Source organism: Peromyscus eremicus, chromosome 8a (assembly GCF_949786415.1).
Source record: "Peromyscus eremicus chromosome 8a, PerEre_H2_v1, whole genome shotgun sequence".
Lineage (NCBI taxonomy): Eukaryota > Metazoa > Chordata > Mammalia > Rodentia > Cricetidae > Peromyscus > Peromyscus eremicus.
In genome coordinates this window covers 57,818,486-57,890,251 of record NC_081423.1, presented here as the reverse complement: position 1 = coordinate 57,890,251, position 71,766 = coordinate 57,818,486, and the positions used below count along the sequence as shown (strand labels likewise).

Below are 71,766 nucleotides of genomic sequence, written 5' to 3'. Positions count from 1 at the left end.
CCAGAAGGGATCCTGGAGGGGTTCTAGAATCTACCTCCGGCAATGGCCTGGAAAAGCCTGCCGTGGTCTCCCGTGTTGCCGCGGGTCTGACAACACAGCTAAGAACCATCAGCAGGATGGTGCTTTATTACGAGAGGTATTTAAGTGGCACAGGACATTCCCCAAAAGGGCTAGCTGGCCAGGGTAGCTTCTCTTGCACTCCCAGCCCATGATGGACAGTCTCCCATCCAACCGGCCCCTCTGCCGCGCCCCACTCACCCCCCAGGCCTCTTCTTTTGTTCACTGGATTTGGCTTCTTCAGCTGGTGCCAACTTCAGGGTCCCAAGCGTGGGCGGGGGTGGCTGCTGGGGAGCCAGCTGAGGCTGGACTCCAGGGTGCGGCGCAATGGTCAGGATGGGCGTAGGGAGAGGCTGCAAAGGCTTGGGGCTGCCAGTCGGTGCAACTGTGGTCTTCGGATCAGGCAGTAGGGGGGCAGGGGTGGGCACCTGTGGTCTGGTGGGCAGGGGGGCTGGCTCCTTAATGCTGAGTCCAGGGGTGCTGACCAGGGCTGGCTGCCGAGGCGCCAGGGGTAGAGGCTGGGCTGCCGGGGGTAGAGGTGGAGGCGGGGGTAGGGACTGTGGGGAGTTGGTCACTACAGGAATAGGAATGACGGTCAGCGGAGCAGGGGCGGGAAGCGGCGGTGGTGGCGCGGGTGGCGGTGCCGGTGGCGACAAGGGCAGCGGTGGAGCCTCGATGCGGGGTTCCTCCACAGGCAGGGCATGGGCCAACCTGGCCAGGCTACTTGCCCTCTTCTGCTCCTGCTCTCTCTCCCGCTCCCGCTCCAGACGAAGGCGCTCCTGCTCCTCTATGCAGAGAGAACACACCGGGTCTCAGCGGAGCCCAGGGTCCTGGGCCCCCATCTAAACCTGTCCTCCAACCCTAACTTCGTCCCAGCCAGGGCTCAGTGACATCCTGCCCGGCCTGAGACACCAGACACGCCAAGCAAGGCAGCACTAACAGACACAAGCCTGGTCCCTGCCCCTGGGGACCTCACGTCCTGGGGCAGGGAGTGGGACAGAAAAGGAATAGGGGTACCAGGCTGGCTGCGGGGAAGACAGGGGTTCATGAATGGGATGTTGGGGGCCCAGCGACCTACAGCTGGATGTGGAACGAGATAGGTGACCAACAGGAGTATCCAGAGGGGCATAAGGCTAAGGTGTGCACAGGGATGGATGAGGTCTGAGCTGGCAAGAGGCCAGACCACCACAGGAGCATGGAGAGGCCTTCCACAGAATTTACCCAGCACCAGTTAGAGAGCGGGCAGTACCTCGGTTTCACAAACAACGAGCAGACAAAATGATTTGTTGAGTTACACAGCAAGTCTGCTGCCCAGCCAGATGCCCTGTTTCTCACTGTAAGCTCACTAGGTGTCCTCTCACATCCACACCCCAGTTCTCACAAGAGCCCCAGGTTACAGGGCAAACACCTCACATTTACTTCATGAGAACATGGCCTGCTAAGCCAAAGGCCCCAACTTTTCCTCAGAGAGCAGTGGGTACAGCTGTTCTCCCAACATGTTAGGACCCATTTCTCTCAGGCCCTGCAGGCTGTCCCTTGTGCAGGACCACTTACAGCAGGGACAGCGCAGTGTAGACAGGGGGAGGCGGGCAGAAAGGAAGACCAGCCAGGTAAAGGCAGCAGAGGTCGAGCAGGGCCACTGAACTCGGGCAACCTTCATGATCGCATCCCTCAGCATCTCTAGTGAAAGTGAGACCCACTCAAGAGCGGGACAAAAATGGGACCGGAGCTATCCAGGAACCGGCTTCTCGAAGGCCCCACCCTTAGGTTCCCAAGCCATGGCTTTTGTACAGGGCTGGGTCACCATCCCCCAGGTAAGGGAAGGAGCCCAGACCCTTCTGCTGGTGGTGTTCAAAACTGTTGACAACAGAGGGTGGACACACCCTGAACAGGATCATGTGATGTGGGGCTGGAGCTAACGCCTCCCTAGGAAGGAGGGGCACAGTCCCCCTCAGGTCTTCGTAACTCAAAAGACCCCACGGTCTTCTGGGCTTGGAACAGTGTAAGGAGCGGGGGCCACCTCCAGCCCCACAAGACAAGGAAGGAGCTGAGGAGGAAGCTGAGGAGGAAGTGTTTGGAAGGAATCATCAACTGTTTCCCAGCAGCCAGAGTTCAGGCCTCTTCCCATCTCCCCTGCCCGTCAGGAAGGGGAGGACAGGCTTACTCCAATGAGGAGGCCTTGCTCACCCACCCGGGGGTCTCTCTGTCAGCACTTGACTTAGGTTACTGCAGCTCCCCACAAACCACAGTGGCAAAGAAGCCTGTGCAGTTCCAACTTCGGAGTCCTTCTCTGGCTGGGCCTGTGGGCCCGGAACAGATCTGGCCCACACACTTTAAACTCAGGCCTAATAAAGCTCCTTTGACTGGTCCAGTTTTTGGTTTTTTTTTTTTTAATCTTTATTTTGTGTTAGTGAGGGTACACACAGGCCAGAGGACCGCTCTCAGGGGTTCTGTCTCTCCTCCCACCATAGGATCGACCTCAGTCAAGCTTTCTCTGACACTGCTTGCTCACTGGCCTGGGGACAAGTGTTTTAAGTTACCATAGGTGGAGGGGTCCAAAGCCAGGTACTAGACTGGAAGCTAAGTCTGTATTTAAAGCTCCCCTAGGAGACAGCAACCACCCTCCCCTCCCCCATCTCTTCCAGAGCCACCAAGACATGCTTCCCAGATACCAGGAAGGACTCACTGAATGAGGCTCTACCACACCCAGCATTGTCAACCCTAACCGGACAGCAGAGGCTGCTCCACGACCACACCAGCCCCCTAGAGCTTCCCGCCCCTGGTTCGGCCTCCTTTCCTACCCACAGGGTCCCCTCCCCGTGCACTGGTGGTTCTGGGGCCTCCTGGACGGACAACCCGTGCTTAGGCCATCTTACGGAATGTTCTGACCCACAGGTGTCTTCCCCTCACACACATGGCACACCACACCTACCTCCTCCAGGCTCCACCCAGACACTGACCCCAGTGAAGTTAGCAAGACCCTCTGGGCTGGGAGAGCACAGGCCTCATACTGCCTACAACCTTGCTAAGCTACTGTAGCCTCATGGGTACAGGACTTTTCTCGTTCTGAATGCTACCAGAGCTTGGCACAGAAGGCAGGCTCAGAGCAGGGCAGGTGCGGGCACCTCTGCACACACCAGCCAGCTCCCTCCCATCAAGGTAGGAGACCATTTCAAGTCATCTCCACAAATGCTGGCAAAGGCCAGCTAAGTCCTCTTCCGGGCACCAGCAGGGCCTTGCCCTTCCCTCTCTTCTCCCTCACAACTGCTTACGTGTGCAGCACATCCTTAGGTTGTCGTGTGAGCAAACTGGTCTGCAAGGCTTGACCTTGCCTTGTAGATGGAAACGGAGAGGATAAGAGAATCCCTGCTCAGAGCTGGTTATCTGAAGTAAATACCTCAGTATGGGCAGTTCTGGCCAGCATGCTGGTGTCAACGACAGGGGTCTTAACCTGTGGGAACCAAATCTGGCCTTCTCTGTACTTGAGGCACACTGGGCTTCCCAGTACCCACCCATCTTCTAAGACTCTGTGATCCAATATCAAGCAGCTGAGGCCTGGGAGCCGGACTCTGCTTCTCCCCAGAGCTCCATCCTCGGAGGGAAGAGAAGGGCTGTGCAATTCCCTAAGAGGGCTTTTCCTAGGTTCCTCTGCAGAGCTGCACCCACCAGCCCCCGCCACCTGACCGGTCAGCTCTGGGCTAATTGAACAAGTGTGAACACACACACACACACACACACACACACACACACACACACACACGGCGGTAGAGGCCTTCTCCCTGTTCTAGATACCTAGGAAGGTTAATGTGAAATAAGAGTTCCCTAGGGGCAACAGGAGGGTCAATCCTGTTCACCTCTCTCAGACTGCCTGGTCCACAGTGGGATCTAATGGGTACTCCTGAACTGCATTGTGCTGATGGTAGCGGCGGCGGGTGACTCGTTCTCTCCAAACTCTTCAGTTCGCCCCCTCCCCACATCCGCCGCTGAAACCACACACTTGTCATTCTGGTTAACCACCAGCACTGTCCATTGCTTGACCCTGCTCTGGGCCCAAAACACAAGGGGGAGGGGCACGAGGGTCGATACCCCAGACCATCTGTTCTGCACAAACCTAAGCACTGGTCTTGCACGACTCCAGTGACTCCCGACCTTGAGAGGCCGGTCGCTGACTAGGCCCGCGGACCTGCAGCTCCTCCGCCCCTCGCCGGCTACCACTCCTCCCGCCCTACCACCAAGCGGAACAAGCTGCGGGCGGGCGGGCGCGCGCGCGCGCGAGCACACACACACACAACACACACACACACTACTACCTCCTGCATGACTCATCATTGAAGCAACAATAGGCAGAGAGAAAGGAAAGGAGGGCGAAGAACTCTCTCCACCACAACACTGCCGACTGAAGGGTTCTGAGGGAGGGCAGGGGGACCAGGAATCCCTGGGAACTGCACATATTGCAGAACGGAGGCCCTCGCAAGCGTCTGGGAAGCTAAGGTCTTTTCCCTTCAGCCTCTATTTCAGCAGCACTCGAAGGCTAAGGACCACAGCCAAAAGGGGTGGGGGGCCGGACCATAAAACCTTCGTCTATCCTCTCTGAGGGCAAGCCAAAGTTTGCCCTTCTCACCCTGACTTATTCCAATGTGGCCGGGCTGTTGCCAGAAGGGCTCGGGGACACCGTTAGTGGGTCAGTGAGAAGATGTTAGTTGTAGATGTCACCCTGAGATCCTGAGGGTTTCCCTCACTACAGGATCAAAAAACAGGAGGATCCAGCAAGAGCCAAGGTGAACGTAGCTCCTCCTACCCAGGGCAAAGGCTCTCCCTGGGAGATGGCCAGCAACCCGAGCCCGAGCCCAACCCGACTCAAGGCCCCTCGCCAGCCCCGCCCAGGCCCCGCCCCCGGGCAAGCGCGAGGCGGCGAGGAGGGGCCGGGCCGCTCAGTCCCCAGCGGGAGTGTCCCCCGTGCACGTGGTCGGGGGCGGGACCTGCCTACGTCACCGCTCCGTGTAACCAACGGGCTTGGGACGCAGGCACACGCAACATTCCAGCCAAGAGCGGGTTTGAAACGCGCAGACACGCCACATTCCACACCGGCTAAAGCAGGGCAAGGCAGGGGGGCCTGGGGGCTGCCCCCAGCGACCCGCGGGACACTCACATGCACCCAATCAGCGCAGCTTTCAGCCAAACCTAGACGTGCGACCCAGCCCAGCTCTGGGAGGCGGGGTCAGGCGGGGCTGGCCAAGATCATAAGACACGCGATGTCATTTCATTCTGCAAAGGCCGCCTCCGCCCGAAGCAGCGCGTAGATCTGCCGGGAGCGTTTCCCGCACCCTCCTGCCGGGGCCAGGGAATCCGGAGAGCTGCTCCGCGTAGAGTATTCCCCACCCCCACCCGGTTACGCACACGCCCCCTCGTGTGCTGTACAAACACCCGTGTACACGTCCGTTCATCCGCTCTCTCCCGGCTCCGATCACACATCTTGATGCACACACGCACGCACACGCGGGTCTGCCACCCCCACACATCAACATCCCTCTCCCCATCCCCCGGTTCACACATCCTCAATGGTATCCAGGGCGCCGCCCGCCCACACCTAAGGAGCCCCCCACTGAAGGTGTACCGGGGGGTGCCAGGCAGCTAGGGTGGCACCCGCAGAAGCTGGGTCCCTCTTTGCATGTTAATGGATTCATTAATTATTTTCACTGCTCGCATCCCTCCTTCGGGACGGCAGCTCTTGCGGGGAGCCCGTGCTCTACCCGGTTTTTTAGGTCGCGCCGTAGAGGGACCTGCCTGCTATTTCCAGTGGGTTTGGGGATCGGGGTCACTGGCCTCCCCTTTTGCCCAGTGCCCCAGGGGCCCAGCCGGGCCGCTCACCACGTGCTCTCTGTTGTTGCTGCGCTTGCCATTCCAGGAAGCGGGCCGCCTCCAGTAGCGTCTCTATGCTCATCGCGCCGAGAGCAGCCGGGGGCGCGCCGGGGCCGAGGCTGCCGCCCGCGAGCCAAGCACAGGTCAGGCTGGCGGGCCGGCAGGAGGGAGGGATCACCTCCGGGGGGCGACAGGGCTGGGCGGCGCAGCGCACTCCTCAGAAAAGAACGGGGGAGCACGGGGAGAAAAATCAATGTCTTCCAAAATATTTGCAAAATAGGAATTTGCAAATTAAAACAATTTTGATGCAAAAAATAAAAAAAGGCGGCACTGCCTTCTTCCTTCCTTCTTCCTCTTCCTCCCTTCCGATGCCTCCCGCCCCGCGGCCCCCGGAGTCCCGCCGACAAGAAAGGGCTTTGCAACAAGATGGCGAGGAGGCACCGACACACACAACAAGGGAAGGAGCCGCGCTGCCCCCGGCCGCCGCCCCCGCTACTACACCGGGGCCGCAGCCAAAGCCCGGACCGGAGCCCCCGCCCGTAGGGCCGCGGCGTCTCACTGAGGGCGGGGTCGCGCCAGGGATAGCCCCGCCCACCGCGCGCGCACACGTGGCTTGGGTGGGGGTGAGAAGATGGAACCAGGCTTCCGCGCTGTTTCCGCTTTCCCGCCTTGCCCCTCCCTGCTCCGCGGCCAGCCACAAGTTAAACGGGGGTTGCGTGCTTGAGGCATTCACGACGGGATCTGTTTTGCTGAGAGAAAGGACGGGAAACCCAAGGCTTCTGTGGGCTGAGACAGCGGTAGTACAAGTCAGGGAAACCTACGATCTGACCCTTAGGTCTCCCCGCCCCATGTAGACACGACCTAAATCCTGCAGCCGTCCGGTCTGTCGCAATTCCCCCGGGATCCGCCCCTGGGCGGAGCTGACAGCCAGCAGCTAGAGTACTGACAGAGGGAGCGGAGAGCTGATCCCGTTCCGGATTTTGTCTCTGTTCCTCCCCCCGCAGTGCGTTCGCATCCTATTAGGCTACATCACCAGGCCGCCCGCCAATGGGCGGGCAGGACAACACGGCATGGAGCAGCTCCACATGGACACCCCGCGCCGCCAGCCTTCTGTTTAAAGGGCCAGTGTCTACAGGGTCGTTTTAGCGGGTGCGGATAAGGCCACCGGGTGAACGTAGGGTGAGACACCTACAGGGGAATTCCGCAGTCCTGCTCAGGCCCATCCCCTGCTTTACATCACCCTCCCATTCAAAACCAAGTATCCCTTTCCTTTCCCTGAATTCTTTGTCCACTCGTGTTTGATATGGGCGGAGACTGAAAACGTGCCATTCCAAAGGACAGCCTTCGTTGTGGTGCCGGGACAGCAGTGGTCAGAAGGCGAAGCGCCCACAGCCCAGGCCGAGGAGGCGTAGTCTAAACCAGGAACAACAACGTGGAGGGCGGAAGCTGCGCCCTACCCGGGCTGCCGGCTGTGCGCGGGGCGGGGTCGCTGCCTTGGGTTGGAGGCGCGCTCTCTCCTAGGCTCGCCAGCCAGCCTTTATCCTGGTTCTAGGGCTTAGGACCGTCCATGGGTACAATCAGAAAGATCTTTGAAGTCAGCTTGCCCAAATCATTGCACTTCACAGATAAGAAAACTGAGGCCCAAGAGAAGGGACGATTCCAACTGCTCCTTGTGCCGTGAGCAACTAACTCTTCGAAGTCAGGTCTGAGGCCAGACTTTTCTCACCACCACCTCGTCCTGTACCCCACGCCCCGCAAAAAGTGAAGGAGTATTAAACTACTGTGCAGAGAGGGGTCTGATTAGGACAACAGAAACGTCCTATTCCTAAAACCCAACCACACTGTTTGGGTTCTTTGGTGGAAGCCACACAATCTCCATTAACAGTGAAAAGCACAGGACTATTATGGGCACCATGGAGATGATCCAATTCTGTTGTCCCAGTGCTAGGCATAAACACTTCCCTGTTATTGTCTCAAACTCTTTGATTAACCAGTGCTTTCAGGATCTCAGGCTCTACCACACAACACCCGAAAGCAGGCCTTTGAGACCTTAGAGGCAGGCCACCTTGACAGTCCAACCTATCCACACCGTGCACTTAAGTGTATATATGTACCTGCTTCAAGGGCTGCCAGCACAGCCAGGATCACAGAACAAAAGAGACTTAAAGGTTTCTCTTCCCCTTAAGGTTATCCTAGAGACAGACGGACTCCCTGCACAGCTGAATGGAGCTTTGATGTTGGTGTGTTGAACTGTGTGTAGTATGTGGAACTGAGCATGAATCGCCCTTCCACAAATGTCTGGTGTCACTGACTTCATGAAGCTGGAGTAAACCAAACCATGAAAGCCCAGTCCTCTGCAGGGTAAGTAGCCTTTTCCTAAGACTACAGGGGTGCTAGCTCTAACCCGGTTCCCCTCCCTGATGTCAGCTACCTGCTTTGGGTGTGGTTGGGTCTGACCTACTACAGAAAATGGCGATGATACAGACGCAGGTGGTGGAAGGCCTGAGATGTAGGGACTACCATTTTCGCATGGAGGCAGGACCACAGCCTTCACTCAGACTGCCACCTGTCCTGTCTTCCTCGAGTGGCCCAACACCTGGAGTCTTTTCTACTGGTCAAAGACCAGTGCTTCTACTCCTGTGAGGGGCCAGTTCTGTGACAACATTACTCTTCTGAGCAGTATTTTGAAAGCACCTCTCTTCTCAAGGGAGAGGAAGCGAAAGTGGGGTGAATACAGACTTGATGGCTGGCCTTTCCCTTGCCCCCAATACCCCATCTGCTCCAGAGCTTAGTGGAGATGCTTGCTACTTAAAACAAACAGCCTTACAGGCTTCACATGATGTTTATTTGGGTCACATGGGGACAGCAGCCAGGGGATGTTAGGCAGAAGCAAGGATTTAGAAAGGCTTTTGCTGGGCCTGTTGTTGCCTTTAGGAACCTAAAAGTGGCCACCAGAATTTCTCATCTAGCAATGTTTCTGGAAGTTCCGGAGTGGACAGTAGGAGGGGGAGACACCTAGGAGGCACAGCAGAGAGAAATGAATGGGAGGGCTGTTTTAACACGTTTCAGTTTCCTGTTTTAATGGGTGGAGCCAGGGTATAAGTTGGCAAGCACATTCATTCAAGAGAAAAAGTCTTTTTGATGTTTTAGCAAAAGCTTAGCAGGTTTGGAGAGTGATGTCAGAGCCACCATCTCCTAATACTTATTCTTCAAGTTCTGTTATGGCTTCTAGGTGCTGAGGATGTCTGGATCAGGAGGGCAACAGGATCTGTGCACTTTTTCAAACTTCTTCCTCTTGTCTTGTGCACCTCAATATCTAATCCACACCCCATAGTGCACCCTCCTTCCATGTCTATACTGGCTGACTTCCTATCTTCTCGCCATTCATCCCAACAGAGTCATACATTGACAGCTCCAAGTGCTATGTGAAATCACTTCCTTGAACACTTCCAAACAATAAGATGTGGGAAAGAGTATGGATATTCAAAGTGGATCCCAGGAGATGCCCCAACCTTTCAGCCTTGACCTGGTACCTTTTACTAGTGGCTTTAGGTAACTTTTCACCAGTCATAATTAACACAAGAAGAGAAACAGCCAGCTATAAGATAGAGGACATCAGACAGCTATGCCCAGGGACACACTAGGTAATACTCATTTAACAAGCACGTGCCAGACAACTGGCTAAGTATCTTTATAGGCAAGGCCAGGTGATCTTTGGTAAGCGGAGTGGTGTAGGAAGTGAGAAGGTGGCATTGACTACTACATTCCTACTGGGCAGGGTTCATTTTGCTCTCCCATACTGGATGCAGCAAGGGATAACACAATGACACCAGGCACCTAAGGGCTATGAAATACTAAGTCAGGCTCCCAGCTCTTATATTCTCCAAAAACATAAAAAGAAACCAGTAGCCAGGTGGTGTTGACACGTACCTTTAATCCCACGACTCGGGAGGCAGAGACAGGTGGATCTCAGTGAGTTTGAGGCCAGCCTGGGCTACAGAGCAAGTTCCAGGACAGCCAGGGCTACTCAAAGAAACCCTAGCTCAATAAAACAAAAAAAGCAGTCAGGCATGGTGGCTCACTTACAACCTCAAGCAGAGGGATGGTTTCCCAGTTTCAAAGCCTGCTTGAGCTACAGAATGACTCTGTCTCCAAAACAAATCAAATCATCAAAGAAATTGAGGGCACTTAGGGCTGGGTAACACTGAACCCAAGTCTTTGTTTTGTTTCTGAGACAGGGTTTCTCTGTGGAGTCCTAGAACTCACTCCAGACCAGGCTGGCCTCAAATTCAGGGATCTGCCTGCCTCTTGAACCAAAGTCTTAACAAAGCCATCAAGATAATTCTAAATTCCTGACAGGTGTACCCTGAAAGGTTATCTGACCAGTCATCAATGAAGTGGGTTCCCCAGCAGTCTGTACTTCCCGTCCCCACTTCTCAACACCCACCGAACAGGTACAGTTGAGTTTCTCCTTCTGCCTAAAGTACTTCCTCCCAGCACGGCCTCATTGGATGTCATAGCTGATGAGTTGTGATTACAGGGTCTAAGACCCCAAGAAAAGGTATCTTATCAAAGGTCACCAAGCTGTCAAATTATGAAGTGGCCTGATCACCTTCTCTGTCTGCCAGTCTAATCTGGGCAAGTACCATCTGTATGGGGTCCAGAGTCCCTGCCCAGTCTCCCGGAAGTGAGTGAACAAGGTAAGAAAGCACACATACATGTGCACACACCACTGCTAGAAACAGATAATCATTAACTTTGCCTAGTGCTGCTCCAAACACAGGTTAGTCCGTGAGTGAGAAAGCCTTGGGGGAACCTCTAACTGGGCCTGGGAAGGGGACAGGGAAAAGCGTAGACTTTTATCCAGGCACCCACCCTGGGTGTGAACACTGAGTAATAAAGAAAGAAATGCAGTTCAGAAACAAGAAAAGAGGAGCTTCATACTAGGCTTTTTCTTTGAGAGGCCAGGGGCAAGCCTTGCTGTCTTGTCTAGAGTTGGAGCTGTGGGTGCCAGGGGGTAGGAGAAGCTGATCCACTGGAAAGGCATAGAAGCATGAGGACTTCAGACATTCCTTTGAAGGAAAAAGGATGTGGCTTCCTGGGAGTCAATTAATTCAGGTCAAGGGAGTGGGGCTGGGCAGAGTTATGAGTAAAGAGAGGTGGAGTTGTGCAATGTGAGTCAAGAGCCAGCTGGATCACTGGGGTGTGGAGATGTGTTGGGAGATAGGAACTCCTCTCAAGGCAGAGGGCTGGACTGCAGTCAGTGCCTGTGAAAGGTCTACCATCCAGTTCATACCCAAGAGGCAGGCAGTGGGATCAAGTCTCCACTGGGCAGTGCTGGAACCACTCTGCAGAGCTTAGTGGCCACAAGCTAGCTTGAGTTTCTACTTCCACATTGGGGTGGGGTCAGGTGAGAGAACATAGTATACATCTCTATTCCCTAGTCGGCCCTGCTCCCTGTCCCCACTAGTGATCTTAGATGGGGCTTTATTGGCCATTTCTGAAGCCAATCTGTAATAACTGCACCATTGTCAAACAGATCCTTAAAATGGATACCTATAAATTGCTAAGTATTGTATGAAAAAAATGAAAATAAAACAAGCTATAATGAAAAATAGGCAATCATTTTCTACTCCAGAACAATGGAGTTTTCTACTCACAAAAGCAAATAAAACAAATATAAAGGCCCAGTGTGATGGATTTTATTATCTCTAGACATTCCTAACTGTAAAAATAAAATCATCATTAAAGGTGGAGAAGAAATGATAAAATGGAAGGAAGTCTTACAATGGGAATTTTCAGTTTTCAATAAAGACAAAAATCTAGATTTTAAAGTAGTACATGCATGAAATAATAGCACATACGTAGCTGAAGAGACCTTATCAGTCCCAAAATGAAATTCAAACAATGGAACAATTTTTTTGGCCTATCAATTGATGAAGAATTTTTTAAAAACAGCCTTCTGGGGCTGGAGAGAGAGCTCAAAGGCTAATAGCATGAGCTGCTCTTGCAGAGGATTGAGTTTAGTTCCCAGCATTCCTACCTAGCAGATCACTCCACCTCTGGCCTCCTAGGGCACCAACACTTACATGCACAGATTCAGACAGACAGACAGACAGACCCAACTAAAAATAAAATAAATCTTTAAAAAAAAAAAATCAGCCTTCTAAAACTATCAAAGGTATGGCAAAAAACAAAAAAAAACACTTATTCACGGAAATGTACATTAGCCTAGCTTTTTTTGTGAGCAAATTGGGGAAACATATTTTCTGCCTTGGCAACTCCAGGTGAATTTATCCTACAAAAAGAAAACTACATTAAAACTTTGATACAAAGACATTTGGTAAAATGTTGTTTACAGCAGTGAAAACCTTTTTCAGGACAATCTAAAGCTCCAACTAGGAACAACCGGCCGGGCACAGTGTGCTTCCAGCACACCAGAGCAAGGAAGGAGCAGGATGCAGGCACAGAACCATCAGTGGCTGGCTTCAGGCAGGGTGGTTACTAGTAATTCTTATTTGTACAGCTTCCCTTGAAGCAGATTATTAGCCTTCTATTCAGAAAGAAAAATAATAAATAAATCACAATATACTTCTAAATAAAAGATTCTAAAATTATAATTAATGTACAATATGATTGACCTCACAGTTGTTTAAAATGCATATGCATACAAACACACTAAGACAACAAAATGTAAAATAATTTCATTTGAGTAGTGGAATTGTAGGTTATTAATTATTTTCTAAATTTTTATATGAAAACTTATTACAATTATAAAATGAAGTTGTTCAAAGGCTGGAGATGTGGTAGCATGCCAAGGCTGTGGGCAGGAGGGGAAACGGCCTGGAAGGGAGAGCTGCCTTCGCTCTGTTCGGGAAAGCCCCCTTTCTCGGGGATAGCATGGAGTTGGCTTTCCCGAGATGACCCTGTGGCAGCACCGTTCTCCACTCTCCGGGCTTCTGAAAACTCCCCTGCACAGGTTCTTTTCGTCTCACTGCCCCGGATCTAAATCCACCCTGCTGTCCAGCAGACGCTGCCTATGCTGGTAATCCAAGTTCAGAACCGTCTAGACTAGGGTACAATGGGTTAACTCACAGAAGTGGGCGCCAGAAGCCTGAACTAAGAGAGAAGTGCACATATTAAGACTTACGGATAAATCCTTGGGGATTAAGGAGTAGGAAGGGCCCCATTAAGAGGGTAGGCAGCAACCAAACTTCAGAGGTCAAGTGAGCAAGATTAGGAAAGGCAGAGGCAGAAATAACTGTTACTTGGTGGAGGTCACAGACTGATGTTTTACTACATTTTGTTTTTTTAAATACAGTGGTGAGTTACCACGATTCACAATTAAGTAGGATTCAAATAAACCTAGATTTTTGGCTTCCCTCAGAGCACCCAACAACATGGTACCACTCAGCTCATTAGCAGATGCGGAAAAAGCCACTCCTTGCTAGTGAGTGAGGGCTGGAGTGCACCCTTTCTTGCTTGACTCCTGCCACATGAAGGAAGAACAAATTCCTTGTAAATGAAGATCCAATACAAAGCCCAGCCACACACACACCCTTAGCCGACAAGGCAGGATCCTGGTACACCTCTGTCAGACAGAGCAGGGATCCTACCTCAGACCAGGCTGACCCCCCTCTACTAGGAAGAAACTCCAGCCTCAGGCACAGTCCCGAGGGTCCCGCCCTCCAGTAGGATGCTCTTTTTGAACAGTTTGGGGGTCCACTATAGCTACAGCATCCAGCCAAATCCCCAGCTGGGCTTCCTTGGCTTTTCTTCTGAACCCCAAGGCCATAATCCCTTTTGAGGGGCAGCCTCACCCCTGTGGTTCCCAAACTACAGTTTCTCTCGCCAACCTGGGAAGAGAACTTATGATTCTCTCGACAGCCCTACCTTCTCTGGCAAGCTTACACAGCACATGCGTTTTGTGTAGTTCCACAAGTGAAATATTTGGAACTGCAGTGTTTAAAACAGAACAAAACCTCCCTTCTATTATTATACAATTAAGTATTGTCATTACCTAATTATCAGTTATTTCACATTGATTCTGGTCCAACGGGCTTTCACCAGACACTTTATTTTGTGGTTTCATTAACTACTTAATTATCTACATTACTGCCAAATACAAGATTCTGTGAAGATTTGGTGGCATAAATTAAGAACTAACTGTAAGTAATTTCACTTACTAAATCTCATTCATTGATCACAGGCAACAAAATGATACTACCTTAGTGCCGAACTATGAAGGGGTAAGACATGTTTGTTCTGGCTTCCCCGTATTATGGAATTAAAGTCTTTTCCTGCAGAGGTAGAGCAAAGGGGCCTGAAAGTACATTTTTACCATAAGTACATTATTTGTCATAGAATTTCTAGATTTGGCAGAGCTCAGCCTTAACTTCTTGGACCCGAGTTCAAATCCTGCCTCTCTCTACCTTTGCTCAGTGAATAACATTAGGGCAAGTTACTTAAGCTTTTGAAGCTTCCATTACCTTCAGCTGCCACACAATACCACATCACCTAAAGGTTACTAAATGAGCCAATCTCTGTAAAAGACGGAAACCAAAGGTCAGTTCCTAATGTCTCCATAACACAGAAGCTGGCTTTCACTTTTGGTCAATAGGTAGTACTCTATTTAGTACTATTTAGACAGGTTTAATCAATGTCTTAACCTTCTCAATTGAGTCCAATGGCAGGAGACTTTCTGACCAAAATTCTAAAAGGCTACACAAAGTAAGGAGAGAGGACAACTGAACTCCCCAGATCCTGAGTCCTTCTCTCACTGGCATGGTAGTCTCACTTCTCACCCGGCAGAGCGGGTAGCCCTCAGCTCTCCCGAGGCCAGCCCAGTCAGACTGTGTCCTTTGTAAGGAGTCAGGTAGCAGTGCAAACCCCGGGCTGAGGAGCTGCCGAGCCTGTACTCTCCCCCACTGTTCACTGCCCTGGGGTGAACAGCACCGGAAGCACGTGCTGCCCGCCCTCTTCTAAGCTTTGGCTCCACCGCACATCTGTCCAGTGTAGCTGGACTTCCGTCCTCTACCTTCTTTTCTTTTCAGTTTCCCTGTTGCTAAGGAGTACTCATGATCCTCTACCTCCCAAGGAGAGCCTAGAGGCCCAGAGATTTCTGCTTGGACGGAGACAGGCAGATAGACTCCGTCTCAAAGAGGTAAAAGGTCTTCATTCAGTCACAACACAGCTTCCCAGAGTAAAAGCACAGACTCACAAAGGCAGCATTAGCTGTTCCAACCAGCAATTAAAGAAATGAACCGCTGTTTTAGTCATTTGAGTGAGTCACAGCAGATCTTTCCAGAACAGAATAGGATCTCCGGCATGTGTAAATTCTACTGCTATGGGTGCCCTGAGCCAGGCGTTTTAACACTACAGTGATATTCACACAAGGCATATGGGATGATTAGCATCTTTCAAAACCATTAATGCCCTCCTTCAAGAGGTAAAAGCCGACTGTTCTATTAATGAACATGACAGCAAATGAAATCTGAGCAGCAAGTCCTCTAGAAACAACGAAGTCACGTTCCTCTCCTTAGGGCAGCCCTGGCTAGCACTTCTGAGACTTCTCTTTACTCAAAGAACAATAACTGAAGCTTTGCAAACGGGGTAGAAGGGTCACTGCAGATCTTCACTTTGTACCATAAAGTAAACAGGGAGCATTTCTCCTTGAGCCTACAGCCATACAGGGCTAGTCATATGCATGCTCTGATCTATACAGAAACATCCTTCTAAGAAATAAGGCCCGGCTAGTTTATAAAAACATAAAACAGAGAACCCTCACAACTTTTCATATGAATAACTCATCACATGCATGTTAGCCTGCCAAAAGATCAAATACAAAGCAAAATGAAAATGCATTTCTCTAGGAGATCTATATCTTACTAGTCCTGAAACAAAGCTTAAAAAAAAAAAAAAAACCTAAAGGACAGGCCCAATATGAGTACATTCTAGAATAGAAAGATGTGACAAAAAGAAAGGCTGGTCAGGTGAAACTATATAAAAAAAAAAACAAACATAAAACATAGCCGGGGGGTAGTGGTGGCACACACCTTTGATCCCAGCACTTAGGAGGCAGACAGGCAGGCTGATCTCAGTGTCCTGGAACTTGCTTTCACAGAGGACTATACAGAGAAACCATGTTTCAAAAAAAAAAAAAAAAAAAAAAAAAAAAAAAAAAAAAAAAAAAAGTACAGGTAGTGATTTTTTTCTTCCTTATACTTTCACTTTAAAGTTTTTAAGTGAAAATGTACCATCATAAATACTTATCTGGGTACAACTGAGTATTTCTAGAAAATTCCACAGACACAATTTCATCCATTCCCATTCTCACAATGAAATTCAGGATCGCGATTAGAGGGGCTGAAGGTGCCCCCGTGTGGCTTCAGAAGAAAGTACTGCAAATGAGAAAGACCAAGGGGCTCCCACAGCCTGTCTCTCTTGCCCCCTCTCCCTGAGACAGGGTCTCCTACAACTCCCTCTGGCCCTCAACTCACAATGTAGACAAGACCAACTCTGAACTCAGCCTTGAACTGCTGATCTCCTCCTTCCACCTCCCAAATGCTGATCACAGGTGGGGTCACCATACCCAGCACTCACTTCCTTCTCTTCAAAGTGGGGGGAGGGAGCCCAGGGATGTAGCTCAGTTGGTACAGTACCTGCCTTGTACTAACAGAGCCCTGGGTTCAATCTCCAGCACCACAGAAGACCAGGTATGAAGGCAACATCTGCAATCCCAGAAACAGGGAGGTGGAGGCAGGAAAACCATGAATTCAACACCAACCTTGGCTACCTTGAAAGTTCAAGCCCAGCCTGAGCTTCATGAATGAGACCCTAATTCAAAAACAACCAAACTAAAATAAAACAAAATGGCCTTGGATGGCTTCTGCGTGGGATGTTTACATCTTTTCCACACCTGGCCATTTGACTATTCCTGTCAGACACCAGAAGCTTTGATTTCCACCAGGAAAAGAGGTTTTGTTTTCTAAACTCTATTAATCGACCAGAACCCTTAAGGTTAGCTGAAACTCTTCCTCCTCCTCCTCCTCCTCCTCCTCCTCCTCCTCCTCCTCCTCCTCCTCCTCCTCCTCCTCGGAGCTGCCAACAGGTAGGGTGAAGGAACCAAACGGACAAACCCAAGCCGATTCTAAACAAAAGCACCTTGTTCCCTCTGGAAAACAAGTTCAGCTCTGTCCCCACTCCAGCCATCGGGGGATCAGAAGCCAACCAGAGAGCAGAACAGAATTTAAGATAATACCACAGAGATTCAATTTCATATCAATCCACCAACACCAACTTGACCTCCAGACATGTAAGCAGAATGCCACTCAATACTGTGACACGTGAGCAACCAATTTCTTTAAAAAACTTCTCTTCAATTACAAAGCACATGTATAATATGTCCGTTTAAAATGTTTTCAATGTCATCTCAAACGATGTTAGGAAAAAACAATGTTCAAATGCAAAGGTACTCACAGATTTAGTTTTTCAAAGACTGTGGACACCACTCTTGTCAAACTTTTTTTCCACTTCCCATTCTAAGATCATTATCTTAATACCTATACAACCTGCTCCATAACAAGTCTCAACCTTAGGGCTGAAACACACATAGACACAGATACAACTCTCTAAGAATCTCCAGGAACTAGACTTAAACAAAGGTCAACACTGTGCCTGAAGGGCATTTTGATGGGCAAAAGTGTGTGGAAAAAAAAATACACAATTATCAGGGGTTGGGGATTTAGGCCCTGGGTTTGGGCCTCAGCTCCGGGGGGGGGGGGGGGGGGGGGGGGGGGGGGGGGGGGGGGGAATTTCTATAAAAAAATACAATTATCAAAACATGAAAAAAAATTAAGTTAAACAAACAAACAAAAAGTCAACAGAAAGTCAAAATTCCAACATAACTGCAATCCAAATGAAGCACACACACATTTGTACCACCTACATGAAGACTGGGAGAAAACACAAAGTACTAACACAGCTGTGAGAAGGCTGACACCCTGGGTAACTGGTGTGTCTGTTTTGTAATCTAACGATTGAATTCAGGACCTTGTGTTTGCTAGGCAAGTGCTCTACCACAGTCACATCTCTAGCCACTTCTGTTTCCAAATCATTGAACATCTGCCAATTTATGATGAGGAAAACATTTATTGATTATTTATTGAATATCCGCCAGGTATTCTGGCATTTAACTGCCACTGAACTCAGAGATCCTCAGATTTTATCAAGAAAACTAGATGTGGGGACTGAGGACATAGCTCAGTTGGTAGAGCATTTTTGTCTAGCAGGCAGAGTCCTGGGCTCAATAGATCATTAGCACCACATAAATCAGGCTTGTACTCCCAGCACTCAAGATAAAGATACTGGAGGAAAAGGATATGAAATTCATCTCAGTTACACATGAAGTCTGAGAAGACATAAGACCATGACTCAAAACCGACAACAGGGCTGGGGAGATAGCTCAATGGTTAAAAGAATGTACTGTTCTTGCAGAGGACCCAGTTTGGATTCTAGGACCCACATCAGGTGGCTGGCTCACAAACGCCTGTAACCTCAGCTCCAGGGGATCTGATGCCTCTGCAGGCACCTGCACTCACATACACAGACACAGACATAATTACTGGATGTAGGCAATCTAAGGCCTGCATTCAATCTGGGCATGGCTGTGACCCTGAACACTGGTTTCTTCGTGCTGTCAAATGAACGGATAGGTTACAACAGTGCTTCTTTTCCTCAGTTGGTTTCTGGTTGCTATGTCATAGATCAGATCTCCAGGGGGAGGGGGTGGGGAGAAGACAACATACTCCTGGTCTCTGGAAGACCATGGCTAAAATGTTCTTTCCCAGCTTTCAACCCCACTGCACCATTTGCATTTTCTTTATTAAGCTATGCCCCCAACACCGATTTCTGCTAATCACAGCCACCTTTCAAAAAGGGAGCTTAACTACTCAGCACAAGTCTTTATGGGTGCCAAAGAGCTCAAGCCCTATACCAGAGTCTGTCCATATAGAACCCTAGGCTATTAGTCAAGAATCCAGCACAGCAGACCGTTTCTGAGACAGAAAAGAACAAAAATGAGACTTCCAGAGTATCAGAAAACCTCGGCATTCCCATTACAAATGTGTTTCAGACATTGTTACCCTGGCCTCGGATAAGCAGATAAGTAGACAGAAAATCCACCAAAAAAGCAGGGTTTGGTCAATAAATTAGCTGGCCATATCAAAGACTCCACTTTACACCACACAAATACCTGCTGAAAATATAATCCAGGAGCCGAGCAGTAATGGGTCATGTCTTTAATCCCAGCACTTGGGAAGCAGAGGCAGGTGATCTCTGTGAGTTCAAGTCTACAGAGTGAGTTCTAGGACAGCCAGAGTAAAACAGAGAAACCCTGTTTTGAAAGGGAAACAAAACAAAACAAAACAAAAAAACCAGGGCCTTCATACATCTAGGTAAATGCTCTACCACAAAGATACACCCTACACCCTACCTAGAACACACAGGACCTTACTTAGTTTCTCATTTGTCACATCAACCATTTACCCAACTCAAGTACCAGAAAGTATTTCCCCAATTTCAGGATTCAAACAGGATGACTAGTTTTCAATTCTGAAGTCTTACATTAAAAACCAAACATATTCCATTCACATGTTAACAAAAAGCAGCACAACAGCTACAGGACAACACTGTCAGTGGGCTGGAGGAGGGAGTGGGTACATTTTGATGTGCCCACTTCTTGATGTGCCCCTTCTTGCTTCCTCACTTCTGCTTCTGACATAGGCCGTGTCGGAACAGCAGCAACTGAGGACTGTGCTGCTTCCCTATGTCCCCAGACTGGCCCTCTCCTTAGTCTAAGATGTCTCTCTGTGACAGCCTGGCCACCTACCCCAGGCTAGCTCCTTTCTGAGGGCTGGCTCAATCAACTCTAGGTACCTGAGAAAGCAGGTGTCTTGAAGGCAACGATGAGCATTCCCAGACCTCTGCTCTGCTGTACTGCCTCCATTAACTCCATAACTCTTAGTGATGGACATGTTCTAGGCAGCACTGACCCAGATCAGAGTCACAAGCAGTGCCTCTGGCCTCAGGGAATCCGTGCCAGGCTGAGATGAACTACTGGAGTAGATCCTCCTAAGTTTATCTGCTGTTACAATAATCATAATTCCTCTTGAGCCACTGTACTATACACACAACTCCAGATATCCCAGAGGGGAAAGGTTAAAAATGGATTCATTTCTGCTTTTCTTTTTTCTTCTTTTTATTTAGACAAGTGTCTTTCTCTGTAGCGTAGGCTGACCATAAACTCACAGCAATCATCCTACCTCAGCCTTCAAGTATTGGGATTGTAAGTGTTAAGAGACCACATTCAACTGTATTTCTGCTTTGTAACATGATTCCACATGGTGTCACTAATGGACCAATGCTGAAATTGCTCTGGCTTCCCAATGAGCTTTACCTCCAAAGCTATTTTATAGATTTGTTAGTTTGTTTGTTTGTTTTTTTATTTTGATGTTAGATGTTTGGGACTCAACCCAGGCTGCCTTCTGAACATTAAGCACATACAGTCATTGCACCACATCCCTAGCCCTATACAGACACTTTTCTAACTGTAGAAGAAATAAAGAATTAACTAGCAACAAGCCTCAAAATTTGGTTACGTATGTAGGTACAAAGCTGGTTCATCAAATCCCTGTTCTGGCCCTCAACCCAATGCATTTCAACTAAGGCGCCATCTACTTCCTTCTTAATGTTGATTAGGCACTTAAACAGGTAACGTCCAGCTGCTTCGTCCAGGCGGTCTCCCTTCTCAGAAGACTCTCCGTCCTGGGCTCCATTGCTAGAGCCTTTACAACTTTCCAGGACCCCTATCCCTCCCCTTTCCTCACTCCTTTCATCCTCCATGGCTTCTGGAGTTTCCTCCTGGCAAAGTGACTCCTGGCTGAGGCAATGGCCACCGACAGTGGCAGACTCGCCTTCCGGTACAGCAAGGCCACACAAGGCACTCTCCTGGGAGCATGGGGCCATGTCCTGGCTACCACTCAGCTCTTTGGGAGTGGACTTTCTCTCCTCCAAGGCTAAGAGAACATCCTCAGGAGCTCGGGGCACCTCTCTTAGTTGTCTCACTCGCTCTCTTCTCTTCCGCCTTAAATGAATCCAAGAGTTTTCTACGGCTGTCAGGAAAAGGCTAACTTCTTCTTTCCCACAAGGAATTCGTTTATGGTGGACCTATGTGGAGGAAAAATCAGAATTTTATAGGAAATCATCTGTCACTGCTTACCCAACTCCTTCAATTAAAGCAAACAAGCCATAAAGGTCATTATGGATAAGTACTTCATCAATATGCTTGGTCCACACCTTCAGATCCGTGAGGATTTTTTCGATCCATGTTGTCACAACTGTTATGCCTTCCACTGTCTCAGAGCCCAGTGACAAGGCTTTGAGGGATAATTCTTCCATCACAGACTCCAGCACTACAAACGTAATCGGTTTCCTCGGTTTTTCTAATCTTCTTCGTTTACTTGGAGGTGACTGAAAGAAAAAAGAAAGTTACCCCAACAACGAAATACAGTCTACTATAACGGGCACTAGTAAGGACATTCCCAGGATTTCTGTCCCCAACCACAGGGCACGAAACACAAACGTTTTTGCACGTGTTATTTCCAATGCTGGAGATAGCTCTGGAAGAAGACTCTACCACTTCCTCCACTTTATAAAAAGAAAACCGAGACAGAGGCTATGTCATAGCTCAGTCACACCACTAGTAAAGACAGAATCAGGATCCAAACTCCAACTACAAACTCTGTCAACCCTATCACCTTGTTCTACTCTGGCTACCAGTATAGACACTCTCCAAGCACTAGGATGGCCTTGTGTATCGGTGGTGCCCCAAGCAGGCCCATACTGAACTGCACACAGGCAGGGGGTGACAACCCAGTTTGCAAAGTGTTTGTCACACAAGCCTGAAGATGTGCACCTGACCCCAAGAATCCACATTATTAAAAAAAAAAAAAAAAAAAAAGTATGGTGGCACACTTATGGGCAGTGAAAATGGGACTATGCCTGGGGCTCACTGGCCAAGGCAGCCTCACTTAATCAGGGAGCCTCACAGGCCAATGAGAAGCCCTATCTCAAAAAGCAAGGTGGATGCTGCTGAAGAACACTAGCTGAGGTAGTCATCTGCTTCCACACCAAGAATTACTACTACCACTATTACTACTACACAGTAAGGCTGATTAGAGATGGAACTCAATGGTAAAGCACATGCCTAACATAAAATCATCAACTGACAGTTTGCTTGAGTTTAAATATGCTAAGTGGTTGGCAGAGGTGGAGTGGTGATGGCGTACGCCTTTAATCCCAGCACCTAGAAGGCCAAGGCAGGTGGACCTCAAGTTTGAGGCTAGCCTAATCTACACAGCAAGTTTCAGGTCAGATAGGTATAGAAAGTGAGACCATACCAAACAAAACACTTGCTGAGGCTTGAAATACAGCAGCTTACAAAAATCACAGGCCAGGAATGATCAGGACCCCTGAGAATCACATGGGTGGAAGAAGCTGGGCCCAGACTGTCAGCCGAGGATACCAGCACCAAAGAGAACACTACATTGGAAAGCTAGGTCACGGGAGTCCAATCACATCACACTTTCTACCTAGGACTTAGGCAGGTCACACTCCACCCACTAGAGGGACTAGAGTTCCACTTAAAACACCAAAAGTAACATGATAGTAATTAAATTTTCTCTTTAAAGTTAAAACTTTCTACAAGATACTCTTAAAAAGTTACATTTAGCTGGGCGGTGGTGTCGCAGGCTTTTAATCCCAGAACTTGAGAGGTAGAGGCAGGCCTCTGAGTTCAAAGCCAACCTGGTCTACAGAGTGAGTTCCAGGACAGGCTACACAAAGAAATCCTGTCTTGAAAAACCAAACCAAACAAACCAAAAAAAAAAAAAAGAAATTGGTATTAAACCCAACTCCATAGGTCCCTGGCACTAGGACAAGTTTACACCTCATTACAGATACTAATACAGAAAATTATTTTCCCCAACTGAAGTAATGTTGTTGTTGTTGTTTCTGAGGCAGGATCTCACATAGTCCAGGCTGGTCTCAAAACTCTCAAGGATGAACTCAAATCTTCAATCCTCCTGCCTACCATATTAGATAGTACCAATCAATCAAGGGGCCATGGAGTATACGCTAGTAAAAAACTCGAGCCAAGCAGTGGTGATGCATGCCTTTAATTCCAGCACTTGGGAGGCAGAGGCAGGCAGATCTCTGAGTTTGAGGCCAGCCTGGTCTACAGAGTGGGTTCCAGGACAGGCTCCAAAGCTACACAGAGAAACCTTGTCTCGAAAACCAAAAAAAAAACCTCGAAAAATTTCATGGCTACAGAGGCAACCACTATGAGAAAGAGATCTTGTGTGTGGGACAATACAAAGAGGCTGAGATGGAGCCAAACTGTTTTACTTAGAAAAAAAATGGGGGGCTGGAGAGATGGCTCAGAGGTTAAGAGCACTGGCTGTTCTTCCAGAGGTCCTGAGTTCAATTCCCAGCAACCACATGGTGGCTCACAACCATCTGTAATGAGATCTGGCTCCCTCTTCTGGCCTAAAGGGATACATGCAGGCAGAACACTGTATACATAATAAATAAATAAATTTAAAAAAAAAAAAAAAAAAAAGAAAAAAAATGGTTTACTCATTCTTCTCTACTATTTAATATGTAACTTTCTTTCTTTCTTTCTTTTTTTTTTTTTTGGTTTTTCAAGACAGGGTTTCTCTGTGTAGCTTTGCGCCTTTCCTGGAACTCACTTGGTAGCCCAGGCTGGCCTCGAACTCACAGAGATCCGCCTGGCTCTGCCTCCCGAGTGCTGGGATTAAAGGCGTGCGCCACCACCGCCCGGCAACTTTCTTTTTTTTTTAAAGATTTTTTTTTTTAGTTTTTCCAGACAGGGTTTCTCTGTGTAGCTTTGTGCCTCTCCTGGAACTCACTCTGTAGCCCAGACTGGCCTTGAACTCACAGAGATCCGCCCGCCTCTGCCTCCCGAGTACTGGGATTAAAGAAAGGTGTGCGCCACCAATGCTGGGCAAGATTTATTTATTATGTATACAATGTTCTGTCTGCATGTATGCCTGCTGGCCAGAAGAGGGCACCAGATCTCATTACAGATGGTCGTGAACCACCATGCGGTTGCTAGGAACTGAACTCAGGACCTTTGGAAGAGCAGCCAGTGCCCTTAACCGCTGAGCCATATCTCCAGCCCAATATGTAACTTTCAATACAGCAAACAGAAACTCTTCTATATCTACTCTAGAAAGTTTGTGTCTATATTCTGGATTTTATATCTATAGAAAGTATTGCCGTTGTTATTTTTGTGATGTGAGGGATGGAACCTAAGACTATGTGCATGCTAGAAAAGCATTCTATCACTGAGCTACATGCCCAGACCACAGATAGGAACTCTGACCAGAATAGTAGACTTAGGGGAGCTCTAATTTTTCCCAGAGGAGAAGCTGTTGGGATGATTCAAAACAAGTGCTCGCTTCGGCAGCACATATACTAAAATTGGAACGATACAGAGAAGATTAGCATGGCCCCTGCGCAAGGATGACACGCAAATTCATGAAGCGTTCCATATTTAAAAAAAAAAATAAATAAATAAATAAATAAATAAAAAACAAGATTCTTCAATAAAGACTGCACAAAGAGGTTATGGTAGCCAGGCTCAAGAAAAGACAAGAGACTTGGTAAGCAGAATGAATATCCAAGTGTTTAAAGTTTGGGCTAGAAAATCAGACTGGGGCTTGACTTTCTGCAGCCTCCAGAGGCTGGTATTGCTGTTCACACAACTGTTCCCTGGTTTAATGAAAAAGAAACAGTATGTGTATTCAAATAAGAACGACAACTATATGCAGTACATCAAAGCTTCCAAAACCTACTGATGTCCTATTCACAGGGCTGTGCCTCAGCTTAAGGCCTAAGCTATTCCTTTAAATATTCAACAAATCCTTCTTTAGGATAAACAGCCAAGGAAACAAACAGGGAAATCTTGGTCCCTAAAGTTCAGATTAGCCCCAATTGTTTCTTGTTCTGAAATGCTCTCATCCCTATCATTCATCTCAGCACTTATGAATGTACAACATTGTTTCAGCTGTGTTTTGCTTTGCTACAAAACTAACACTCGCGGGGGATGAGGGGGGGGGGGGAGAGAGATGTGGCTCACGCCTTTAATCCCAGCACTGGGAGGCAGAGCCAGGCGGATCTCTATGAGTTCGAGGCCAGCCTGGGCTATCAAGTGAGTTCCAGGAAAAGGCGCAAAGCTACACAGAGAAACCCTGTCTTGAAAAACCAAAAAAAAAAAAAAAAAAAAAGGAAAAAAAAATAACACATGAGAAACTGTCTTTTCTGATTTCTTTGTTACTACCACAGCAAGGCTCATACTTTGATTCTGCTCAAAGCTCAGTCCCTAATCACTATATCTGTTTTACAGCCTAATTTAGACCTTGGTAGAGTTCTGATTCACAAACCATTTTAAAGTTTGGTGTGGTGGCACATACCTGTAATCTCAGAACCAAGAAGAGGCAGGAAGAACACCATACCTGATCTACATAACAAGTTCCAGTCCAGTCAGCACCAGAAGTTAGATCCTACCCCTAAAAAAATAACTAAAAACCAACCAAACAAAAAACTCAACTCTCACATATGATAAGCAACAAACCATCCATCTACTTCCCATTTTTAGTGCACTGGTACATGGAAACTGAAAGAAGGTACGGGATTCCCTGGAATTGGACTTGTGGTTTGTGAACATGGGTACTGGGAACTGAACTTGGGTCTGAGGGAGCATCTCTCCAGCCCTGTGTATACTTTATGAACCTGGGTTCCTAAGCAGCACTCACATCAAGAGTACACGATGTACTAGAGCTATGTGTCACCCTCTACCCTTTCCCTTCAACCAACATCAACTTCCTGAAAGCAAACCAGACCTGAAGCAGCACCCTGCTGACTTAGAGAACTGGGAAAGGGGTTCTAAAAGTGACTTGCCAGCATGCTATGGAACCTCCTACTTCCCCATGCCCTCATCAGTCAGAAACGATGGTACAAAAGTCCTACCAACAGTAAGCAGGCTGTCTTTTCGTTGCTGATGAGTCTAGACAACATCAGTGGGCTCAGTGTAAGCACCAGAATTAACTGCATTAGAATTTTCAGCGCTCAGCACCAACAGAAACAAGTCAGTAGGCCTGACATAAGTGAAAACAAGTTGCCATAGGAACTTGCACATCACGATAAATGGCAGGGTGGGAGTGAGGAAGTAGGTCAATATTCTTGCTTAACCAGTTCTATTCTGTCTTCCTCTCTTGACGGAAACAGCATTCTAATCCTGCCCGACCCCACCAGGAGCAAGAGAGGAATGTCATGAGTTTTCCAGAAAAATGGTGACTGGGGGAGTCTAAGAAGAAGGGAGGGGAACCAAGAGGAAGGTCAACCCAAACTCTCCCAAGAGTAACCTGGACCTACCCACAGGGAAAGCAGTCGTTCATCAAGGGTGCCAATGCTAAGAAACTGTTGCTGGGTTACTACAAATCAGAAGCTGTCACCGCCCTCCCACAAACACACACCAGCAGTTGAAGTGCAGCTAATGGAACACTGGGGAATGCATTATTAGCAGCTTAGGGATGACTGCAGTGGTGGGGAGGGAGAAATACTCAGTAGCATGGGAGGAATCTCAGGCCCCTAGCAAGAGGCATTCCTTGACAGACGGAAACTATGCAGGGCTACAAGATACCCTAAAAAGGAGAGAGGGAAGCTCATAGATTCCTTTTCTAAGTAAGCTGATTTTGAAAAAACATAAATAAAAATAAACTGATTTTGTACAAAGACACTGCCCTTTAACACTAGCATCTGTGATTATCCAAGAGGGTGAACAAGAACGTCTCTGGGTTATTGTGGGGAATGTCAAAGTCCATTATCAGCTTTTCCCAGCTGTGTCAAAAAATGTGGGCAGCAGGTTAAGAAGATACTCTTGGAAGCAGGTGCTACTCCAATTTCCCACAGCTGTTTGTGTCTGCACAAGCATAGCTAAGGGCATTGCTAATGATTTTAACCATCTGCTGTGTAGGTCCTAATAGTCTAGAAAACAATAGAATAATATTTGAGGAGGAAGAAGCTATGGAAAGAAGAAGCTATGGAAGCTTTTTAAATAAAATTAAACACTAACCTCTGTGTACCCTACTGTACAGTCCAGAAGCAAGTCTAGACTTCCATGGAAAGTACACTCTATAGAGGCAATTTCAATCCTGCAGCACATTGCGTTGTGGAGAAAGAATTGGCTCAGCTTCAAATCTGACCCTCGTGTTTTCAAAAACAAGGCAGCATCTGCAAACCATTCCTTGGTGCTCCCACATACATCTATCTATCTATCTATCTATCTATCTATCTCTCTGTCTATAGCAACAGAGAAAGACTCAAAGACAGCAACATCTAGGATAGCTCTGGAGACCAAAAATGGCCAAGTCCTTGGAGGAGGTGGCCCCAGAACAAGCCTGCTATATGATGTAGTGGGTATTGCCTCCGCCAATGACCTTGGACTACCTTGGCCCAATAGAGGCAGTGCTTCTTCTCTGCCTTCGTGACCTCTCAAAGGGGAAGAGAAAGGGGGATGGCATGCTCTTTGGGATGGTGAAGACCTGGTCAGGTGGTGTGATGCAGTGTGTAATTGGTCTCCAGCTTTCCAAGGACTCTGGAACTGAATTTACCATATCCTGTATTCATGAGTATATTTCCCCATTTCTTATCTTAATAAATCCCAGATTCCCCTTAAACAGACTCTCGTGGATTTCGCTAACAATATGGACTGGGATAGAGACCTGCAACAGTCAGTACTATCCTCCACACACACCATGCAAAAAAAGAGCTGAGTAGCTGAGCACAGGTTAGAATGTGTGGCTCCAGGCAAGCAGCAGACCACTCTTGCAGAGAGATTTAAGAACAGACACATGCCGGGCGGTGGTGGCGCACGCCTTTAATCCCAGCACTCGGGAGGCAGAGCCAGGCGGATCTCTGTGAGTTCGAGGCCAGCCTGGGCTACCAAGTGAGTTCCAGGAAAGGCGCAAAGCTACACAGAGAAACCCTGTCTCGAAAAACCAAAAAAATAAAAAAAAAAAAAGAACAGACACATGCTATTCTAAATCACTACCTCCTGGGAGGCCCAGAAAACTATTCAGTCTGCTTGGTTTTTATTAGTGTGTGTGTGTGTGTGTGTGTGTGTGTGTGTGTGTGTGTGTGTGTGAGAACACCTCACTATGTAGCCCAGAACTCTCAATGTTCTGCCTCAGCCTTCTGAGTGCTGGGATTATGGCTGTGTGCCACCATTTCTAGCCTCAAAAACCTTTTCTTTGCAGATACAATAGTACAGAGAACCAAGAGAAATCTAGAAACAATTTTTTTTATTTTTCTTAAGATTTGTGTGTGTGTGTGTGTGTGTGTGTGTGTGTGTGTGTGTGTCCCCGCACATATGCACACTCACGGAGGGCAGAGGAGTGAGTGTAATGGAGCCCTTGGAGCTGGAGTTTCAGGTGTTAGGAGCTGGCAGATGTGGAGGGTTAGGATTTGAACTCCAGCACTCTAACAGAGCAGAAAGCACTCTTAACCATTGAGCCACGTCTCCAGCTCTTTTTGGGGCAGTTTCCTTGGTACTACTTCAGGCTGGCCTCAAACTCAGAATTCTTCTGCCTCCACTTTTCAAGCTCTGGGACTGGCACATGCTACCCACACCCACTTTCTAGTGATAACCATAAAAGACGAGCCAGAGCTTTTTACTAAGATCAGCACAGATGTTACACTGGAAAAGGAGTCGGCCACAGAGTTAGGAGTATAACCTGGGGTACAACATTTGCCTGCAATGCTTGAGACACTGGGTTCAAGCTTCGGCAATGAGAAATCAGAACAGGAAAAAGAAAAATGATTGCAACCACAATCATAGCAGCTTAGGAAAGCAGCAGTGGCCAGTTAGAGAAACAGACTGAAGAATGTCCACCAGAAGTTACACTGGCCAGGTGTTCCTACAGGCTATGCTGCCTACACTTCTAACTTCTAAATGATGCTAGGATTACCTCTTGTTTACAAACAATTTCCATTTTGCCATAAATATTTGGAGAAATGGAAATTCTCCGAATGGAAAACGTGACAGTACAGATTGAGTTCATTTATGATCTGTGGAAGCTCATCACGTGATGGGCATTTGGAGAAGCCAAATCAAGTCTTTACTTACCGGTACTGTGACGTCATCATAAAAACTCCAAGCTAAGGCCCATCGCATTGTCCTGCCTTGACAGAACTCCGTGAAGGTGACTTTAGGAACCTGAAACCAATAAACACAGCATCTCATATAAAAGTTTTGTTTGATTTGAGAGAGGGTCTCAGGTAGCTAAGGGTGACCGTGAACTCCTGATCCTCCTGCCTCAACCTACTGAGTACTAGCAATCAAGTGCACGTCACCATGCCCACCTTCAAACTAAAGTCTTTCTAGGAATGTCTCTGGCTGCTAACTCCTATGGTTGTTTTTGTTAGTTAACAACATTATTTAAAAAAAAAAAAAAAAAGGGTATGTATAGCTGATTATCTCTATACAGAATTTTTACCTCTCATAAAATACTAGCATTTATAGGTCTCAAAGGTCAAACAACAAACAGCTAAAACAGTTCTCTAGAGTCACTGTAAAATGGGTTAGGTACTTTTTCTTCATTTCTTTGACAGAGGACTTGGCTACCTGGGCCAAACTGGTCTTCAACTTGGAATCCTCTTGCTTCTACCTCCTGGGAGCTAGAATTACAGATGTGGACCGCCTTAGCAGTGTGGGGTTGAATACAGGGCCTCAAGCATGCCAGACAAGCACTCAGGGCTCCTAAGCCTGTGTTTACTGTTGTTTTGAGACAGGGTCTCACTCTGTAGCCCTGGCTTGCCTGGAACTTGCTATGGAGACCAGGGTGGCCTCAAACTGAAACCACCTGCTTCTGCTTCATGAGTGCAGGGATTAAAGACACGTACCACGTCCAGCCTTTGTTTACTTCTTTAAATACAAGAGCCAACCAAAGTCTGGCCATAAGCAGATGTACAATCCCTTTCATTTATCAGATTTCAATAAAGAAAAAGTAACCAGACGGTGGTGCTGCATGCCTTTATTCCTAGCACTCAGGAGGCAGAGGCATGCAGATCTCTGTGAGATCCAGGCCAGCCTGGTGACAGAGCTAGCTCCAGGATAGCCAGGGCTACACAAAGAAACCCTGTTCTTAAAAAACAAACAAACAAACAAACAACAACAAGTAACTAACCAGTCTGTAGTTTTTAATATCTTTAACAAGAAATACTGGGCTAGAGAGATGGCTCAGCAATTAGGAGCAATTCTTGCTCTTGCAAAAGTCCCAGCTTGGTTCCCAGAACCCACAGGGTAGATTACAACCATCCATAACGCCAGAAGAGAATCTGGCCTCTTCTGACTTTTGTGGGTACACATATACCTGCAGACAAAACATTCATATACATAACATAAATACATGTTCAAAACAGATTTAGCTTTATGGTATAAAGAAGGCTGCCCTACTCAAACTACATTCTAAAGCACACACCTGAATGGCAGTGACAAAGCTTACCCCTTGGATTCTGAGCTCTTCCTTCAGTGGAGACAGGCTGCACTTCTTCCCCAGCATACAGCTATACCACCTTGGGAAAACATCAGACAAATGAAAAGCAGTTGTAAGCATCGTTCATGAGAACAGCAGCAAAAAATACTGAGTTAAGTTACAAGTAACAATAACAAAAATTGTACAAATTAGGTAAATACTGAATCACATAATGGAAAAAAGAAGCCCAAGGCAACCTAAAAAAAATAATCTTGGCTGGCAAATGGCACAGTGAATGAAGGCTTGAGTTCAATAACCAGAGCCCATGGTGGAAAGAGAGCAGCTGCTCTGACTTCCACACACTCACCATGGCCGTGCACACACACAAATAATTAAAAAGACCCTGCCAGGCAGTGGGAGCACAACTTTAATCCCAGCACTCAGGAGGCTGAGGTGGGAAGATTTCTGTGAGGACAGCCTGGGCTACATAATAAGTTCCAGGCCAGCCAAGGGTGCATAGTGAGACCTAGTCATTTAAAAAACAAAAAACAGGTAAGTACGTAAATAAATAAATAATCTGCTTGGTTTTCCAATGCTTAAAATGTACATATCTGGACAGGGACCAAAGAAGATGAGCTCCATCTATCATACACAGAACGAAGGCCACATGGCTGTAGGGCAGACATTAGTCAACGACAAAAAGGCAGGACCTGCAGAGATGGTTTTAGAGCACTTGCTGGTCTGGCAGAGGACCCAGGTTCAGTTTCTGAGCATCCAAATGGTAGCTCATAACCACCCACGAACTCCTATTCCAAGGAATCTGACTCCCTCTTCTGGCCTCCACAGGCCCTGCACAAACATTGTGTACATACACAGAAACAAGAAAAAACTCAAAATAAATCTTTAAAAAAATAACAGAAAGGCATACAAATACCCTCGCACTATATTAAGAAAACACAGAATCCTGCCTGAACTTGTGTTATGAACTGCTCTATGCCAGCCAGGCAGTGGTAGCTCACACCTTTAATCCCAGCACTTGGGAGGCAGAACCAGAAAGATCTCTCTAAGTTCAACTCCAGTCTGGTCTACAGAGTCGAGTTCCAGGACAGCCAGGACTATAGAGAACTTCTCTGAAGGAGTGGAGAAAAAATGAGGTGAACTGGTTGAAGGGTAAAAGTGATGTATATTAGGCTGGAGAGATGGCTCAGTGATTAAGAGCACTGACTCTTCTTCCAGAGGACCTGGGTTCAATTCCCAGCAACCACATGGTGGCACACAGCCACTTGTAATGAGATCTGGTGCCCTCTTCTGGCCTGCAGGGATACATGCAGGCAGAACACTGTATACATAATAAATATTTTTTTTTTTAAAAAAGTGATGAGTATCATTTCTTCTGATTATTCTAAATAGCCTGAAAAAATAAAAACGGATATAGGATTGTGCTTCAGTCAGATTAGCTAGCATGGGAACTGCCTTCTACTGTTGAAAGTGATGAAACTGTCTAAAAGAAAGAAAGAAAGGAATGAAAGGAACTGCAGACAGCAAGTCCTACAGCCGCCAGAATGTAGTGCACTAAGCGTCTTTCCAGTTTCAGTACAGGGAAAGGATCCTCCAACAGCACAAAAATCCTGCTGAGCTGATAGGACTGAGGTGAGGGTTGAGAAGACGAAGCGGGTAGATCTGCAAAGCAAATCAAGGGGAAAAAAACTCAAGAAGAAAGGAAATAATTAAGATTAGATTAAAAAAATCAATAAAAAAGACAAATTATCAGGCTTGAAAGAGGTAACATCATCACAGAACTACAAACATGATAAGGGGCACAGAATGGAGGGAAAGCAAGGGAGAATGGGTAGGAAGAGAGAGAGAGAGAGACTGAGACTTTCTCTCTCTCTCCGTTCAGGCTAGTCTCCAGCTTTCTGTGCAGCCTATGCTGACCTTGAACTTCTGATTTCCCTGCCTCCAGCCCCCACCTCACTCCCAGTATTAGGATTATAAGCATGTACCACCATGCTGGGTCTATTCAGTGCTATGGGCTAGAGATTGAACCCAGAGATTCATGCATGCCAGGCAAGCACTCTACCAATGTACCCACTTTTCTAGTCCCAAGAAAAAATATTTATAAACAACTTTTTTTTTCTTCTGGTTTTTCGAGACAGAGTTTCTCCGTGTAGTTCTGGTGCCTATCCTGGATCTCGCTCTGTAGACCAGGCTGGCCTTGAACTCACAGAGATCTGCCTGGTTCTGCTTCCTGAGTGCTGGGATTAAGGGTATGCACCACCATCGCCTGGCATAAACAGCTCTTACTATACAATCTCACAACTAGTTCAAACAAACTCCTTGAAAGACACAAACTACCATACTTACTCCAGAAGTACAAACTCAAATTGTTCTTGTATTACATCATTAATTAAAGAAAGAATTCAGCCAGGAAGTGGTGGTGGTGCACGCCTTTAATCTCAGCACTAGGGAGGCAGAGGCAGGTGGATGGATATTTATGTTTGAGGCGAACCTCTAGAAAGTGAGTTCCAGAACAGCCAAGGCTACACAGAGAAACCCTGCCTTGAAAAACAAGAAAGGAAGGAAGGAAGGAAGGAAGGAAGGAAGGAAGGAAGGAAGGAAGGAAGGAAGGAAGGAAGGCCAAGTACTTTGTTGTTAAGTACATTTAAAGAAAATGTACAGGCTGGGTATGGTGATGCAAACCTAGAACCCCAGCACTCAGGAAGGGGAGCATCAGAGTCAAGACAGTCTCAAACCCACAGTTGGACTAAATGAGACTGTCTCAAAAAAGGTGGGATGGGGAGTTCTTGCCAAGCATGCACAAAGCCCTGGACAAAAGTGTGCATACCTTTGGGAGGTAGAGGTAGAAGGATCAGAAATTAAAAGTAATCCTTTACTAAACAGTGATTTCAAAGGCTGGCCTGATGCATGAAAACTGTCTCAAAGCAACTACAGGCACCCTACCTTGTTTCTAGCTTCCTATGTTCACATGCCTAACCACTAAATGCTGGCTGCAATCTCAAGAGACACCCTGTGACAACTAATCAAAGTGCAAGTAGAACAAAAAAGAACAAAAGAAGATCTAGTTACCCAAGAGACTTTGAACTCATCACAGAATTTTAATCATGAAAGTAGTACTCTACTCATTACAGCATTGCAAAATTCCTCTGAGAGGCTAAGTTTCAAGAAAAATTATTTTGAAAGAATTTCTGGCCTGTAAGAGCTGCAAGATTAATACAAATGACTCTCCTATACCCTTCACCCAGATTTACCAATTAGCAAGTTCCCCCATGTCTTTGGTTCTACATGTTTCCTAAACTATTTGGGAAGTAGCCATGAAACATTCCTGAATCCTAATATTTCAGCATGCATACTTTACAAACAAGAATCTTCCTTTTAGCTGGGCAGTGGTGGCACATGTCTTTAATCCCAGCCTTCGGGAGGCAGAGGCAAGTAGATCTCTGTGAGTCTAAGGCCAGCCTGGTCTACAGAGCAAGTTCCCAGGACAGCCAAGGCTGTTATACAGAGAAACCCTGCCTGGAGAAACTAAAAAGAACCTTCTTTTTGGTAACAACACTGAACAATTATCGAAATAGGACAAAATGTAACATGCACATGATATTATGATCTGGACTGGAGCATAATCGATATTTACTTTCACAACTACCCGAATTTTCCCTGCATACACACTCCAGTGTGGGGTTGTGCACTTCAGGCATCTGTCATGTCTCCTTAATCTCTTCAATCTGGAACTGTTCCTTGATCGTCTTTTACTTTCATGTCAGGATATGAGTTAGATCTGAGTACCTATTTCTGCTGTGAGGACACAGGTTCTCAGATCAGGAGCTCATGGGGTGGGAGCAGTCCTTCTGGCCTCTCCAAGACGCTCTGAAACTATGCAAATACCCTGTTCTTTGCTGTTTTTCAATGCTTGGGATTAAACCCAGGGTACAAACATGTACACACACACACACACACACACACACACACACACACACACACACACGGTATCACTGAGCTACAGCCCAGCCAATATCTGATTCTTCAAATTTCCCATTGTTGATTTTTCCCACAGATCAATTATTATTATGACAATTGATAAATGATGATCTTTCTAACGACCCTGTTTATGGACTTAGTCATTAGAATTCTACTTTGGAAGGAACAATTTTTACTTGAATTGCCCCCAACTGGGCTTAAACTAGGTCCTATGTCCTAATATATGTCATCTGGGGCAATCATTCTTGCAAAACGAGGTATCATAGCCTTATGTTTATTTGGACCCAGCTCTGCCATCAATTATTTGAAAGATTACCAATTTGCAATTGTCATTATAAAGACTGACCCATGGAAAACGAAACAGTAAGAAATTTGAGGAACTTTGTCTCATTTCAGTAGGGAAAGGTTAGTTAGAAAATTCTTTAAGCCAATTTTTAAATTAAGTTGTAATGCAGAAAAGCAAGTTACAAGCAGAAGCCTGGGGTGAAAATGGCTACGAGCCCAACACCTTACTACCTATAAATAGACTGCTAGAACAAAGGCCTCCAGTCACCAGAGCAGCCGAATGTTCTGCTTCATCTCAAAAATTCATCATTTAAACTGACATAAATTCTAAATTGTCATGGCTAAAAATAAACTTTTACATTTTCCCCCTGCAATCTTATATAGCACAGGGTGGCTACATGGTGCAAACGTGGTCTATTTAGAAACAAAACTGCAGTACAGATCACTTCCACTTCATAGTGGAAGTCTGAAATTAAACTTTTAAGTCAGAAAGTTTCACTTATAAGTGAAACCAAGTTCTACAATTTTACCCTTTAAGTTCCTCTCAACTGCTAACCAAAATCAAGTGGCAATGAACTAAGCTGTTACTGAACATGGCTTGGGCCTTCTGAGTTTCTGTGTGACTTCAGGAGCAAGAAGAAAAAAATAATATTTAAATGTTTAAAAAGATTTCTTTTGCCAGGCGGCAGTGGTGCACAGCTTTAATCCCAGCACTCAGGAGCCAGAAACAGGTGGATCTCTGTGAGTTCGAGGCCAGCCTGGTCTACAGAGCGAGATCCAGGACAGGCTCCAAAACTACACAGAGAAACCTTGTCTTGAGAAACAAACAAACAAACAAAAAAACCCAAACAAAAAAAGATTTCTTTTACATGTACAGGTGTTTTGGTTACATGTATGTATCATGTGCATGCCTGATGCCTTTTGAGGTCAGAAGAGGCCATTGGGGCCCCTGAAATTGGAGTTGTAGATAGTTAGGAGCCACCAGGTGAGTGCTAGGAACTGATCCTAAGTCCTCTAAGAGAGGAACAAGTGCTTTAACCACTAAGCCAGTTCTCCAACCCAAGAAAAAGCAGTTTACATGGATAAAAGCAGCAAATGGTAGGGGATACTTGGAAATTTTTGTTTTTCTTTTCTTTCTTTTCTGGCCTTGAACCCCTGATCCTCTCACCTCTACTTCCCAAATGGTAACATTACAAGGCATGTATGTATTCCACACCTAGCTAAGATACTTGTTTCTAATCTAGAATCTTCATAGCACCTTAGAATCTACCCCTTGTATTTTTTCAAAAGGAGAGATTACAACATGGATGAAGCATGAAAATGTTATGCTAAATGAAATAAGACAATCACAAAAGGACAACTACTGTACGACTTCACATAGATGCGCTACTCAGAGCAGTTAAATTCAAAGACAGAAGACAGTGGCTGGGGCTGCAAGAGAAGTAACAGGGAGCTGCTGCTTAACAGGTACAGCTACAGGTGCAGCTCTGGGAAATCACAAGTTCACAAGCATGGTGGTACAGGACTTTGATCACAGCATTTGAGTGGCAGAGGCAGGTGAATCTCTGTGAGTTTGATTGAGGGCAGCCTGATCTACAGAGTAAGTTCCAGAATATCCACGGCTATGTAGAGAGACCCTGATTCAAAACAAAATGAAAACCAAAAATACTAAGAGGTCTGAAGATTAGCTGCACAACAATGTGAATGTCCTTAATACTACTCAACTGTAGACTTGATGGGACAGTGTTTGAACACACTGGCTGTTCTTCCAGAGAACCAGGGTTCGATTCCCAGGACCCACATGAAGTCTCACAATCATCTGTAACTCTACTCTAAGGGATCCAACATCCTCTTCTATCTTTCTCGGGCCCCACACATTCACATGTTATACATACACACATGTGTAGGCAAAACACCCTATACATTAAAAAAAAAAAAAAAAAAGATTTGCTATATAAGGATGAAATGTAGCTTAGTGTTGGTGTGTGCCTGCCAATGTGAGACCTTGAGTTCACTCTCCCCAACATGCCCTCTTCCCTCAAGAAACCTTGGATAGTAAATTTTATGTTTTTACCACACACAAAAATAAATACAAATAAACACTTTCTCTAGTTCACAAAACTCAACCCTAGGACTGAGAGTGCCAGCCACTATCACATTATCTACCCTATCAACAGCATGTGGCAGGGGGCAGAGTGACACGAGACAAGCCTCTCTGTCTGAGTACCTAACACTGCTTGATGACAGGTGTGTTGTCCAAAATAATTAGCTTTTAAAACAGAACAGCCCTGACCCATCTCTGGAGATGGCTGGCAATCTGTTTCCTTCATTAAATTCCTGACAGCTCAATGTCCTCACATCTGTCACTGTTTAGGAAACTGAGTCCAAGAACCTCAACTGCTTCAAAGACTAGGCAACAAAATGATTCTGGTTCATGGGGCAGATTTGCACCCATCTGTTTTCTAATCAAAAGCCGTATTTGAGTCAGTTTTGTTCCATCCCAGGACCACACTAATGGAAACAATACAATCATTTGGGACTTCCCTCCCTTCATCTGTACAGTCTGTTGGACATTTCTTTTTTTTTTTTTTTAAAGATTTATTTATTATGTATACAGTGTTCTGTCTGCACATATCCCTGCAGGACAGAAGAGGGAGCCAGATCTCATTACAGATGGTTGTGAGCCACCATGTGGTTGCTGGGAATTGAACTCAGGACCTTTGGAAGAACAAGCAGTGCTCTTAACCTCTGAGCCACCTCTCCAGCCCCCTGTTGGACATTTCTTATTTTTCAGTCCCAGTAATTATTTTTCCTTAAAGTGACATAGTTGCTTTAGGATCACACGAGACAAATATTTCTACTTACCTTAATCTTTTTTTAAGTTGTAAACTGTCATGGATTATCCTTTTAACAAATTCTAGTTCACCTCCTTCAGCCATGATTTCTGTGATGCCCCCAGTATTTACCGAACTAGGTGGAGGTCTTCGAGAATTCCGAGAGTTCACACCCTGAGCAACAACAAAAGCCATGGTCTCTGAACGTAATCTAGCTATTACTGTGCTACACTGAAGATTTAAAAGGTCACACAGCCAGCTGGGGCTGTAGTGTGGTGATAAAGCACTTGCCTAGCATGCACAAGGCCCTGGGGATTAAATATAAAAACATTTACCTTTTATATAGCCCAATCTGTTGCTTTTCCTTTATGCTTTGTCTTGATACCATGGCCAGGAAATCTACCCAAAGATTAAATCAATATTTACTTATGTTTTCTTCTAATACTTTTATGGGTTTTTTTTTATATTTAAGTATTTAATCCATCCTTACCTCACTTCATATGAAAAAATTAACTCAAATGAATCAATGGCATAAATTTAAGAGGTAAAACTATAAAACTTCCAAGAAGAAAACATAAAAGTAAATTTTCATTAACTTGGATTAGCCAATGGTTTCTTAGATACAACACTAAAAAGCATAAGAACAACACAAAATAGATAAATTGTATTACATCAAAACTAAAATCAGCTTCACTGTAAAGGATACCATCAAAAATTGAGGACAAACCACAGGGTATGGAAAATGTTTGCAAACACTGTAATTAAAGGGACTTGTTCCAAGATGTGTAAAGGAAACTTAATAGGAAGAAAAGTAACCCAATTTTAAAATGGACAAAGAGGAGGATGGGGCCACCGCTTAATCGCACAGTGCTTGCCCAGTATGTGCAGGGCCCCAGGTTCTAAAGTCATTTTTGTTGCAAAACAAACAAAAATGGGCAAAGAGGACAGGGCTGCTGATCAGCTCAGTGTAGAGAGTTTAGCCAGAGCTGTGAGGGTCTAAATTATAGCCTCCACACTGGAAAGGGGTGGCATTATTCCATGGAAGATGAGCAAAGGAACACTAACCACATGAAAAGATGCTCAGCTCAGCCAGCCATCAGGGAAACTCCACCCCACACCCACTGGGGTGGCATGCCAAAGCTACAGATGTTAAGAAGTGCTGAGGAACTGCAACTGTGGCTGGAACATGAGAAGCTGTCAATGCAGAAAACTGTCTGGCAGGCCAGAGACAACTTACTAACACCTGCCTCAAATTTAAAAAGACAGTAAAACAAGGTATTTAGGGGGCTGGAAAAGTGGGCTCAGCAGGTAAGAGTATCAGCTGCTCTCAGGACTGTGCCATCAAGTCTTCCTAAAGCCCCTATCTGTATTCTTTGAATGTAGAGAAACAACACTTTTAATAAATTTTATTGCAAGGTATGGTTACTTTTCTTCATAAACTTACAATTAAAGCTAAATTTTTAATTATTTTAAGTGTACTTAGCTTTATTTTCTAATCAGGAATGTTAGTGTTTCTAATAAATTTCTGCCCAAATGCCCCCTACTTTGTCAAAAAAAATTGTATTTGAAGATTTATTTTTGAGCTGAGTCTGATGATGCACACCTTTAATCCCAACACTTGAGAGGAAGAAACTTCTATGAGTCCCAGGCCAGCCTATGTGGTGAGACTCTGTCTAAAATAACAATAACAATTTGAAAATTTTTATGTGTATGAGTGTTTGCATGCATGTATGGTACTACTGGTCCCCAAGGAGTCAGAAGGCGTCAGAGTCCCTGGAACTTAACTTAAGTTACAGACAGACTGTGAGCTGCATGTGGGTGCTCAGAGCTGAAGGTCCTCTGGAAGAACAGTAAGTACTCTTAACTGCTGAGCCCTCTCCAGGCCCTGCACTGAATTTGTATGTTTTGTTTTTGTTTTTTGTTTTTTTGAGACAGGGTTTCTCTGTGTAGCTCTGGCTGTCCTGGAACTAGATCTGTAGACCAGGCTGGCCTTGAACTCACAGAGATCCACCTGCCTCTGCCTCCTGAGTGCTGGGATTAAAAGAATGCACCACCACCAAAGCCTGGTTGAATTTTCCAAATGTATTATGTTTTGGTTGTACAGTGCTAAGGTTTTTGTTTTTACCTAGGGCCTATCACATGCTAGGCAAACACTGTACCACTGAGAAATATTCCTAGCCCTCTTTTTTAAATTTTGAAATAGGGTCTCACTAAGTTCCTTCAAATAGGTTTAAACTTACTCCAAATTCAGACTAGTCTGGAACTTGCAATCCTCTTGCCTCAGTCTCCCATGTACTGGGAATTACAGACCTCCACACATCAGCTCATTTTAGCCAAGCTTGTTCAATATCTAAAAGCAAATACCTTTTTTTTCCCACTATTTAGCCATTTATTTACTACCAAATGACAAACAAACAGTAACTTTTTGTCACTAAACTGATAAGCTCAGGCCAACAGAAACTGGAACCTATCTTGGTTCAATTTTAAAAGTTCAAGGTATGGAGGCTTGAGAAATGGCTCAGTGGTTAAGAACACTGGATGCTCTTCCAGAGGACCTGGGTTCCAACCTCAACACCCACATGGTGGCTCACAACCATATGACCCAGGGGCTAGCCTCTGAAGGCAATAGGCACACATGTGATGCACCAACATTCACAAAGGCAAAACACTCATACACATAAAATAAATAATAAACTTACATTTTAAAAATGGTTTTAAGTTCAAGGTTTAGGGAAGAAAGAGCTCTCTCTTTACCCTCTCTCCCCCTAAGTATTACCTAACCACAACCAAAAAAGCCTAAGAAAAGACAGCAGAGAGCCAGGCCAGAGTCAAGGGAAAGGTAGAAACAAAACTTCAGCTTTTACAATACTATGAACGCCTTGATCAAACTGTTCCTGAAGCCTAAATAACTGGACTTCTCAACTACATAAATTAGCTTTTTAAACTATGAAGTCCATCTGTACTGAGTTCATAAATATCTCAAACCAAACAGCATTCTGAATTATACCTACTCTAAAGAAAAACTGCTTTTGCTTGTATCTTTGCAAATGAGGTAAAATTACTAAGTGTCCAATGACTTTAAAGGAGCTTTACCTGGGCTTCCAATTGGTTAGCAAAAAAGGGAGGGTTGCACATGCAGAAGTCATAGATTATCTCAGACTCTTCTTTAAGAGCATCCATTAGAAGTGTCTTCTGTGGCACTTTTACCACTAGGGCAGAAAAAAGGAACGGTTAGTTACTATTTATTTTGTAATGGCTTTAAAATAAGTGCACAAAATACACAACTTAGGAGGAAAATGAAGACGAGCATGTGTATATAAATTCCTTCAAACCACTCCCAGTAAAAGGCAAAACTGCACAAACAGAGAATTAAGTAGACGCATTAACCATATCAATGTTCCCCTTCACAATATGTGTTAACACTACTAGGAAAAATGTTATTTCTTTTATAAAGAGGCATACTAGAATCTGTTTAATGAAACAAAATGTTTTTTCCCCTGGAACTCCCCCTCCTAAGAATTCTCACTTTTCTGTAATAATGTAATTTATGTTCATTTTGCTAAAAACTAATTATAATTAAAAAATTAATAATAAGGAGCTAGAGAGTGAGTAAAAACACTCATTTTGCCGGGTGGTGGTGGCAGCACACGCCTGTAATCCCAGCACTCGGGAGGCAGAGGCAGGCGTATCTCTGTGAGTTCAAGGCCAGCCTGGTCTACAGATCTAGTCCAGGACAGGCTCCAAAGCTACAGAGAAACCCTGTCTCAAAAAAACACAAAAAAAAGCCGGGCGGTGGTGGCACACGCCTTTAATCCCAGCACTCGGGAGGCAGAGCCAGGCGGATCTCTGTGAGTTCGAGGCCAGCCTGGGCTATCAAGTGAGTTCCAGGATAGGCGCAAAGCTACACAGAGAAACCCTGTCTCGAAGGAAAAAAAAAAAAAAAAAAAAACACCACTCATTCTCATTTTACTTCCAGGACCCATGTTTCGTTCCTGCACCCACATGGTAGCTCATAATCACCTCGAACTCTAGTTCCAAAGGAGTCAACACCTTCTTCTCCTATCAGAAGGCACCAGGTATGCATGTGGTGCACAGACATGTATGTAGGCAAAACATTTATTCACATAAAATAACTCTCCAAAAAAAAAAATCTAAAACTATGTCAATATAGAACGGTCATATAATGTAAATGATAACTAGGTGGAGTTGGCCTACTTCTAGCAAATATCTACATACTAAAATTAAGATAATTTAACAGGGAATCATGGCCAAGCCTATAATCTGAGCACATGGGAGGTAGAAGCAGGATAGAGAAATCAAACATAGCCTGGATTACATATTGTAACTCTTTTTTTTTGAGACAGTCTAACTATGTAGACCAGGTTGGCTTCAAACTCACAGATTTGCTTACCTCTGCCTCCCTAGTGCTGGGATTAAAGGAGCGCACCACCACCACCCAGCTAACCCTATGTATTTTTAAAATAAAGTATACTTTAATAAAGAATAGAATAGTGCTCCCCACATCAGTCAGTAGAGTGCCTGCCACACAAACATAAGGACTTGAGCTAGATCCTTAACACCTACATAAAAGCTGGGCATGGCAGCACACTCTGTAACCTCAACAATGAGGAGACAGAAATACAGGATCCCTGGGGCTTTCTGGCCAGGCAGCCTAGCTGAACCACTGAGCTCTAGGTTCAGTAAAAGACCCTGTCTCAAAAAATATGGTGAAGGAGCTAGACAAATGGCTTAATGGTTAAGAGCATTCACTGCTCTTCCACAGAAGCTGGTTTCTATTCCGATCACCCACATGGTAGCTAATAACCACCAGTAACTTCAGTCCCAAGGGAATCTGACACTTTCTAGCCTCCGAAGGCATTGCACAGATGTGGTGCTAAGCAGGGACATAGGCAGAGTCAACACTCAAACACATAAAATATTTTTAAAATTTTTTAAATGAGTCAGGTGGTGGTGGCGCACACCGTTAGTCCCAGCACCCTGGAGGCAGAGGCAGGAGGAACTCTATGAGTTCAAGGCCAGCCTGGTCTACAGAGCAAGTTCCAGGACAGGCTCCAAAGCTACACAGAGAAAAAACCCTGTCTCGAATAAATAAATAAATAAATAAATTAATTAATTAATTAATTAATTAATAGGTTTTAAGTGATAAAGTAGAAAGTGATTGAAGAAAACCCTGATGTAGACTTTGGGAGGCTTCCAAAGGCACATGCACATATATACCTGCTCACACAGAAAAAAATAGTGACTAAGTTACTTCATAAATAACTGTTTTTTGGAGGAAGGAGAAACTGCAGCTGGGATGTAAAGTAAGTAAGTACGTAAATGAATGAATAAATGAATGCATGCCTTCTTTTTATAATTCATGGTAGCTATGGTCTATGAAATCGCCATGAACACTGAACTAGCAAATACAAACTCCTTTAGGAAGTACAGTGCTAGTACAGTTTCTGAAAGCCTGAGATACATAACCTCATCAACACTTTGTTTTGACTTAAAGATAATTCATTTAATATGCACTGCTGGTCAGGTGTAGTGGCACGAGCCTTTAATCCTAGCAATCAGGAGCCAGATGAAGGTAGATCTCTATGAGTCTGAAACTAGCCTGGTCTACAAAGAGATTCCAGTCCGGGCTATCTAGTGAAACCCTGTCTCAAAAAAGGAGTGTGGGGCAGGGGTGATTGGGAACTTTAAGAAAGAGCTCAGTAGTTAAGACACTGGATGCTTTTCCAGAACTAGGGTCCCACTTCCTGCATCCACATGGTGGTGTACTGTTCGTAACTCCAGTTTCAGGACATCTGACTCCATCTTCTGGCTTCCTTGGGCACTAGGCACACATGTGGTGCAGAGACATACATGCAGGTTAAATACCCATATATATTGCTGACTCACTATAACTCATCTAAGTGAAATGTATTTTCTCTATGGCACATAGAAACACAAGACACTTTAGCACTGTTTAGGGGTTATTTGAAATGGCAAAGTCCCTAAGAAGTACATAAAAATGTACTCAATGAGGCCAGGCAGTGGTGGCGCACGCCTTTAATCCCAGCACTCGGGAGGCAGAGACAGGAGGATCTCTGTAAGTTAGAGGCCAGCCTGGTCTACAGAGTGACATACAGAACAGGCACCAAAGCTACATGGAGAAACCTGTCTCAAAAAAAAAAAAGAGAGAGAGAGAGAGAGAGAGAGAGCGAGCGCGCACTCAAGAAATGTAACCCTAGAAAGCAAAAGCAATCCCTGTTGACAACGAAAACACCATGAGGGCAGACTACAAGCCTGTTAACCTCAGCCAGAAGCACAAACAGGGGAACTCACCCATCCTACAGTAGAAAGATGGGCCCACTCCTGCAAACAATTCTCTAACCTCTACACACGTGCTCTTTCAGCTGTGTACCCACCCTCCCTAACATGCAAATAGACTGATGAAAGGAGAAACTAAAACAAACAAACAAAACAAAAAGACTTTCAACAAAGGCTATTAACAAACTGATTCTAAACTTCAGGTAGAGCTCATGGCTGCAGTCCCTACTCAGAGGACTGAGGCAGGAATAGACAGAAAAGGAAACTATCTTTCAATAGCATACTGGCTATACACTGTTACAGCATAGTTCAAAATCATTAAATTTTTATCTGCTTTTGTAGTACTACATACAGGTTGAAGCTCACAAATAAGAGGCAAGTACTGTACCATGAACTACAACCCCAGCCCTTTGGATATTTTTTATTTTGGGACAGATTCTCACTAAGTATACAAACTGGTCTTGAACTTGCTTTGTAGATCAGATGAACTTTAAATATTAGATCCTCATACCTCAGTCTCCCGAGTAGTTAAGATAACCTGTACTACCAGGCCTACTTTAAATTTATAGTGCAAGTACTCCTCCTGATGTTCATTTTCCAGTAACCAAAGAGACCAGGACTCTCCCTAGCTGCTATGAGCAAAAGAACTTAGTCAGCACCAAACATCCTGAACAGTGTTCCACAGATGCATTTAGAAAACTATACAACTATCATAAGTAGTTGCCTCAGCAGAGCCACAGGCAGAACTGTTTAAAACAGTTATATTAGACTTACACTGTGTTATCACTAGCCTTGAGGAAATCTAGATTAGAGCTTCTTAGAATTTTAGCACTCACAATCCCCTTTGCCTGAGATTTCTTGTTTTGTTTTGTTGGTTTTTCAAGACAGGATTTCTCTGTGTAACAGCCCCGGCTATCCTGGAACTCCTCTGTAGATCAGGCTAGCCTTGAACTCAGAGATCCACCTGCCTCTGCCTGCAGAGTGTTGGGATCAAAGACATGAGCCATGACCGTCCAGCTCGGTTTTTTTGTTTTTTGTTTTGTTGTTGTTGTTGTTTTCAAGACAGGATTTCTCTGTATAGCACTAGCTGTCCTGGAACTTGCTCTGTAGACCAGGCTGGCCTCAAACTCAGAGATCTGCCTGCATCTGCCTCCCCAGTACTGGGATTAAAGGCATGGGCCACCATTGCCCAGAATCTGAGAAAGTTTTATGTGATTCCAGGTGTACAGGTCTATAATACAGATATATAATTGGCCTGATAGTCCAGGTCTATAATCCCAAAATTTCAGGTCACCCTCAGCTACACAGTGAGTTTAAAGCCAGACTGGAATACAGATACACTGTCTCAAAAAAAAAAAAAAAAAAAAAAAAAAAATTAAAGTGGGAGTGGAAGAGTAGCTCAGTCTGTAGAGTGATTACTTAGCACACACAAAACCCGTATCAATCCCCTGCACCACATATAGGTATAGACACCTATAATCCCAGCATTTGGAAGATCAGCCAAGTACAAGGTCATTCTCAGCTACACAAGAGTTCAAGGCCAACCCTACACTAAAGCCTCTGTCCAAAACTCACAGGTACAAAAATCTAACATTTTCTGATAAATCATAAAGGAGCATAAAGCAACTATTTGGCATAAATATAACTTTTTCATTCATTGACGTTGAAAGGAAATTTTCAGTAGAAATGGATATGCTATGCTTATTTATTTTCACATAAACATCTTGGATATGTAAAAATATATTCAAAAAAAATCTTCAAGGTTTTTTGGAGGTAACCAATATTTTGATCTTATAACTATCAATCTGAGAGTGCTACTTTGCAAAAGTACATAGCATAAAATGGGAAAACATCCCAGAAACTCTTGGAAATTCTGTTCTTACTCCACACTAAAATTCATTTGAACAACTTTCTAAGGAATTTAAGTCAGCAACTCAATCAGCATTTTTTGTTGTTTTGTTTTTTGTTTTTAACTACTACTGCTGCTGCTGCTACTATTAGAGACAAGGTCTCACCATGTACTTTTTACTATTACTACTACTACTATTAGAGACAAGGTCTCACTGTGTAGTTACTACTACTACCACTATTACTGCTAGTACTAGTACTAGTACCACTACTACTGGAAACAAGCTCTCACTGTGTAATTCTGGCTGTCCTGGAACTCACAGAGATCTACCTATCTGCCTCGGAACTGCCAGGATTAAAAATGTGCACCACCACACCTGGCTTTTGTTGCTATTGTTGTTACACATTTATTATTCTCTTTGTATGTATGTTTACCTGAATGAGTTTATGTACATCTTGCCTATGCAGATGCCTGCAGAAGCCAGAAGACATCCAATTTTCTGGAACTTGAGTTACAGGCAGTTATAACTGATGTCAGTGCTGGCAACTGAACTAGGAGCGTCTGCTAGTGCAGTAAGGTCTCACCACCTCTCTAGGCCACAAACACCAATTACAAAAAAAAAATTATAAAGTGTGTGTGAGTGTGTGTGTGTGTGTGTGTGTGCGCGCACGCTCAAGAATATGAAATTCAGAGGACCACTGTTGCAGAATATTTAACTATGCAAAGATGTGTTACATTTGTTTATGTTGTGGAACATTTGTTTAAATATGTAAAAATGTGTTGCATTTGTTTAATGATGTAAAGATGTATTGCTGTTTTACCTTGCCTGCCTAAGGCACCTGATGGTCTAATAAAAAGCTAAACAGCCAATAGCGAGGAAGCAGGTATAGGCAGAACTTCTGGGAGGAGAGTAAGTAGAAGGAATTTCGGCTCCAAAGAGAAAGAAAAAGAAACGCAAGGGAGACACCAGGAGTCAGCCAGATGCGGAGGAAGAAGGAAAGCAGGTTATACAGATTGACAGAAAGGTAAAAGACCCTTTTACCTTTCAAAACATAGATGAAAGAAACAGGTTAAATTAAGTTAAAAGAGCTAGTGGGACAAGCCTAAGCTAAGACCAAGCATTTATAATTAATAATAAGTCTCCCTGTCTTTATCTGGGAGGCTGAAGGCCCAAAGAAAATACTGACTATTGACAACTTACTGGATTCAGTTCTCTCCTTCTACCATGTGGGTTCTGGTAATTGAACTCAGGTCATCATGCTTGGCAACAAGCACTTTTCTTTATCCACTGACCCATCTTGCTGGCTCCCAAATATTCTAATATAATATGATCCAAAATTATATTAAATTGATACTTATATCCTGGAGAATAACAATAGAGAAACTCCTAGTTTTTCTTTTCCGTAGTTACAGCATTATTTCCATAAATACTCAAAAAAAAAGAAAGAAAATCAACCACCACTGCAAGTCCTAACGCAACGGTCTCAAATCTGAACCAACTATTTCATGTAGTGGTTTGGTGTTGCCACAGCATGATGGCTTTCACAGTGTAAAGTGCACGTTCTGTGTTCAGAACCAAGGCTACAGTGAAGTCCTATCATGCAACATGGATAGGTGCTTCCAGAAACATCTCAGATTTATGCACTGAATCCTGAATTCTCTGGTTACTGGGTATTCAAAAACCTTTTAAACAACTTCTGTTTTCAACTCCTCCAACATTCAGTTACACTATCCCATGTGAGGTCATGACCCACAGTTTTGAAGCCTTGATCTAGGTGATCTTGTGACCATTTCCATGTAGGAAAAAGGGGAAGCACTTCCTCTAATGGGGCTGTGATGGTATGACAGTGCTAAAAAGCCCCATAGTTATGACTGGTCCTTTGCTGGCTATATATGCAGGCTGCTCAGGCTCGCTTGGTGAGTCAGGTGGGAAATCCTCTCCTGTGCTACCTTAGTGGTATTTCAAAAAGACCCCTCAAGTGGTCTTTTCTTGCCAACTTTCAGTAGTATGGGCTGAACTGGTAATGTAAAGAAGGCAGCAGCAGAGACAGCAGAGCAGGAAACATCAGTTGGCAAAGTCAAAAGGCAAGCCAGCAGCCAAAGCAGAAAGAGGGACAGAAGCAGAAAGAGAACCAAAGAGGGCAGAGGTAAGACTAGAAAAGGAAAAAAGGCTCTAAGAAGTCAGCCAGAGAAGAGCAGTTCAAGCCCTGGTCTGGAAGAATTTCAGAGAAGTGTCAAGTCTTGTAGGCTGTTAGACCGCTGGGCTATGTATGAGTTGTCACACTGGCTGGTGAGGATGGATTAAAGACTCCTAAGAGCCAACTGAGGAACACAGGCTTTCACCTACAGCCTGCACAGGACACTGGAGGACAAACCTGCTGCTGCTCCTGCCAGATGACTGCTACCTCTCACTACTGCCAAACTTAAGATGGAAACAAAAGCTGCCCAACACCATCCCGAGAAGACTTCCTTGTCTACTCATGACCTCTACCTAGGTAGAGCAAAAGGATGCAGCCAGTTGATTTAGCCAGGAAGATCCCAAGTCTCAAGCCAATCTATACTACATGGTGTAGATAAGAGAGAAAAGCTGCACGAAGAGAAATGTTTGAAAAGCCTGGAAGGTGAACCTGGGGATATAGCTCAATGGCAAAGTGCTTGCCTAGTATATATAAAGCTCTGGGTTCAATCCCCAGAATGTTCCTCTCATCCTCCTATCCCAATTAACTCAAAACACATCACAGACCTAAAAAGAATAAAATTCCTAGAAAATAACACAGGAAAACACAACCTTAGCCAAGTGGTGACTTTAGAGATAAGACACCAAGGCATGGTCCATGAAGAAAAGCACTGGATTTCACATTAAGACATTTTGCTCTGGAAAACACTTGGTCAAGAGAATGAAAAGCCGGGGCAGAAGAGATGGCTCAATGGTTAAGAGCACTGATTATTCTTCTAGAGGACCCAGGTTCAATTCCCAGCACCCACATGGCAGCTCACAACTGTCTGTAACTCCAAGATCTGCCACTCTCACACAGACAGACATGCATGCAGGCAAAACACCAATGTATGCCGGGCGTTGGTGGCGTACGCCTTTAATCCCAGCACTTGGGAGGCAGAGCCAGGCAGATCTCTGTGAGTTCGAGGCCAGCCTGGTCTACAAAGCAAGATCCAGGAAGGGTGCAAAGCTACACAGAGAAACCCTGTCTCGAAAAACCAAAAAATAAATAAATAAAAACACCAATGTACATAAAATAAAAGTAATTTATTAAAAGAGAGAGAGAGAGAGAGAGAGAGAGAGAGAGAGAGAGAGAGAATGAAAAGCCACAGGCTGCAAGAAAACATTTTCAAAGAACATATCTTGCGAGCTGTAATGGCATAAGCCTTTAATTTCAGCACTCAGGCAGAAGCAGGTGGATCTCTGTGAGTTTGAGGCCAGCCTGGTCTACAGAGTGAGTTCTAGGACAGCAAGAGCTATATATAGTAAGACTAAGTCTCAGAAGGAAAAAAAAAAAAAAGTTAAAATACAATTTTTAAAAAAATGCACTAAAAAACAGTACAAAGACCTTAACAAACACTTCATCATAAAAGATATATAGATGGGGCAGAAGAAATGGCTCAGTTGTAAAAACCACTGGTTACTCTTACAGAGTATCTGGGTTCAGCTCCCAGCACCCATATGGCAGCTCCCAATCACCTCCAACTCCACTTTCATGAGATCTGACACCCTCTTCTGGCCTCCACGGGCACCAGACACACAGAGCGGTGTACAGACATAAACACCTATACACATGGAATAATAAAATAAAAAAATTTGGCCGGGCGGTGGTGGCGCACACCTTTAATCCCAGCCAGGCAGATCTCTGTGAGTTCGAGGCCAGCCTGGGCTACCAAGTGAGTTCCAGGAGAGGCACAAAGCTACACAGAGAAACTCTGTCTCAAAAAACAAAAAACAAAAAAAAATTTAAAGGCTAGGAATACAGTTCAAGTGTTCAGTGTTTGTCCAGTACCCAAGAGGCCCATAATTCAAGAAAAATAAATGTTTTAAATTACAGACTTAGGGTTTTATATTTTTTGTTTCTTTTGTTTTGTTTAAACATTTAGTACGTGTACACACAACCTGCAGAAGTCGGTCATTCTCTCCTTCACCATGTGGGTTCTAGGGTCAAGGGACTGAGCTCAGGTTGTTAGGTTTGGTGACAAGCACCTTACCAGCTGAGACATCATGTGGCACTCTTGGGCTCTCTCTTGTGCTCTGTGTGTGTGTGTGTGTGTGTGTGTGTGTGTGTGTGTGTATACACCCATGCAAGTGTGCATGAACATACCAACAACCAGAGGACAACTTCTAGGAATCACTTTTCTCTTTGCACCATGGATTCCGGGATCAAATTTAGGCCACCAAAACTGCACAGCAAGCACGTTTACCTACTGAGCCATCTTTCCAGCCCTAAACTATAAACGTTAGATGATAATGATGTGTTAATAAAAGTACAGTGACTATAACCAATGAAACCACTATGGTCCTGGTTATCAATAATGGAAGAAGTTGATTACACATGGGGGCAGGGATGTGCATTCAATCTTGCTGTGAAGAGTTCTATAAAATGAAGTATATTAGCCAGGAGGTGGTGGCAATCGCCTTTAGTTCCAGCATTCAGGAGGCAGAGGCTAGTAGATCTCTGCAATGTCAAAGCCAGCCTGATCTACAGAGCAACTTCCAGGACAGCCATGGCTACACAGAGAAACCCTGTCTCAAAAACAAGCCCCCGCCCCCAAAGGTATATTAAAATACATACCAAAACCACATAAGAATATACAGTAAAATAATAATGATGATGATGATGATTTAATAGCCATGCATAGTAGCACATGCTTTAACATTTGTTTTAAATTTTATCTGTAAGAGTGCTTTGTTTAGCCAGGCAGTGGTGGTGCATGCTTTTAATTCCAGCACTTGGGAGGCAGAGGCAGGTGAATCTCTGTGAGTTCCAGGCCAGCCTGGACTACAGAGTGAGTTCCAGGACAGGCACCAAAACTACACAGAGAAACCCTGTCTGGAAAAAAACCAAACAAAACAAAAAACAAACAAAAAAAAGAGTGCTTGGTTCGTATGTATATATATGTACACCATGTGCATGCCTGTTGTCCTCAGAAGCCAGAGGCATAAGATACCCAGGAATTAAGAGATACAGACAGTTATGAACTACCACGAGAGTGCTGGAAACAGTAAGCACTCTCAACCCAAGCCATCTATCTCTCCAGCCTCAACATAGCAAATGCTTTTTTGTTCTGTTTATTTTTCAAGACAAGGTTTCTCTGCGTAGCCCTGGCTGTCTTGCAACTCGATGTGTAGACCAGGCTGATCTGGAACTCAGAGATCTACCTGCCTCCGCCTTCTGAATGTTGGGATTAAAGATGTGAGCCGGGGCTGGAGAGATGGCTCAGCGGTTAAGAGCACTGGCTGTTCTTCCAGAGGTTCTGAGTTCAATTCCCAGCAACCACATGGTGGCTCACAACCATCTGTAATGAGATCTGGTGCCCTCTTCTGGCCTGAAGGGACACATGCAGGCAAAACACTGTATATGTAATAAATAAATAAATCTTTAAAGATGTGAGCCACCATTGCCCGGCATCAACATAGCTTTTTTTTTTTTTTTTTTTTTTTTTTTGGTTTTTCGAGACAGGGTTTCTCTGTGTAGCTTTGCGCCTTTCCTGGAACTCACTTGGTAGCCCAGGCTGGCCTCGAACTCACAGAGATCCGCCTGCCTCTGCCTCCCAGTGCTGGGATTAAAGGCATGCGCCACCACCGCCCGGCGTAACATAGCAAATTTTTAAGAATTACCTACTGGAAAAAAAAAAATCTACTTAACTAAATTAGAAGGTGTGATATTTTGAATGAGAATGGCCCTCCCCCTCCCCACAGGAATTAGGAGGTGTGGCCTTGTAAGACGAAGGTGGGTCACTGACGGTGGGCTCTGAGGTTTCAAAAGACTTATATCAACCACTGCAGTCGTTTCTCAAGATTCACTCCAGCACCATGCCTGCCTGCCTGTCATCATGCTGGCCACCATTATGGTCATGAACTCTAACCTTCTGAAACTGTACATCCCAAATAAACTCTTCCATAGGTCATCATGTCATCACAGCAATAGAACAGTAACAAAACACAGGCCAAATTCACAAGTATAGAAATAATAGGTATCAACTATAATACTACAGTCCTTCTGAGTTAATTCTGGCATCAAAACCAATTACAATATACCAGATTATTTAAAGTTTAAAGGCTATACATTTAAGCAAAAGATAAGAAGTCAGGCATGGTGATACTCATCTTTAATCCCAGCACTCAGGAGGCAGAGGCAGGAGGATCTCTGAGTTCAAAGTCAACCTGATCTACAAAGTGGGTTCCAGGGCAGCCAGAGCTACAGAGAAACCCTGTCTCATGACAAACAAAAAACCCATAGAAGATAATAATAAGACATTTTAAATTAGAGAAGTTTTAATAAACAAAGCTTGAGGGGCTATTTATTCACAAGAACCAACCTTTAATAAGATCAGATAGGTTATTCTGTTCCACATTTTTCTTTGCGTAATTGAAGCACATATCATCCACTTCTGTTGCCAGGAAATACCAGCCATTTAAGGTTGCTCCAAGTAAGGGATAGATGCAGGATGCCCCGGTACCTAGTAAATAAAAATCCAGCACATTCCACATATGAGTGCAGAAGGTGAGAACAATAAAATCCTTTTTCTTCTTAGGAATTCTTTCAGGTCTCTACAGTAGAACTCACAAACAAGGCTATTCTGTGCTACTGGGCTTGCTCCTCATTTCACTCACGAGTCTGACCCCCAAGTACAAACTTCCTGCCCTACTCTTCTATGCTGTGTGTAAAATGAAGTACAGACAACTGGAGGCCCAGGAAAGCACAGCTTATTAACCTAAAGTGGCCAAAATACCTTATTTTATAAAATTTGCTTATAAAAGTCTTTATGTCCCATACAAAACAATTTCCTCAATGCAATGCTACTTATTAAAACACCATAGTAGTATCTTAAAACAAATCAATAAGCTGGGCATAGCGTCACACACCTGTAATTCCAACACATAAGCTGCAGAGGCAAGAAGACTGTGAATCTGAGACCCTGCCTCAACGAAAAGAGAGGAAAACTAAGAAAATATGCAGATAAACACAGTTTATTCTTGAAAAGCAGAAGTGAGTGTGCATGTGTGTGTGTGTGTGTGTGTGTGTGTGTGTGTGTGTGTGTGATTTCCATGGCATCAAATGGCCCAACTCCCTGTGGTCTGTGGTTGTGTACAATGTCAGTCATTGACTAGCCCTAGCACAGGTTCAAGAGACATATAATGAGAAACCAGTGCTTAATGGGGGGGAGGGGGAATATCAGCTTCAACAGCCAATATTTGTTCCTAAATTTACATAAAGAGCCCCTACCCTGGACTGGTCTACTTTCCCCTCCAAATGCTGCCTTTACAACCACTAACAAATCTTGACCAATTAGATCCCAATGAGTATATCCAAGGGAAGGAAAGCTAGGGTTTCTCCTGAGGGCTACAGCCTGGACCCACTCCAGGGCTGCTTTCCCCTGACCACAAACCGATTCTATTGTAGCTCTGCAGGTTCTGAAGGTGCGCCTAACCCAGAAGCCCACTCACCCAATCATCCTCATGACCTATTCTCAACAGGCTGGGAAACAGAGACCAAAATTAATGGTTGCAATCCTTAACCTCTTTGCAGCCAGTTATTGTCTCTTGGCCCTGATGCTGTTAGGCAAATACCTCCTTGGGGATTTGGGAGGTAGAAAGGGATGAGGATACCCAGCTCCTCAAGAGTCAATTGTTTAGGCCTGGGCATTATGGAGAGCTAGAGTCATTTAGAATGTTTTCACTTCTCAAGAAAAAAAAAAAAAAAATGGGACCTTCTTTTTAATTTTGTATCAAAGGGGGAAAAGTAAAATGCAAGTAAAAGAACTATCCCCTTACCCTCCTAAGATTATTCTCTAATCCTCAAGACCAAGAAACTTGCATCCTGACATTCTGATATCCTCAGAAAACCAAACAAGATTTTAAGTGGGTAATAATCTTTATAACAATAAATAAAAATGGAAAGCATAGTCACAGAATTAGAGCAAACTGATGGAGTCTTGGGGAAGAATTTATATAGAACCCTAATTAGAAAGAATATGATTTCAGCAAGCATTGCCCCTTGCGAAGAGCTAAAATCCATTAACCTCATGTATCCCCAAGTGCTACTTCAGGGGTTTGGGGCATAATTGAAATGCAATTAGCACCAAATAGGCTAGGGTCCCTTTTCCCCACTTCCTCCCCAGTTATAGTCTCACTGCGTAACCCGGGCCAACACTGGCCTGGGACTTGCCATCCTGCTCTGTCATACCCCAAGAGCTGAGATCACAAATACCTGCTACCACACTTTTCAAAACAAGCTTTTAGCCTTCTAAGACCGTCAGCCATCTTCTACCATGAACAAAAACTAAGAGCTTTAAGTGAACTCCATCAGGTCTCCAGTGCTTAGATCACATGAAGCACTTAGAATTTGAATGTCAAAAGAATGCCTTTATCCAACAACTTCGCTAGGCCTTGAGAGATTATTTTAACTAGTTTGCAATCTAGTGGCAGTCTAGTATTATAACCAAGAAACAACCTTTCATAGATTGCAAAGTCAGAGAAAGCTTTTACAGAGAAAGCAGGCTTTAGTTGACAAGTATAATATAAATGGGAACCAACAGGACAAAGACAGAAGTCTGAGGCACAGCAAATAACATATACAAAAGACTAAAGGTCTAGAAGACAAGTGTGGAAAACAAAAAATCATGTAAGCTGAGGCTTAGAGAACCCAGAGAAGAGGGTAAGAATCAGACAACAGAAATTCTGATGGGCCAAGCCAAGGTTTTAATCCCAGCACTCGGGAGGCAGAGGTAGGCAGATCCCTGTGAGTTTGAGGCCAGCCGGATTTACAGAGCAAGTTCCAGGACAGCCAGGGCTATACAAAGAAACACTGTCTCAAAAAAGAGAGAAAAAAAAGTATTTATCACAAAAGCAATATAAGGAACTACTAAGAGAAGATATGATCAGATGTGGACATATACATATTTTCTGGACACAGTGCCAAAAATGAAATGTAAGAGCAACTGAGTAGAGATGTCAGCAAAGCAGCCGAGAAGCTGTTCTGTACACATGGTAGAAATGATGATGAACTAGACTGGGATAGGGCAGTGAAGATGGACAGTAGTGGAAGCCCATAGGAAGCTCACAGATGGTGCCAAAGATAGGATCAGGAGTTCAAGAACATGCTGAGCTCCAGGAGATCCTGTGTCAAAAAGTCACAAATAGGGCTGGAGAGATGGCTCAGTGGTTAAGAGCACTGGCTGCTCTTCCAGAGGTCCTGAGTTCAATTCCCAGCAACTACATGGTGGCTCACAACCACTTGCAATTAGATCTGGTGCCCTCTTCTGGCCCACAAGGGCACATGCAGGCAGAATACTGTATACATAACAAATCAATAAACCTTAAAAAAAAAGTCACAAATAATAAAAAATAAAATCAATGAAAGGACACCAGACACAATGGACACATCTACAATTCCACAGTCCTGAAGAACGTAGGGACGTTGAGGCACAAGGATCGATTGAGAAGAGGAGCTGGAAGCCAGAAAGGGCAACAGAGTAAAATCCCAACTCGAAAGGGAAAAGAGAGAATGAGGATGCAGCTCAGTGGTGGAATGCTTGCCTAGCAAAGCCAGTTCAAACCCTAGTGCCACCAATTTTCAAAAGGAAAAAGTGATGTATAAGAGAGAAACAACAACAGGAAGTGAGTACGTTAGCTCACACCTTTAGCCCTCACTACATAGGCAGCTGGGTGGGAGGGCTTCTGGAATTCGGGAATGTGAGAATAGCACGAACAATAGCAAGATTCTATTATTTAAAAAAAAAAAACAGCCGGGCCGTGGTGGCGCACGCCTTTAATCCCAGCACTCGGGAGGCAGAGCCAGGCGGATCTCCGTGAGTTCGAGGCCAGCCTGGGCTACCAAGTGAGTTCCAGGAAAGGCACAAAGCTACACAGAGAAACCCTGTCTCGAAAAACCAAAAAAAAAAAAAAAAAAAACAGATTTTTGTGATCAACAGTCATCAAAAATAAAGAAAAAAAGTGCTGTTGTAGAATATCAGTTGAAGATGTATTACATTTGTTTATGCTGTGGAACATTTGTTTAATGATGCAAAGATATGTTGCATTCTTTTATGTTGCATTTGTTTAACTCTGTGAAGCTGTGTTACTGTGCCTGTCTAAAACACCTGATGGTCTAATAAAGAGATGAACAGCCAATAGTGAGGCGGGAGACAGGATAGGCAAGGCTGGCAGGCAGAAAGAAGAAACAGAAGGAGAAGTATGGGAAGAGAAGATCAAGAACGAGAAAAGGAGGAGGACTCCAGGGGCCAAGCACCCAGCACTCAGGAAGCAGAGGCAGGAGGATCTTTGTGAGTTTGAAGAAAGCCTGGTCTACAGAGTGAGTTCCAGAATAGCCAGAGTGACACAGAAAAGCCCTGTCTCAAAAATAATAATGATAATAGCAATAAAATAGACAATTGTTTAATAACAGAGTAGACAATGCCCAATAAACATAGACACTAAGGTGGAAATTTGAAAGCTAAGTAGACAAGAGCCTCTCTCTCTCCCTCCACACTTCTCTTATCCCCTTTGCCCCTTAACTGACATGGACACTCCAAAAGAAACCAATGTCCACGTGTAACAGGTAAAAGCTTCTTTCCCAACAACTACTAGAAGAGCTTAGAAGGAGTCTGAATGCAAAACCTATGAAAATTACTTTCAGCCCCCAAAAGAAGAACCCTAAACTTACCTATGTCGATTCCTCTTCGAAGAGTACTTTTATCAGAATCCTGATGCCCAATCAGATCTTCTACCCAGTGAATATAGTTGAGTCTCAAGGGAACTGTGGGAATTAGTCTCTCTAAAGGAATATCAATAGAAAGTCCAAAGTCTTCTTTTAGGAGAGTACAAGTCAGAGCTCTGACTGCTTCAGGGTCTTTGAAATTAAGACTGAGGAGCAGAGACAAAGACCAAGTGATTAGTATGTACCACTGGGCTGCACTAGCTCCTTTGCCATATCAAGCAGCAACACTAGCAACCCAAGGTCCATTTGAAGTTCCTAACGTTCAACATTCAGTACAACAGCAGACACACAGGGGTGCTGGACACCTTCAGAGTCTATGAGAAATCAGTAGAGTTATCCACCAGAATGGCTGCATCCCTACATGCACCACAGCACAGAGGTTAAGACTGCCTCTGTTCAAGCCATGCTGACACTTCTCTCAGCTGTTAAGGGTAAGAGTACCAACATCAGTGCCATGTGACAGTCTCTAAAAAGAATACAGCTCTTGATACTAAGTGTTTTTTTTTTCTTTTTCTTTTCTTTTTTTTGGTTTTTTGAGACAGGGTTTCTCTGTGTAGTTTTGGTGCCTGTCCTGGATCTCCCTCTGTAGACCAGGCTGGCCTCAAACTCACAGAGATCCACCTGGCTCTGCCTCCCGAGTGCTGGGATTAAGGGCGTGCACCTACACTGCTCAGTGCTAGCTACTTTTTCTTTTTTACTATCACCAACATCACTGACCCTAACACAATTCTTCAAAACCTCACTCCAAAAAATGGAAAAAAAAAAAAAAAAAAAAAAAAAACCAGCATAATGTTCAGTCAGGTGTGGTAGCACACATTTTTAATCTCCCCACTTGGGAGGCAGAAGCAGGCAGATCTGTTAGGTTTGAGGCCAGCCTGGTCTACACACAGGGTTCCAAAGCACAACCAGGGTACATAACAGAGAGACCCTGTCTCAAAACAAAACAAACAAAAAAGTACCAGGCCTGGTTTGGCACATGCCTTTGATCCCAGCACTCAGGAGCCAGGATCTCTGTGAGTTCAAGGCCAGCCTGGTCTAAAAGCGAGTTCCAGGATAGCTACGAATGTTACACAGAGAAACCCTGTCTCGAAAAAATAAAACCAACTCCCTCCCTCCCCCCCAAAAAAATAAGACTTAACAAAATATTGTATTTAACTACTGACAGAAATAAAAGTCTATCTTACACATTCAGAAATCCAGTCAAGCAAGACACTAAATATATTCACATTCTATTCCAATACACTGGCTAATCTAATATCCCATCATACTATGTGTAAAGTGTTAAATTTTGAAATGTAAAATTTTAGAAATTAAGGAAACCTAATAACCTAGAAACACCTTCTAAAACAAAATTTGAAAGTGTTTTCTGAAGTGTATACCCAGAAAACAGGCAGGGGGATTACAGGAATATACCATTGCATCAGGCATTTACAAGGATAGTAGGGGAACAACTAAGGTAACTGTGGTTTAAAGAAAATGGCCCCCAAAGGGAGTAGCACTACTAGGTGTGGCTTTGCTAGAGTAGGTGGGGCCTTTTTGAAGGAAGTGTGTCACCAGGGGGTGAGCTTTGAGGTCTCCTATGCTCAAGCTTTGCTCAGTGTGACACTCAGACCACTTCCTGCTGCCTGCAAGATGTAGGACTCTCAGCTACTTCTCCAGCATGTCTACCTGCACACCACCATGCCCTACCATGATGATAATAGACTGAACCTCTGAACTGTAAGTGAGCCCCAACCAAATGTTTTCTTTGTAAGAGTTGCTGTGGTCACGGTGTCTCTTCACAGCAATAGAAACCCTAAGACAGTCAGCATGTTTGCACAGCAAGCATTTTCCTGACTGAGCCATCTTTCCAATCCCAAACTTTTTTCTTCTATACATGCAGTATGGTCATTATATTATCTAGGAATGATGCATTTCTGTAATTTTTTCTATTAGGTGGTCTAGAAGGTATATTTAATCCTAGCAATCTGGAGGCAGAGGCAGGTGGATCTCTGGGAGTTCAAGGCCAGCCTGGTCTACAGAGCGAGTTCTAGCACAGCAAGTAATACGCCGAGAAACCCTGTCTCAAAAAAGAACAAAAAAGGAGGCTGGAGAGATGGCTCAGCGGTTAAGAGCACTGGTTACTCTTCCAGAGCACCCCGGTTCAATTCCCAGCACCGACATGTCATCTCACAACTGCCTGCAATTCCAGTTCCAGGGGATCTGACACCTTCACACCAATGCACATAAAATAAATTTAAATAAATTATTTTTAAAAAGGGGGGTGGGCTGGAGAGATGGCTCAGCTGTTAAGAGCACTGCCTGCTCTTCCAATAGTTCTGAGTTCAATTCCCAGCAACCACATGGTGGCTCACAACCATCCGTAATGAGATCTGTTGCCCTCTTTTGGCCTGCAGGCATACATGCAGACAGAACACTGCATACATAATAAATAAATAAATCTTTTTTTTAAAAAAAAGGAACAAAATTTAAAAATTAAAAAAATTTTTTCTCCATTTTTATGCTCAGCATATTGAAGCATGCCTTTAATCCCAGCACTCAAGAGGCAGAGACAAGCGGATCTCTGTGAGTTTGAGGCCAGCCTGGTCTACAAAGTGAATTCCAGGACAGACAGGACTGTTATACAGAGAAACCCTGTTTCAAAAAAAAAAACAAAAACAAAAAACCCACATAACACACCCATTATCACCACCAACAGCAACAATTAAAGAGAAAGAAAGAAGCCATGAATTTGAGAGAGAGCAAAGGGTACATAGGAGAGGAAAAGAAGAAAGGGGAAATATTATTATACATAATTAAAAAAATTATAATTATTGAAAAGTACCTCCCTGTCTCTCTCTGAAGCCCCCACACACTACAAATACACAGGGTTAGGGGTATAGCTCAGCAGTACAGTGTTTACCTAGTGTGCACAGGAAACCTGGGTTTGACCCTCAGTTGTATAAAACTAAAATCTATGGTCAAGCATGGAAGAATATACCTGCAATCACAATTAAGAGGGAGAAAGAACTTTTCAAGTTCAAGGCCATCCAGATCTACACAGTGAATCCCAAGCAGCCAGAGATACAGATCAAGACTCTCCAAAACAAGACTCCCTAAACATACAAACATACAAACATACTCTCTCATTCTAATAGACTACAGCACATGATTTACTATCACCAAAAAACACTGCATATGAAGCAGAAGGAAGACCAATGAAGGGAATAAACAGAAACCTATGAAAACGGATTCTTAGATTCTAGTAACAAAATTGACTGTTCATTTTTTAGTTCTAAAAAAAGGCATATAATATCCAAGTGCTGGAAATCCTTTGTAGGGCAAAGTCTAGTCACCCAACTTCACTACTTAAATATCTAGGTCACATTAGCACCCTGGGACACTACGAAACCTGAACACAGGCAAGATCTGTTTTTATTCTCATTTCCAAGATCACAGGGGGCACTAAAATTAGCTCTCACGTGAAAATTAGCATTTATTCATTCCATCAGTCCTTGTTGTTTGTTTAATTAACACATGCAGCTTCACAAAACAGCCTATTGTCAACAGACTTCTGATTACCCTAGAATGATCCCCACTCTGCTGCAAATGAATACTTTATTTGTATCATCACTGGAGATGAGTTTTAGAATATGCATTTCCACTATTCAAGGATGACCTAACAATCATTCTAATACGGCAGAAGCTGATCCTCAAGTGTGTCAATAAACACCAAAGCCTGTCAGCTTTGTTGCAACCCTGATCTGGGTCACTGGATCATCAATGAGATGATACTAGTTTTCACTAGTCACCAAGTACAACTAACTTTCAGTGTTGGTCTTTGGTTTAAAAACAGGGGGTTGGGGATTTAGCTCAGTGGTAGAGCACTTGCCTAGCAAGTGCAAGGCCCTGGGTTCAATCCTCAACTCCAAAAAAAATAAATAAATAAATTTAAAAAATAAGAAAAAATAAAAACAGAGAAGTTAAATGTCACACTGTGTTCAAGATCAACTAACAGAGCTCAAACAAACAGCAGGCTGTTGCTATGGAATTGGTTACTATGAAAAAGCAAAACCTAATTAAATTACAATGATCTGATACAATTTTAACAAATCAGTGATGGGTAGGAAAAAACAGACATCATCACATCCTCAATACTGGCCATCTCAACCCTATCAGGCTTCCTAACAATAGGGGATATCTACCCTTAATCAAATGTTTATAATATGCTAATCATTGTGTATAAATTATCACTAACCTTTATGACAGCCATACAAAACTATATTCTTTTACCTACATTTAGATAAGGAGACTCAGTCTCTGTAGAAAATTACCTAAAACTTCAGCTGTCAAATGCCTTCTTTAAGACTGCTATTTGGACCTGAAGAGATGGCTCAACCACTAAGTGCACTTGCTGCTCTTCCAAAGGACCTGGGTTCAATTCTCAGCACCCATATGACAGCTCACAGCCACCTACAATCCCAGTTCCAAGGGACCCAACACCTTCTTCGCCTCCATGGAAACTGCATGCACAGGGTACACAGGCACACATGCAGGCAAAACATCCATACACATAATTAAATTTTTTCTTTAATAAAATTTAATAGTAATTACATTTTTTTCTTTAAAAAGGATTAAAATGGGGGCTCACACCTTTAATCCCAGTTTAGGGAGGCAGAGGCAGGTGGTTCTCTGTGAATTCACAACCAGCAGGGTCGACAGAATGAGTTCTACGACAGCCAGGCTATACAGAGAAAGCCCGTCTCCAAAAACCAAAAATAAATAAACTGACACTATTAAAATGAAGTACCTGCACTGGGTGTGTAACCAGCCTGTAACCCCAGCACTCAGAAGACTGAGGTAGGAGTATCTCAGTGAATCTGAGGCCCAATGAGGCCAGAATGAGTTTCTGATCACTCTGAGCTAGTGAGATCTTGCCTCAAGAAAATCTAATTTGCCTAGAATATAAGAGGCCCTAGGTTTGAACCCCAGGACTGCAAAAATAAATGAATAAAAAAAACTCAGGAGTCTAAGGAAGGAAGAACAGTTCAAGGTCAGATTGGGCTACACAGCAAGACCCTGTCTCCAAAGAGACAGAGAGCAAGCAAGCAAACCTAAATCTGGGGAGTGGAAAGACAATTAAGAGTGTGCATTGCTCTTCCAGGACCAGCACCTGTACAGATTGGTTAACAATCACCTGTAACTCCAACTCCAGGAAACCTGACATCCTCTTCTGGCCTCCTCAGGCAACGCATTCATGTACACAAACCCACAGATACACACACATAACTAAAAATCAAATCATGGGATGGTGGTGCATACCAGGAGGCAAAGGCAGGTAGATCTCTGTGGTCCGAGGCCAGTCTGCTCTACAGAGCTAGTCCCAGGACAGCCAGGGCTAAGCAAAGAAACCCTGTCCCAAAAGACCTAAATAAACAGACAGACAGACAGAATCATGAAAAAAGGTAAATAGAATCATGAAAAAAGGAAAGGAACATTTTATCAATACAGGGAATCCTGACCTCTGACCTAATCAGGCAGAAAAGTAGTAGTCCTGCTAGAAGCAGCTAGGTCTTTGACACAGGAGAGCGGCTCCCCCATCTCCTATACCTATATATAACAAATCCCTTCTGCATATGCCATAATGTAGTCTGATAGTGCATGCATGAAGCATAATAAATTGTGGGGTTTTTTTTTAAGTTTTTATTATTATGTGTGTTAGTGCTTTTGCCTGCATGTATGTCTATGTGAGGGTGTCGGATCCCCTGGAATTAGAGTTACAGACAGTTGTGAGCTGTCATGTGGGTGCTGGGAATTGAACTAGGTCCTCTGGGAAAGCAGTCAGTGCTCTTAACCACTGAGCCATCTCTCCAGCCACCATAAATTGTGTTCTTTTTCCTGTAAAAATAAATATACTGTCCAGCAAGAGAGCAGGTAAAAGCGTTTCTCACAGCTGAGCAGTGGTGGCCCACGCCTTTAATCCCAGCACTCGAGATGCAGAGCCTGGTGAATCTCTGTGAGTTTGAGGCCAGATTGGTCTACAGAGCGAGACCCAGGATGGCACCAAAACTACACAGAGAAACCCTGTCTTGAAAAACAAAACAAAAAAAAAGCATTTGTCACACAAGCCTGATGACCTCGGTTCAATCCTCCACAAGCAATGATAGGAGTAGAGAACCAACTCTCAAAACAGAGAACTGTCCTCTGGAGGACTAAAGAGATGGCTCAATAGCTCTGCTTTTCCAGAGGACCTGGGTTTGATTCCCAGCAACCCCATGGCAGTTCACAACCATCTGTAACTCCAGTTCTGGCAGATCTGAGCCCTGTTCTGGCCTCCATCAGCACCAGGAACACGCAGTGCAGACACACATGCAGGCATACACATAACATAAAATTAAAAATAAACAAAAATTTTAAAAGTTAGTAGGGCCAGGCAGTGGTGGCGTACGCCTTTAGTCCCAGCACCCAGGAGGCAGAGGCAAGCAGATCTCTGTGAGTTTGAAGCCAGCCTGGTCTACAGAGTGAGTTCCAGAACAGCCAGGACTACACACAGAGAAACCCTATCCCAAAACACCCCCCAAAACAAATAAAATAAATAAATAAAAAGTTAGTAGACATTTAAAAAAAAAAAAAGGATATAACATGGCCAGTCTTGTTTTCAAGTATGTTTCCATCCACTCTCCTTAAAAAAAAAAGAGCCAGGCAGTAGTGGCACACGCCTTTAATCCCAGCACTCAGGAGGCAGAGCCAGGCGGATCTCTGTGAGTTCAAGGCCAGGCTGATCTGTCTACAGAGCAAGATCCAGGACAGGCACCAAAACAAGAAATCCTGTCTCAAAAAAACAAAAACAAAAACAAAGTCCATGCAGCAGCATACTCCTGCACACGCTCACATCACACACACACACACACACACACACACACACACACACACACACACAAATAATATTTTCAACTTTAAAGAAAACTGCCCTAGCCTGAGCTCCCCAGCACCAGAGATAGGGTAAAAGCACCAGCCACACAGGCCTGGGGATCTGAATCCAACCCTAAATGCCACAGTGAGAAGACCGACTCCTGAAAACTGTTCTCTGACCTCCATATATGTACCACGGCACACAAACACACGGTCATATATAAATAAAATTAAGGAAAATATTAATGATGGCCACGTCTTTTTTTTTTATAATGATTTATTTTTTATTTTTCCCTGCATGTATATCTGTGTGAGAGTCCCAGATTCCCTGGAACTGGAGTTACAGACGGTTTTAAGCTGCCATGTGGGTGCTGGGAATTGAACCCTGGTCCTCTGAAAGAGCAGCCAGTGCTCTTAACCCCTGAGCCATCTCTCCAGCCCCATGTCTTCTTTTTTATAGGCACACTTGTGAAGCAAAATATTTTTAATTCTTTTTTTTTTTTAATGTGCCCTACATCAAACAGCTTTGGTCACCAAGCCAGGCATCAAGCTACGATGAACAATGGACTGTCATCTATCTGCTCTGCCCCTGACTGATATAAGAACACCACCAACAACAAGGTGTCTCTTTGCCCATTGCCAGGGGGGGAATTCTTTATATCTATTATAAAATATACACTTTGAAGGGCCAGCAAGAAAGCTCGGTGTACAAAGCCATTTGCTGCCAATCCTGACAGTTTGAATTTGAACCGCAGAACTCACCTGCTGGAAGGACACACAAGTTCTCTGATCTCCAAACATCCTGTGGCACATGACTACATTCATACAGGCACACACACACAAATGAATAAATGTAATTAAAAACTTTTATTTATTTGCCGGGCAGTGGTGGCGCACGCCTTTAATCCCAGCACTCGGGAGGCAGAGCCAGGCGGATCTCTGTGAGTTCAAGGCCAGCCTGGTCTCCAAAGCGAGTTCCAGGAAAGGCGCAAAGCTACACAGAGAAACCCTGTCTCGAAAAACCAAAAAAAAAAAAAAAACAAAAAACTTTTATTTGTAAAAAATTATTTTTTGTGTATGCATTTTAGCATGCATGCATGACCGTATACCACATATGTATACTGCCCTCAGAGACCAGAAAGAGGCATCAGATCATCTGGAATTGGAATTAGAGACTATTGTGAGCTACCAAGTGGGTGCTGGGAACCAAACCCCAAGTCCTCTGTAAAAGCAGTAAGTGTTGGCCCGGCGGTGGTGGCGAATCTCTGTGAGTTTGAGGCCAGCCTGGGCTACAGTGAGTTCCAGGAAGGGCTCCAAAGCTACAGAGAAACCCTGTCTCACTGTCTCAACACCCCCCATCCCCCATCCTTACCCCCAACCCCAACCCGCAAAAAAGCAGTAAGTGGTCTTAACCATAAATAAAATTAAAAAGAAACTAACTTTGCAGACTGGGTATGGTGGCAGGCCAGCCTGGTCTACATAGTCAGTTCCAAGACATCCAAAGCTGTATAGACCTGGGCTGCCCAGGAACGAATTCTTAAGACCAGGTTAGTCTCAAACTCAGATCAAAAAAAAAAAGTTTAGTCCCCAGCTTGGCACAACTGGGAAGTGTTGGAACCTTGACAAGGTGGAGAGTGGGAGGGTGTTAAGTCATTAAAGACATGCCTCCAAATGAGCTACGAGATCCTGTCCCTTCTCTTCTCATTTCCCAGTGGCTATGTGGTGAACTGCTCCTTAGGCACATCTAGTCACTATGTATTACCTCAGCAACAAAGCCACCTTATCTTAAGAGTAAAATCTCCAAAACTACAAGGCAATACCAACCTCTTCTCTTCCTACATTGGTTTCTATTTGCTAAAGTAATGGAAAGTTGACTAATATATAAAACTATGAAATAAAAGCCTGAAGAACAGTGTTGGGGTGGGGGTGGCTAGAGAGACAGTTCAGTGGCTAAGATTACTTGCTGACTAGCCTGGCCTGGTCTTATTGTGCATCTGTCACCTCAGGTATAACACACTTACGTTCTCACATTCTCATACCATTAGCGTAATCTCTGCCCTTCTTTGTTTTTCAGATAGCCTCAAAATCATGAAGCCAAAGATGTCCTTGAATTTGATCCTCCTGCCTCCACCTCCCAAGTGCTGGCATCACAGATGTGTGCTCCACCACTTTGTTTATTCAGTGCTAGAGATAGAACCCAGGGTTTCATGAATGCCAGGTCAATTCTGTAACAACTAAGCTATATCACTGGAGCAAGCTTTAACATTCTAGTTATTACTTTCCTACTTCACATCAAAACTAACGTGTTTTTTTGTTTGTTTGGTTGGTTTGGTTTGGTTTTTTTTTTTTGGTTTTTCAAGACAGGGTTTCTCTGTGTAGCCTTAGCTGTCCTAGAACTAGCTCTGTAGACCAGGCTTGCCTCTGCCTACCAAGTGCTGAGATTAAAGGTGTGCACATAACAAGACATTTTGCCATTCACTGAGCACTGATCACACAGAGTACAATCCTAGTCTCAGTTACTTTGGCATCTCTGTTGTAGAAGCAGTAAGTTGGCCACTAGGAGACTTTCCAATTTTCAGACTTGATAGATCTAAAAACTTGACCCCCAGGATGGATAATTGGGTTTGTCCAAGGTCATATAAGACATTTCCATGAAATGTACATGGTTAACACTCAGGTCTTCTGTTAGTCTAGCTTGCTTCCTATCACATCAAGTCCACTCAGATCACATTAGAGTGATGCATATTAATAACTTTCCATGTGTTACCTACCTTACTCTCCCATTCAGATTTATCTGAATATGCTGCTTAAAATCTGGATATTTGGATGCCAGATATGCGAAGTCAGGTGGCTTGTCCTTGTATCTATTTCTTGCATGCATTGATTTGCTTAGAGCCATCTTTAAAGAGAGAGGGAAGAAGGGATGTGAGAGAGATACAGGAAATCAGCATATTTAGTTTCAAAAGCATTGGTGGGGACAGGAGTACATACATGTCTACAATACCAGTACTTGCAAGGCAGAGGCAGGAGGATCACAGTAAGCTTGAGACCAGCCTGGGCCACAGTGTGAGACCCTGCCCCTAAAACAAACACACACACACAAATAGTAAGGCAAGGAAGCAATGCTCTTAAGTCCAACTTGCTGCCACATGCAGGTCCCTCAATAAACCTGTTTCCTCCCCCACTAAGGGGATACAGTTCATCATTAGAGCACTTGCCCAACGCACTCAAGGTCCCGGGTTCAGTCTCCACAAAAGGTGGAAACTCACTATGAAGCACTTTTTACTCCCTAGGATTCACATGCCTCTTACAGATCTGGTAAAAAGGAGCAGAAACTGAGGATGGGCCTCAGGCCCCAAGAACATCAAAGGGAAATTTTTTTTTCATGTAATTCCGTAGAGCAACAAAAAGAAAGGCACTCCTCTAACAAGTTCAAGAGATAGTGATACATAGGACTCTATAACCCGTTAAAGAGGGCATGGTTGACAGGTGTGTACTCTGAACATATGTGCAGGTCACTTTCCACACTATTTATTCAGTCATAACAGATGCAGTCAATAAAGTCACTCCTTTCATTAACTTTTGGCAAAAAAAATTTTTTTCAATAGAAATTTAACCCAGTGTCTCACACAAGCTCTACCAAGGAGCTGCTACACCCCAGATAAACTAACTTCTGGATTTGTAGCTATCTATCTATACCACTCCTCAAAGTCAACTGGGTATCAGCTCTTACCTAGCACCAGTATTATCACTTCTCACCCAGTTTACTCTGTTCCTGCCACACTGAACAATTAGCCATTTCCGAACAAGCCAGGCACACTCATGCCTTAGGGCTATCCATTTGTATTTGTCTTTTTATTGTCTTTGTTGCTCTTAGGCAAGGTCTCCAGTAGCTCAGGCTGGCTAGGAACTCACTATATACCCAAGGCTAGTCATAAATTCTTTATCCTCCCAAGTGCTGTGATTCCATAGCGCACCATCATACTGAACTTGCACTTGCTGCTATTCAACTGTCATGGTTTGCTCTCCCCACTGAAATGTACATACACTGAACATATCCCCACCTTGTTAGGTCTTTGGTCAAATGTCACCTCATTCATATCTTTCCTGAGCACCTTACTAAAACATCCAGTGACTTGAACACACACTATCACCTTCCTAACTCCTGTCTTTTGAGCTTACTTATGTGACATTCATAAATGTTTGCTTTAGTTTTTAAATTTTTCCCTACAAGTAAACTCCATGAGTAAAAACTTTGTTCACTGAGGTACCTCAGTGCTTAAAAAAGGATCTGAGCCCGGTGGCAATGGTGGCGCACGTCTTTAATCCCAGCACTCAGGAGGCAGAGACAGGAGGATCTCTGTGAGTTCGAGGCCAGCCTGGTCTACAGAGCAAGATCCAGGACAGGTACCAAAGCTACAGAGAAACTCTGTCTGGGGGCCGGGGGGATTCGGGGGACAGACACGACTAGGATCTGTGAGAATAGGTGCTGTACTATTTGTTGACTGGGAAGAATATGAAGTCACCTAGAGATGTAGCTCAAAGTGAAAGACCATTTGCCTAGCACATGCAAGGCACTAGGTTCAGTCATCAACACCATGAAGCAAATGACTATGAAATACTTTCCACCGTATGAGCCACTGAAACATTCTCTTTCTAAATGGGCAGCCCAGTTGAGTCCCAACAACAAAAGGTTCATCTGAGTGAGTCCAAAAACCAAAGATCTTGAAGGTAGCCTTCTTCATCCTTAACACTCCATGCTTCTTGGTTCCTCTTGACTTTTACCTCTTCAAATACCATTTCTTCTAGTGCATAGCCTATAGTATAGTCTAAATTTGGCTTTTAGAACACCAAACTCTAGGGGCTGTACAGATGGATCAATGGTTAAGAGCACTGGTTGCCCTTCCAAAGGGCCTGGGTTCGATTCTCAGCACCCACATGGCAGCTCACGACCATGTGTAACTCAGTCCCACGGAATCATCCTCTTCTGGCCTCTGTCGGCACTGTGCACATGGTGCGGACATACGTGCAAGCAACACACCCAGCCATACACAGTAAAAACAAATGGACACGTGGTTTTCAAAAGAACAACAAACTCAACAGAGGCCCCCCATCACGACCCCGACACCTTCGTTTTCTGCCCATGCCCCCCGTTACAAATCTGACTTTTCCTCGAGTCCTGCCACTTCGCTGGCTCACCCACGCCTTCTTCCCACCTGGGTTTCAGCGCTCTCTAAACATCAGCCTAGGCTCGTGGGGGGAGAGGGGGGGTCTCTCCAACTCCTCCCACCTACCCACCCTACCGCCCTCACACACCCGCCCCGGGTCCCCTGAGGAGCCGAGAAGCAGAGGGTAAAAGCCGGTGAGCCGCTGCTTAAGCGACTCATGAGCACAACCGGACAGGAGATGTGTGAACCACGTACCTCGTAGGCCAATGCAGCAGCCGGACGGCGTCTATGGCTGGGGGCCTGCACAAGCCCAGGATCCTAACCCACTCACACAGCCAAGCGCCTAGAAACGCAGATGCTACGCTCTCAGCGCGCCGCCATCTTGTGAAGCCACTCCGCGCCGTGATTGGACAAGCCACTCTCGCGAGACCTATGATCTAGTCTAAAGGAAAAAGGAACTGTCGCGATACCTAGGATATGGCGTGCGTTTTCACCGGAACGTGGGGGCGTGGTCATAAGCCGAGTCCTTTTCGGTGACCCATCGGGAAGGCGTGCTCAGCAGTCTGCTGGACAGCTTGGCCTTTTCTTTTTGTTGTTTAGTTGCTTCTCGTTTAGTTTTGGTTAAGATGGAGCTCGACTGACTGTTGTCCAGGCTGGCTGTGGAATCCAGACTGGCCGCGAACTCGGGACCATCCTCCTGCCTTGGCCTTCCTGACTCAGTGCTGGGATTACAGGTGTGATCCCAGCTAACTGGAAACTTTTTTTATAAGTAGTTTTCTTCATCTCGCTCCAGGCTTACTAAATCATACTCTCTAGGCTTGGGCGGGGAAAAGGAAGGCTAGAAAAGGAGAATCTTGGGTTTGGTGACAATACTTATTGTACGGCAAGTCTCTGTGATGACACAGTGAGTAGTTACAGATAGACCTGTGAGATGGGCAAAATCATAGTAATAACTGACACTTAGAAACAGCTTTGGGGTGGGGTGGGGGCGGAGAGATGGCCCTGCAGTTAAGAACACTAGCTGCTCTAACAAAAGACCCAGGTTCGATTTCCAGCACCCTCATAGTGACTCAAAACCAGTTACAACTCAAGTCCCTAGTGCCCTCTGGAGGCATGAGGCCTGTATGTGGTGCACAAACATACAAGCAAACACATAAAAATAAACCCTTTTTTAAAAGGCAACTCCTTTAGCTAAAAAGCACTGGGTCCTCTTTGGACTCAAAGTAAAAGGATAAAATCCTGGCATCTTGTCTTTATTTTGTATCTATCACCTTTAGGCATTTAATTGTCAACTTTTACAATGTTCTGTTCCAGACTGCCCAAAAGATGCTTCAGCTGACATAAACCATCAATCAGTTTTGTATTGCGTTCCTGGAACAGCAGGACTGATCAATAATACTTGTATGAAGCAGTGCTAGGCCTCAAAGGACAGGACTCCCTCCTCTACACACTCTAGGGGCAATTATCTGCATAGATAAAGCTGTATGCTGCAGCAGGAATAATTGTCTTAAGGCAGCCCAATTGCTTCCCTCAAGCAATAAGGACTTTGAGCCCCCTTGCAGAATCAAACTGAGATCGTGACCAACTAGACCACTTTGACCTTGGCTACTTAATTTTCTATTAGCTTTGTGAATAGCCCCCTCAACTGTTCCACCCCCAATTCTTCGTTTATCTCTAACCCTGAGTACGGTGTCCTAGGCCTGTAAATCCAGCCTTTGGGATATTGAAGCTGGAAAATGAGTTCATCCTATAATACATACCAAGTTCAAGGCCAGCCCGGTCTACATGAGACCCTGTTCAAAAAGCCAAAGAACAGTATACCATTTTAGGTCAGTGATAGAGTACAAAAGGCCTGTGTACACTAACACCATATATAATCATATCATATCATGTCACAGCTATAAAATGTGGGCTGCAGAGATGGCTTGGCACTTAACATTTGATGCACAATCAAAAAGTCCAGAACTTGGACCCTACCGTCCGCATAACAAGCAAGGGATACCGGGGCTTGCTGGCTTCCAGCCTAGTTAAGAAAACATGACCCTCACGCTCAGAGAGAGACTTTGCCTTAAAGGAATAGGGAGACAGTGATAGAGGACATCTAGCAGTCTCTTCTGGCTTCCACATGTGTATACACACACACACACACACACACACACACACACACACACACACGTGCACATACCATACACTCATACAAGGTAAAAAGAAAAAATTATTTATTTTTGTTGTTGTTTTCGAGACAGGGTTTCTCTGTATAACAGCCCTGGCTGTCCTGGAGCTGGCTTTGTAGACCAGGTTGGCCTCGAACTCACAGAGATCTGCTTCTGCCTCCTGAATGCTGGGGTTAAAGGAGTGCACTGCCATGCCCAACCACAAGTTAATTTTTTAAAGATAAAAACATTTTCATTATTGAAGATTTTCAAACAATTTTATTGGTAGATTTGTGGATGTGGGTAGGTAGCTCACAACAGCCTGTAACTCCAGTTCCAGGGTGGCTGACACCTTCTTCTTGCCTCTTCAGACACTACACTCGTGCATGTCCCAGAACACAGAAACACATAGACAAAATTAAAAGTAAAATACATCTTTTAGAAAAGCAGAGCTGGAGAGATAGCTCAGCAGTTAAGAATGCTGTCTGTTCTTCCAGAGGACCCAAGTTCAATTTCGAGCACCCATAGGGCAGCTCACAAGATCTGTAACTCCAGTTCCAGGGGATCCAATGTCTCTGGCTCCTCCACAGGCACACAAGTGGCACACAGAAATACAAGCAGTCAGCCAGGCAGTGGCCAGGACTGTTACACAAAGAAACTCTCTCTCAAAAAAAAAAAAAAAAAAAAAAAAAAAAAAGCAGCCAAAATACCTATACACATAAAATGAAAACAAATAAGATAACTTTTTGTTTTATGTGTTTTTTGTTGTTTGGGGTTGGTTATTTTTGTTGTTGTTTTGGTG

General features: G+C 44.6%; 2 protein-coding genes and 2 non-coding genes across 6 annotated transcripts in view; 1 reads left to right on the top strand and 3 right to left on the bottom strand.

The window, feature by feature from the left end:
- Positions 1–6,413, bottom strand: part of Mnt (MAX network transcriptional repressor) — a 15,672-nt gene extending 9,259 nt beyond the window's left edge. The window contains exons 1-2 of the mRNA XM_059271178.1: positions 5,926–6,413; positions 259–844 (exon numbers count right to left, since the gene is read on the bottom strand). Coding sequence (XP_059127161.1) covers positions 259–844; positions 5,926–5,998 — 659 coding nt within the window. The 5' untranslated portion in view covers positions 5,999–6,413. The remainder of the gene's footprint in view (positions 1–258; positions 845–5,925) is intronic.
- Positions 6,414–20,399: 13,986 nt separating this feature from the next.
- Positions 20,400–69,744, bottom strand: Mettl16 (methyltransferase 16, RNA N6-adenosine). 3 transcript variants are annotated; one of them, XM_059271175.1, is made up of 10 exons: positions 69,282–69,744; positions 66,415–66,542; positions 56,699–56,898; positions 52,353–52,493; positions 40,739–40,854; positions 37,677–37,819; positions 30,561–30,630; positions 29,183–29,272; positions 21,247–21,444; positions 20,400–21,141 (listed from the first exon to the last, which is right to left on the bottom strand). In XM_059271175.1, the coding sequence occupies exons 2-10, from the start codon at positions 66,540–66,542 to the stop codon at positions 20,542–20,544; spliced, it is 1,686 nt and encodes a 561-aa protein (XP_059127158.1). In that variant the 5' UTR covers positions 69,282–69,744; the 3' UTR covers positions 20,400–20,541. The 3 variants fall into 3 exon arrangements, with proteins under 3 accessions (XP_059127158.1, XP_059127157.1, XP_059127160.1); XM_059271174.1 differs by lacking the exon at positions 69,282–69,744 and adding an exon at positions 69,067–69,223; XM_059271177.1 differs by lacking the exon at positions 69,282–69,744 and adding an exon at positions 69,067–69,221 and having other exon boundaries at positions 21,271–21,444.
- LOC131918199 (U6 spliceosomal RNA) lies at positions 24,448–24,554 on the top strand. The gene has a single exon (XR_009380924.1). It is a non-coding gene; the product is annotated as a U6 spliceosomal RNA (small nuclear RNA).
- On the bottom strand, positions 64,146–64,291 carry LOC131918149 (small nucleolar RNA SNORA48). The gene has a single exon (XR_009380889.1). It is a non-coding gene; the product is annotated as a small nucleolar RNA SNORA48 (small nucleolar RNA).
- Positions 69,745–71,766: the final 2,022 nt, after the last annotated feature.

Excerpts from the sequence above, each read along its gene's own strand:
- Mettl16 (XM_059271175.1), bottom strand. The coding sequence starts at position 66,542 with ATGGCTCTAAGCAAATCAATGCATGCAAGAAATAGATACAAGGACAAG. Across the intron at positions 40,855-52,352 it reads CCTATCTGATCTTATTAAAG|TGGTAAAAGTGCCACAGAAG; the intron begins GTTGGTTCTTGT and ends TTTCTGCCCTAG. Across the intron at positions 21,142-21,246 it reads GGACCAAGCATATTGATGAA|GTCCACCATAAACGAATTCC; the intron begins GTACTTATCCAT and ends TCCTCCACATAG.